Source organism: Mesocricetus auratus, unplaced genomic scaffold (assembly GCF_017639785.1).
Source record: "Mesocricetus auratus isolate SY011 unplaced genomic scaffold, BCM_Maur_2.0 Super-Scaffold_4256, whole genome shotgun sequence".
NCBI lineage: Eukaryota > Metazoa > Chordata > Mammalia > Rodentia > Cricetidae > Mesocricetus > Mesocricetus auratus.
Genome location: NW_024429182.1, coordinates 95,451,629 through 95,523,717, shown reverse-complemented (window position 1 = coordinate 95,523,717; position 72,089 = coordinate 95,451,629). Strand labels below are relative to the sequence as shown.

Here is a 72,089-nt window from a genome sequence, read left to right as displayed (position 1 = left end):
TACCTCCCAAGTGCTGGCATTGCAGGTATCGATCAGTGCGATCAGCTACAAGCTTTTATACTTTGCATGAGTCATTGGAACTAGAAATGAGTTTAATTGATCATGATAAATGCATCAGAACATTAATTAAAGCATTGGACTAAAGATAGGTTATCCAGGCCCCTATCAGGCAAAACAAATTACTCATTCATTCTCTGCAGGCTTCCTGGGAATCCATAACTCAAAATTTCCTGTCCTCTTTTGCCCTCTACTCCATGATCTTGTCTAATTCTGCACATCACAATGCAATTCTTGCCTCCTGCTAATCTAGGACAGCTCACACAGTGGTAGGACTTTCCACGGAATGAAGTTTTACTTACTGAACCCCTGCAGTAGCAATGAGTCCCTCTCAGGATAACTCAGCAGGTGCAGGGAGCTTGAGATTCCAGGGGACAGCTGAGCTCATGTTGAGTCTCATCCAGCTCCTTTGGAGATAAGCACAGAGTGGAGGGACCAGTTCCCTGTGGCAGAGCTAATTTACTGTGCCTCCAGGGTGCGGACGCTCCCAGAGGACTTCACTTGCCTGATACAAGTTTTTTGTATCTCTTCCAGAATGTGACCATGGCTACATGTTTTATGGGCTGATGTAGAGTTTTTTCCCTGTGATGGCTCATTGGAGGGTTTGTTTTAAACAGCTTTATTGAGATATAGTGCACATACTATTAAATTGACCCATTTATAGTGCATAATCCAATTGTTTTAGAACAATCACAGAATAATGCACTAACCATGATCACAATTCAATTTAGGGAAATTTCACCACCTCAAAAATTCCATAGCCATTAGCAGGTCATTTGAGGCAGATTAAAGAATGAAATTATCGTATTCTTAGAAACACCTCCTGTTTCTGTGGGTGTCACCAGGCTGGTCTTGACCCCTTTGCTTACCACTCCTCCCTCTCTGCAACTGGATCAGCTGACCTGAACAAGGGGGAGCTCTTAGACTCCAGACTGATGGCTGAGAGGCCAACACGGGTCTGATCACGACACCCTAAATTTGGGTGTCAGCGAGGGGGGGCCTCGGCAATCTGTGGGGCCATAGATAGTAGATCAGCATTTATCCTTGCCATTCAAATGGACAGGGAGTCCATCCCACATTGTGGGATGCTTTCTCATCCTGGACACATAGGCCCTGCCCTGGATGAAATGACAGACTCTGGAGAATCCCCCATGGAGGGCCTCACCCTTCCTGGGGAGTGGAGTGGATTGCATGGGGGGGCTGGTGGGGGCTGGGGATGAGGGGAGGGAGAGGGAGCTGGGATTGACATGTGAAGCAATCTTGTTTCTGATTTAAATAAAACAAATAAACAAAAAGAACATATCCTGTTATATTTATAAATTATACTTCACTCTGTAACATTTCAATCCCTTAGAATCTGGCCTTATTCACAGCAGCAGTGGATCATTAGTGTATCGGGAATGCATTGGTCCAGTAGCAACCTCTTAAGATTAAAAATTCACTTGTGCATCTTTACATATATTTAGCAAATATATCCTAATGAGACCTTATATTCTAACTATCCTATAAGTGCTAAAGGTTAATTAAAAAGAATACCACATAGGTCTCACTTTCTGGCCTTTATTTTAGAAGAGAAACAGGCTGATATTCACATGTTAATCAATAACAAAGTTATCTTTGTAGTATAAGGCAGGTTCTTTGTAAACCTTATAAAATATCTCAGTCCATAATTTCACTACAGGGGAAATACTGTTTTCTTTATCTTTCTCTACTTTTACCTAATTCCTAGTTTGATATCCAAATGACAAGGTGGGGAATAAGTAGATTAATTTTGGGGCATCTGTACTGTGTTCAAGTTATGAGAGTTTTATGTTGAGGAATCAGGTAGGTGATGTCATCTAAAGTAGTCTCATTACTGCCCTCCTCAGTCTTTGGCAATCATTAACCTCAGATTGGTTCTATACATCACTTCTTCAGTTGCTCCAGCAGCACCACCATCTCAGGACCACTTTCGGGGTTATGGATCTTTGGGTTATTCTTGATGTGTCTTGTATATCTTGTATCCATTACATTGACAGATCTGTCTATATTTGAATATGTCTGTAGAACTTGTCTCTTACTCATCATCTCCACAAGTGTCACCTTTACCAAGTCTCATTTTGTTCTCACTAACCTAACATCAGCATCTTCTTCACCCTTTTCTATTCTTGTCTTCCACCAAGTGTCTTATCCTGGGATACTTTATTTTGTATAAGATTATTAAAACAATATTAACTATACTATTACACTGGGTCTTATATGTCAAAGATACTGTAACTAGTGTTTTCGAATGGAGTAATATCCACTGAAAATGCCTATATCTTAATGCCTAAAATCTAAATGTGATGTTTTAAATGTCAAAGGGAGTTTGAACTTTGCAAATGTGATAACGTTAAAAGCGTTGAGGTGAGGTTCTTTGGGTTGATCCTATTAGCATAACCCTTAAAAATGTACAAATGAAGAGATGGCTGAGTACAAAGGGCTTATCACTGTCTTTGCTGCTTTTGAAAATCATACAAGGAGTCCATAAGCCAAGAACTGTAGACAGACTTGAGGAGTAGACAAAGTGTCACGTACTTGTTTTAAAATTCCCTTACAAATCTCTCTCTTATGGGGGAAGTCCTTCTGTGTATATGTCTCTCTTACTGGTTAATGAATAAAACACTGTTGGCCAATAGAGAAGCAAGATAGGCAGGACTAGGAGAGAAAGAGGATTCTGGGCAATGTAATCAAGAGTAGAGAGTTACCATATGATCCCAGGGAAGAGAGGATGTGCCAGGATGCCATCCTAGGAAAGATAAGTCTTTATAGAAATATATATTAGTAGTCATGGGTTAATATTTATGCCAGAACTAGCCAATGAGCAGCCCTGGACGTTGGCCTGCAGCATTGTAACTAATAGAGTCTCTGTGTGTTATTTTGGGGTTGACAGTCACTGGGACCAGGCTGGCAGGAAGAACACTTGCTACATCCTCTCTCTCTCTCTCTCTCTCTCTCTCTCTCTCTCTCTCTCTCTCTCTGTCCCTACCCCATCTCTCTATCTCTGTTCATCTGTCTCTGTTTCTCCCTCTCTCTCTGTTTCTGTCTCTGTCTCTGTCTCTCTCTGTGATAGGGCCTCACTGTGTAGCTCTGACTTAATGGGAACTTGTTGTGTCAACCATACGAGTTTCACAGTGATATTAACCCCCCTTTGCCTCATTATTGCTGATATGAAAGGTGTGTGCCATCATGTCTGGTTAAAGCAGCAGATTTCTTTATGCCATTTTCATCTATATTTAGTCTTAGTTTGTTATGGTCTGCCTCCCCTTCTCTCTCCTCACCTCTGTGCTTCCATACCTCTTAGATATTTTCACTGCTGTCTCCTTGCTTCTGATTTCATGTCATATGTGTTTTATTACCTTCACTGTCACTTTCCCTTGAGGCATACTTTTTAAAAAATTTCTCCTCATGGGTCTCTTTGTGGTTTTCAAAGTTCTATATATATTTGCTCCAACTTAAATAAAAATGTACAAAATCAGATGGGTGGTGGAAGCTCACACCTTTAATCCCAGCACTTGGGAAGCTGAGGGAGGGGGAATCTCTGTGAGTTGGAGGAGAGTCATGTCTCCAGGGGGAGTTCCAGGACAGGCTTCAAAACTCCACAGAAAAACCCAGTCTCAGAAAAAAATGCATAAAATTAGAAGCTAATATCTGCATGTGAAACAGATCTTTTTTGTCTTTCTGAGCCAATGAGATCTCATTTAAACTTCTAATTTTATTTATCCTGAATAAAATCACTCCATCACTCTATCTCTTTATCTATCATCTATCTATCTATCTATCTATCTATCTATCTATCTATCTATCATATATTATATATCATATTTTCGTTATCCATCAGTTGATGGGCACCTAAGTCAATTTCATTTCTTTATTATTATGAATGAAGCAGGAATAAGCATGGGTGTGAAATGTCTTCATAGTAGGAAATGGAATTCTTTGGGAATATGCTCAGGAGTGGTATAGTTGAGTCATATGATAATGTCAGTTTTAGTCTTGTAGAAATCCTCCATACTCAATTCTATAGTGTTTCATCCTATAACTTTTGTTAAAGAATGATGCTTACTGAATGAGTCATTCACTTAATTGCAGTGAGACCCACTCAAATCAACCTATGCCCTACACACAAATGATAGTAAATTTGGTAGATAAATCCAATATCAGAACGATTTATGCAGTTTCTAAGAGTTAAACCATTTAAATAATCTACTTAGTTCTCTCATGTAAGAATCATATACAGATATGGTCTGTGTGCATGTGCATGCGTGTGTGTGTGTGCGCGTGCGTGTGTGTGTGTGTTGCTGGGGTGTTGCCTTTATTGGATTGGAATTTTCCTTATAGTACTTTTTGTACTAGTTTTACTGGGTATAGTAGTCTGGGCTGGCATTTCTGGTCTCTTAGTGTCTGCAAGACATCTGTCCAGGATTTTCTGGCTTTTCAAGTATCCAGTGAGAAGTCAGGTGTAATTCTGATAAATCTGCCTTTTTTATTATTTGGCTTTTTTCCTTTGCAGCTTTTAATATTCTCTCTTTATTCTGTATGCTTAGTGTTTTGGTTATTATGTGGTGAAGGAACTTTTTTTTTCGGTCTAGTTGGTCCTCTGTAAGCTTCTTATACCTTTAGAGGTATGTCCCTCTTTAGGTTGGGAAAATTTTCTTCTATAATTTTGATGAATATATTTTTCTGGATCATTGAGGAGGGATTCTTCTCCTTCTATTCCTATCATTCTTAGGTTTGGTCTTTTGATAGTGCCCCAGATTTCCTGGATATTTTGTGTTAGGAGTAGTTTTAGAATTAGCATTTCTTTGACCGATGAATTAATTTCATTTATCATATCTTGAGTGCCTGATATTCTCTTTTCCATCTCTTGCATTCTTTTGGTTTTGCTTACATTTGGAGTTCCTGTTTGTGTTCTCAGGTTTTCTATATCCAGATTTCTCTCTTTGTGTTTTCTTTATTGCTTCTGTTTTCATTTTCAGGTCTTGAACAGTTTTATTTGTTCCTGTCAACTGTTTGCTTTTTTCCCCTTGGTTTTCTTGACATTCTTTAAGAGATTTATTGATATCCTTCAAATTTTTGGTTGTCTTTCCTTCTATTTCTTTAAGTGATTTTTTCATTTCCTCTTTAAGTACCTCTATCATTTTTATAATGTTATTTTAAGGTCATTTTCTGTAGATGGAAGTTTCTGTCCTGCCCAATCCTGTAGCTGTTTAATCCCAAATAAACCCACAGTGGCTTATATTAACTGTAAATGGTTTAGTCAATGACTCGGGCTTCTTATGGCTAGCTTTCTCTTAATTATTAACCCATTTCTATTAATCTATGTATCTCCACATGATCTTGGCTTACTGGAGAATGTCCTGATGCTCTACCTTCCCAGGAGCTACATGGAGTTTCCTTGATTCTGCCAACTACCTTTCTCTATCAATGTTTGGATTTCCCACCTGGCCAAATCCTGCCTGTCCTTTGGCTGAAACAGCTTTATTTATCAACTAATAAGAGAAACATATATTCACAGCATACAGAATAACATTCCCCATCATCTTCTCTTTTCTGTCTAAATAAAAAGGAAGATTTCAACATAAAACTAAATATTACAAAACAACTATCAATTAAGAAGTACAGTTAACATTATTTAACCCATTAACATATGGCAAAACGTAAAGAAAACATTCTACCTTCTATTTAAAATTTTATATGTAACTTACTTTTTATCATAACTAAAGAAAACAATAATCATAACTATTTATCTTTAATTCTATCAAAGACCTCAGAAGGATAATATATAAACTCTAGAATTGACAGAGACATCTCACTGCCCGGACAGTCACCCGAAGTTCCTCTGAAACATTGGGTCATCCATTTTCAGCATGTCTGGCAGACTTTTTGATGATACAGGAGTCTTGAACGACCATCTCATCTGTTGGCAAATTTAGCAGTCCCTTTTCTTTGTAACATCTTTGCCCAGTTTGGACAGCGTGCTGTCAAGCAGTGCAGGCAAAAACAGTTTCTTGTCCAAATGGCCATGTCTACCATGTTGAAAACAAACTCCATAATGAGTTTCTTTGATTCCCACTTTCTTCTCTGACATATTTGGTGTTGCCAGGAGCAGTTGTGTCTCCTTGTACTGATAAACCCTCATAAACTATTTTAAATGCCATATTCTGTAGGTCTTTGAAAGGTTTTGAAGAATACCTATCCATTTGAAATATATCTCTGTATATCTAGGAAATCTAACAAACATTACTATAGGTTTTGATTATTATAGATGACTATCTATTAATTTGTATTTTGAATTTATATATTACATTTTTAAATGAGCTCTATAAAGACAATATCTAAACAAGGGTAGATACATATATAACAAAATTGACTATAAATTTGTATCAATAAACCAAAATCTATATCAATATATAGTATTTATTTCTATATCATCTTCTCTTTTTTTCTTTAGAAAGAAATTGACTGTGATCACTAACCATTTACAACCAACCCCGTTTAAGTGAAAACAAACATTTACAAACAATATTTGGGAATTTGAGCATAGTTCTCTCCAAACTGCTTCTGGCTGTTTGATAGTGCTGTCAATCCCATGGGGATGCTAAGAAAATCCAGAACCCTAGCCAAATCCTGGCTGTAGTGGTTTGTGAGGCTACATGGTCTCAGATGTTTTGCATGTTGGATCACTTGGGCCACTGATTCAGGGTGTTTTGCTTGATCAGATTATATTAGTCTGGAAGGAATCCACAGCTTTTCATCTTTTGTGGAAACAAAGCAGAACCCCTTTTCCAAAGTAACGTATCTTTTCACTTAAATTTTGAAGTCATGGCATTTTCAAAATATATAGGTTGGATTAATTCAGCAGCATTTGTAGTCAAATGTCTTTCAGCATCTGTTTCTTCTTCCTCAGCAGTCAAACAATTCAAAGACAACACAATAACATACAGTATTCAGACTCTTTGTGTGTTTTCCATCTTTATGTGGGTTTTTTATTACTCTATTTTTATGGGATTTTTTGAGGCAGGGCTTCTCTGTATATCTTGGCTGTCCTAGAACTTACTTTGTAGACCAGGCTGGCCTTGAAATCACAGAGATCCACCTGCCTCTGCCTCCTAAATGCTAGGATTAAAGGTGTGTGCCACCATGCCCAGCTACTCTATTTAATTTTTAAGAACTTTCTCTATCCTTTTTCTTTTGTCTCCCAAGCCTACGTATAGTTTTAAATGCCCTATAAACTGTTTAGAAGTTTTTCTTCATCTGAGTCATTCTTTACTGTACATGTCTATCTTTTTCTGACATGAGTCTGTAATTTGCTAAGCAGCATGGCAAAGATGAAAGTGCAGCTGGCTCTGCTCCACTCCTTGGCTTCCTGAGAGTACAACTTTATGGTGGAGGTACTGGTGGGTGTCATGCTTACTGACACAACTCTGCCAAGTTTCTAGGTCCATGTCACTACCAAGAAGTACACTGCCAGCTACTCATAAACTCCATATATGTGTTTGTTAGCAGGGCCTCTTATGAGAGCCTTCTTATTTTTTCAACTAACACTGAGTCAGGCAGCCTGTCTTAAAGGAGTTGAGCCTCTGCTTGCCTCAGGCAAATAGATCCAACTGAGAAAATGCTGCTACCAAGAAGCCATGCTTGATTCTGTTCTTTTGTATTTAAAATCCATTTTTAAACTTTTGTCAGGTTTTACATGGAAATTCTTGCCAAATATTTGGGCACCGTGAAGAATTTTCTGACCCATGTGGGCCTGCAGCTGTTTAGTCCCAAATAAACACTAGAGGTTTATACTAATTATAAACTGTTTAGCCAATGGCTCAGACTTTTTTTATTGGCTAGCTCTCTCTTAATTTTTAACCCGTTTCTGTTAATCTATGTATCTATATGTGGTCTTGCCTTACCGAAGAATACCTGGGCATTCTACCTTCCCAGTAGCTACATGATGTCTCATTGACTCCGCCTACTATGTTTCTCTATATTTTCATGTGGGTCAGCTGCATTGGTAAGTTCAGGTCTTGCTGTTGTAGGATATCTGGGTTCTGGTAGTGACATATTGCTGTTTCTTATATTCATTGTGTTCTTACACTTCCGTTTATGCGTCTGTATTTGAGATGATTATAGGTCTAGGTGTTGATTCCTATGTTTGTTCTTTTTGGACAGGTGTTTTGTTCCTTGGTTTCTGTTTCTCTCTCTGGTCTTCTGCACCAAGTAGCCAATAGTTCTTGTGACTGATTAGTCTCCAGGTACAGTAGGGTGTCTCCACTGCAGTTTTTAGGGTCTTGGGCCCATTGATCTGGCCTGGCCTCTGGTAAAATTGAAGTCTTCTTGGGTCTCTAGATCTGGTCTAGACTCTAGTAAAGCATGAGTCTTCTTCTGTGGTACCTAGGACAAGCTGGGCCTCTGGCTGGGGCTGTTCTTATAACTTGTATGGATTCTACATGGCTCTATGGTATCTGTTCTTCCAACTGGTGTGGACTGTATCTGGGCCTATGGAGTCTGCTGGAGTTCTGTGGGAGGGCTTCTTGTCAACTAGTGAGGGAAGTTGTGGTGGTATGGTCTATGGTCTGTGCCTCAGGTAGGGCCCAGCAGTAGAAGAGTAGGTATGAACTGGGATGGAATTGGCCTGGGGAAGGGTCTTGGAAGACATAATAAATGGAGAGGTACAGATCCACTGCCATGTGGGTCACTTAACCTTTCTGGTGTGGGATCTGGGCCTGCTTGGTAGAAGTATTCTGGAGTTGGTGGAAGGCCCAGCAGTGGGACAGGGACTATCTAGAAAGGCATGGACTTGGACCAAGAGTTACTTTTAAACAAGAGGTATCTGTCTTCATATAGGACATTCTCCATAATAACAAATATGATAATACACAGTTTAGGCCAAGCTGTATCAAATCATTATTATAAACTGACAAGTGATGCACAAAGAACTCATAGAATTTTGTTGTCTTCTTTTAGTTATTTCCATTTAAATTGTTAGCTTCTGTGACTCTGTGCACATTGTCTACAAGTCTCAAGGGATACAGAATATACAGGGAAAGACTTGAAGTCAGAATCAAGTAAGTGTGCTTGCCTTCAGAGACCACAGTTATTCCTCAACTCATCTTCCATGTGGGTTCTGTGTCTCATGATGTCTGTGAAACAGGCGAATGACAGCCTAACAGACTCATGGTCAGTCCATTACACCATTTCTCCTAGGCTTTGGATCTATGCAGAGGTCTGTCCTACAGGCACTTGAGGCCCACACTGCTCTTGAATGAGCTAGAAAATTGTAACCTATCTATAGAGTATTTGAAGAAGTAAGAGTAAAGTTATATTAAAAACAAATATAACTAGCAGTTTGTCATCTGGAGCACAAAGGGTTAGCAGGACACAGCTCTTCAGAGTTTTCTCCTAGGAATTCATTTTTTTTCCTGCGGGGCAAAGGGATCTCATCAGACAGCTTCTGGAGTTCTTATAAAGCCTTCCCTTCTGAATCTGAGTGTTCCTATTGCAAGATCTTTATCATTTGAGTTCTTCTAGCAAAACAGAACCCATTTTGGAGCCAGTGTGAAAAAGCAGGGCTGAGATTGACCGTCTGACTCTACTGTTCTAGAAGAACATCTTGGCTTGTAAGTTTTGAGGTTAATCTCCTCTCCCTTCCTTTCCACTCCTTTCCCCTCATCGCCCCTCATCTTATCTCTCCTGTCCTCTCTTCTCCTTTCCTCTCGTCTCCTCTCTCCTCTGCTCTCCGATGAGCCTTTAAAGACCAGGAGTCATCATCAATACTTCCCTTCTAGACTCATTGTGAAATTCTGTACTTGATGTCATAGTTTAAAATCAATGAAGACTTGGAATCCAACAGGCAATGTATATCTTTCAGTTGTTTTTTTTAAAAATAACATCTTATGCAGTTTAGAGTAACTTGTTAATGCTAAGCAAGTGTATACACTTAGCAGCATATGATGTATAACAACTTAGTATATTATGTCAATTGAAAATATAACATTCAAAATAGTTACTACAAGTATAGACTATTATTATAAATATGTAATTCACTCCATAATTAGAACCTTAATGAAAAATGAAATTATGAATTTTCATGAAAATGTTCTACCAAGTGAAGTAGCCTCAACTCAGAAAGACAAACAACATATGTTCTCCCTTAGATGTGTGTTTAGCTGCTAACATTTAAGCATGTGATCCGGGTGGAAGCAAATATGGGTAGAGGAGTGGAAATTTAAGGAAACCATGTGACTGGACCAAAAAGAGACATTAAGGGACAGTGAGGAGAAGACAACAGAGCAAAGCAGAAAGGGGCACACTCTGTACAAAAGGGACCAGTGAGGAAAGGGAACAGGATAGTGAGGGGAGAGGGAATCGACCACATGAAAACCCCATACAGAAGCCTATTCTTGGAAGGTTTAAAAATGCAATTAAAAAGAAAATAATGAAGGTTAAAGAAACCAATTTTAAATAGAGAGTTGCAAGACCAGAGAGTTTGGAGCTATAAAGGGCAGAATTGGATTCCTGGGTCTATCTACCATCAGGTTGTTGGGTGAATGTGGCTCCTCTCAGCTTTGATTTCCCCTTGCTAATCTTCCTTCATCTATAAGATGGAGCTGTAGCACTCACTGACACTGTTGTGCCTGTGATGTATATAAGGCTTTGTGGTGAGGGCTGTCCACTTGATGCTCCTGGTGGTCTGGTTATGGGGATATTTAACTGACAGTCCTTGTCTTGGGAGATTATTGGTGTAGGGGGGAGATATCATATTAAGTCTACAGATAGTTATTTCAAAACTATCAAAAGAGGACTCAGGGGTTAAGAGCACTTACTGCTCTTGTGGAGTACCAGCCCACAACCATGTGTATCCCCCGTTTCAGGATATTCTACAGCCTCTATGCTCCATGGGCAACTGTATATTTGTGGGGCACAGAAATTTACACAGGCACTCATACATACACTTAAATAAAATGCATAATCTTTAAAAATGATATCTATTTGATATTTGCACATTTTTCTAGAAGTGAATTAGTAATCATAATTTTTTTCCAAATGGTTTCTTATTCTTCCTTCCATGTTTGCTAGTATACTCCTTTGTGTTTGTAATTGATTATAGCACTCCAAGGAGTTCACACTAAAAAAAAGAATTTAGATATTATTTATACTAGTACCTAAGCTGGGTACGATACTTATGCCTGTGTATTTGGCATTAGGAAGACAGTGTTAGAGAATTTTGAGATGATAGTGTCCAGGCCTGCTTAATAAAACCTTGCCACAAACAAAAACCAAGAACAAACTCCTTTAGAAATGTTATCACCATGCTGCTAGGGAGAAATTTGTTGACTGCTTATACATCCTATTGGAGCATTTCACTCTTTATTTATATTTATGTGTTTTTAGTGTCTACACTCTAGTCATCCTACTTGCTTTTATTTCAGCTGTGGCACTACACAGGAAATCTACACATGTAGAATATTTTGGGTATTATTAATTGTAGAGAGAATCCTTTAAATCAACAGGTATCTAAAAAGTATTCAGCGTGAGTAACTGCAAGTTATATCCTCTGAGCAAAATCTTCCCATTTTTTATATCTCCACCCCCTGGAAACCACCACTTCACACTCTTTTTCTATTAATTTAACTAAAACATGTCACTTATAGGTAGAATCATGCAGTATTTATCCTTCTGTGACTGGTTCAATTCACCAAGCATAATATTCTCCAGGTATCTCTACATTGTAGCATTTTTTCAGAATTTTATTCCCTTTTAAAGCCCATGGTGTATGCCATATTTTCTTTATTCATTTATCTGTCAATGGGTATTTCGATGTTTTCATATTTTGCCATTTATGAATAATGTTGAAAAGAACATAGGAATGTAGATATCTGTTCAACATCTACTTTCTTTGGTTGTTCACTGAGAAGTGGGATTACTTAATTTCTTAAGAGGTAATTTTTTTAGTTTTATAATAAAGTTATATAATACTTCTCTTAAGAGAGCAACATTTTGCCATTTTCTCCAATTATATCCAAAGGTTACAATTTCTTTACGCTCCTGCCACTTTTGTCTTATAAACAGAATCTCTAGCCCATTCTGGATAGTTGAGGATAACTTTGAGCTTCTGATTCTACTGTCCTCACTTCCTAAATTCTGGGACTACAGGTATGTGCCACCTGTGCTTTTGAGAAATAGCCATCCTCATGGTGTGCTGCTATGAATACCAATTGTAAGTGAGGTCTCAATCATTTACTGTAAAGACAGGAGGTTAGGAAATTGGGAGGAAATATGGAGGAGCTATAAGTGTGAGAATGTGAGGTGGGAATGATGCAAATAAAGTACTCATGTATGAACTTTCAAAAATAGTAATAAAGTAATGTCAAAAAATAAAAAAGTGGTAAAACCACAGAATTAAAAAAGAAACTGAGATTTTAATTCCTCATCTTTAAAACAAAGTGAACATGATTTTTAGGTCCTTTTAAAAATATCTCCACTTTTTCAAAGAAAATAATAGTTCTTATCACTAGGTGTGAGTTCAAGTGCTATCTCAGTCTTAATTTCAATTATTTAGAAAACTTACTTTTCTCCCACTTACAGATACTCCAATGAGTTTGTGTAAATTTTTGTAATGAAAGTACTCTATCTTTCTTTCTCTCTCTCATACACACACACACTCACACTCACTCACACTCACTCACTCACTCACTCACACTCACTCACTCACTCACACATATCAGACATATAGATAGACAGATATACAGAGAGTAAATGCTGAATTCAGAAGTATTGCCAATAAAAACAAATATCTGTGGATATCAGTATCTTGGTCCTCAGCTGAGAGATAAATTTGACATTTCTGTTGCTATCAATTATTTTTCCCAACATAATATTTTTTGATTATTTAGGAATTTCACAAGTACCTTGATGACAATCACTTCCCAGTCTTCCCAGACCCACCCCCACCCTTGTGACTGCCCCCTCAAAAAAACCACCAAAGAATAAGAAGTAGAAGTAGAAACAAGTTCAATTTGTGTTGATCATATAATCACTGGAACATTGTTAAACTCCCAATGGCCAGCCCCTCACAGAAAACTGAGTCCTTCCCCACCAGAACCCTGCTATTAGCTGTTAGTTGTGGAGGGCTACACTTCAGCATCCTTCTCACAGTTTTAAGAGTTCTCCTTTATGACTGTTCCTTCGTAAGGGTGTGTGTGACATTTTTACTTGTAACTTTTCATGGAAGAATTGAGACAAGAGCCCACCTCTGCATCTCAGGGGGAGTAATTTTTGCCCTGCTCCTAGTGTTTGACATTTGCCAGTGATTGATGTGGCTGCAGTCACAGACTGGTGGGGTAAAGGTCATATAGTGAATCTAAAACAAGTGAGTCTGAGAGCAGAGCACCAGAGGTTAGGGTTTAAGGGCAAAGCAAAAGAAACCCTTTCTAATCAAAGTGCAGAGGTGAAAACCACTCGGGGACACAGACAATTACCCTTTCCTCAGGTCTAAACTATAAGTCTTGGAAGATGCCTGACAAGATCTCTAATAGAATCCATCAAATACCTGAATGGTTTCTGAAAAATAGAAGTAGAGGTCTAATACTCCTTTTTGCCCCCCCTTTCTTTTAGTTTTAAATTTCATTTTAAATTCCAACCACAGTTCTCCATCCAACACCTCCTCCAATTCCCTCCCCTCCCCCACAGAGCACCAACAGTCCACTCCTCCTCACTGATAAGGAGTCCTATTACTTAATACTCACCCATGTGTTATGATTCCTCAGAGAGAGATGGAGAAATTTGTGTTTGGACCTGAACTATCCTGTAGGGTCCTGGCGTGATGTTCATAGGAGGTGGTGTGAGTGTGGCAAGAGGGATCTGTTTCTTAGTGACATGTCCTTAACATTGGTCATGGGGTTTTATCTACCCCTTATTCAGCATTTGCTTCTCAATTATTTTTCATGTAATGCTCCTACCATGTTGAGCCGTGATGGGACTAAAACAAAGGGGCTTAGCCCTGAAGGGAACCTCTAAAACAGCCTAGATAAACTTGGTCTCTTCATAATGGAAAGGCAATTATCACAATACTCAAAAGGCATTCAGTTTTGATCATTTCCTATTTTTCTCTACACCCATATCATACAAATGTCACACCTTTTGGTGCTTCTTCTATTTAAGTGCAAATTTGTATGTTTTCTTGTTCAGGGACATTTGCAGGCTTTATTGTTGAGTCCCATCTGATTTTAACTCATATCCATCACATGTGTGGACACTGTAACATGTGCATCTATGATTGGAAGGGGCAGACATTTACATTCACACTAAAATCAAGCGTGCTGAAGAGAAAACTGTGGCCTTAGAAGGCTTCCTAAGCAACAGAAAGTATTTCCTTCAATTCTTCAGATTTACATATCAACATTAATATTCCTGTGAAAAGTAGAAAACCATGACATTTGCTAAGGTGATTCTGCTGCAGTGATTTTCCACAAGCTTCCTATTTGTTGTTAGTTCTTAGTGAGGTCATTTTTAAATCATCTTTCTGGAGGCAGAATTTTCCTTAAACATAATTAGGTTTCCAATTACTACCTGTGTAAGCAAACCTTTTCCTTGTATCATTCTGGGTGACTTATTTGTGTAGACAAACTGGTACTCTTGTATTTAATATTTTTTACATTGACAGTTATAATTTATTTATTCAGTCATAACTATAAAAACTTCAATATTGTCTTACTCTGTTTTCACTGGGCATTAGTGGACTGGCAAAGTGTAATGGCTTCTAGGATTCTGGATCAGAAACTGAGAAGTTGTGAAAAGCAAGACAAATTAACTTATTGTCCAGAGATAACCTGTCAGTCATGCCCAACACCATAGACCTGGAAGATACTTTTATTACCTATGAGAACTTTATTATATGTTTGTACTTTGTGTATGTATGCAAGTGTGTACATGCATGTGTATAGCTGAACATGTACCATAGATGTGGAAAAAAGTCAAATGATAACTTGCTGAGGTAGGTTGTCTCCTACCCTGTGGGTTCTTGTGATTAAACTCAGGTCATCAGGATTGACTCCACTTGCCTTTATCCACTGAGAAATCTTGTCAGCCTAATATAGCCTCTTTTTTAATGTAAACACACAGACACCCACACATAATACAATATAGATCTTGTGAAAACCTGGGTCTCCTCACAGATATTAGTGCTGTTTCTTCCCCGATTGCACCTGTTCAATTTGACATTTAGTAAAACAGTAAATGGCTTTGCCTTTCCATTGAAGATGAGGGAAAGAAACTGGGTTTTTAGTATTCCTAAATGTGTGGTGTGTAGCAGAGACTGGAAGAATTTCTGTTCTCATCATTACAGGATGTGTGCCTTTCCCCCAAGGGCTTCTGCTTCCTCAAGTCACTATGTCATCCTTCAACCAGAGCACTGCCCACTCAATAGTCTTCTTCCTCACTGGCATTCCTGGTCTTGAGACCTCTCAAGCCTGGATTTCCATCCCTTTCTGCTGTCTATATGCCATCGCCATCTCTGGGAACAGCATGATCCTGTTTGTCATCATCACTGAGTCAAGTCTCCATGAACCCATGTACTATTTCCTGTCCATGCTGTCCTTCACAGACCTGGGTCTGTGCTTCTCTACGGTGGTAACGGTGTTGGGCATCTTCTGGTTCAATGTTCGAGAGATTAGCTTTGATGCCTGCATTGGCCAGATGTTCTTTATCCATGGCTTTACATTCATGGAGTCTTCAGTCCTCCTGGTGATGGCCTTTGACCGCTTTATTGCCATCTGTAATCCACTGAGGTATGCTATGATCTTAACCAATTCACGGATCATTGCAGTGGGTTTTGCAATTGTAATTAGGGGGACCACAGCTCTTGTTCCTTTACTCCTGCTCCTCAAGCGTCTATCTTTTTGTCGTAGTCATGTGCTCCATCATTCCTATTGCTTCCATCCTGACGTGATGAAGCTCTCATGCTCAGACACTAAGATCAACAGTGCCTTTGGCCTGGCCACTGTTATCTCTACTGCAGGATTGGACTCTGTTCTGATACTTCTGTCTTATGTTCTGATCATCCACTCAGTGCTGTGTATTGCATCTAAGGAGGAGCGGAAAAAGGCATTTGGCACCTGTGTCTCCCATCTTAGTGCTGTTGCCATCTTCTACATCCCTATGATCAGCTTGTCATTGGTGCATCGGTTTGCAAAGCATGCTCCTCCGTTTGTGCACACTCTAGTTGCCAATATTTATCTGCTCATCCCTCCTGTAATGAATCCCATAATCTATAGCGTGAAGACCAAACAAATTCGCAAGGCTGTGCTTAAAGTATTCTTCATTAAGCCACCTTAGGAACGTTTTAATGTTTTAATTTTATAGCCGCTTCATATGCCTTGCTTTGCTGTTGCCTGTGGATGCCTGCCCTATTTTGAGGGACTAGGGAGGAGGGTTGGGTTGAGGGGGCAAAGTGGAAATGGGTGGTTGAATGTGAGGAGAATAGAGAGGGAAGGCTATTGTAAGGACATAAAATAAACAAAAAAGCATCTTCCTTAAATTTCTGTGTTTTATTATTCACTTGTAGCTTGAAGTAGTCTGTGAATTAAGTTATTTTCTTTTTTCTGATGATGCTATAATTTCCTGTCCACAAAGTTCTAGACTGTGAGTTCCCTACTGACAGAGACAACATGTTTTATGGTTATTATCCTATTATTACTGCTGTACCTGTACAATATGGTTAAATAAAATTTATGGTTATTGGTAAATTGATTTTAGTCCTTTAAATTATATAACTATTAATGGTTCATATAATATATATATACTAAGAAGTATGCATTTAAATAATTGTATAATTTTCCTCATGCTTTTAAAATGACTATTATTGCCAATCAAATATTCATGGTTGAATAAGATGAAATAGTGGAATCACTAAGGAATCTGTGAGAACAAAATGCTTAAAATGAGTACTTTCTTAGTTCTTTAAATAAGCCTTAAGATGTCTTTATTTAATGAATTAATATTTCAATCTCACAAGATATTGTGATATATTGTGTAAATGTATCTGTAGGGAAACTTCTACTGATTTTATCATCACATTATTGGGTCATACAAAGTACCTGAAGTTGTATCATAATTGTACAATTTTTCAAGTTAACCTGAAGCTTAAAATTAATATATAGGAGATGAAAATGCTAACCTAATTTCATCCATCATGCACTGAGTACATATACTGAATTATCATCCTGTACCCTATAATATCCTAATTAAAATTATTAATGAAAACTAAGTAGTGTGATAAGCCTCTAATTTTGACAAACATTTCCTCACCTGGTTGTAGATTCCTAGAAAGACTGTTATGTTATCTGTATGATGATTGTACAAAACTTTGGAACATGTTAAATCCTTACAATGCTTCTTAAAAGAATTAATAAAGATTATTTGGTTGTCTGTGGTTCAGTAATGATGGCATCTTTCTGAAGTTTACAGAATCATGAACTCACAGCACCTATGTTTCCCTACATCAGACCTATACAAGATCAGTACACTCAACACTCCAGCATAGATTGGAGCAGAGGCTTTTACAAATGTGCCTTTTAGGAAGATTCTCAAAAATGGGAAGAAAGAATTATAACACCAGTTTCTTAATTGAAACTAAAGGTGCTTGCAGTGAAGCCGAGGGTAAGGAAACCATGAAGTAGAATGAGCCATGGGGAGTCTCATTCTCTGGGGGCCCCATCATCTCCATCTGGGATTTCTAATGAAGAGATTTCAGAAAGCCTGAGACAGATCTCTTCATACATGTTCTGTATCCTTGAGCAGAAGAACTCAGCTCCTCAATCTTCTCCTCCACAAAGGAATGAAAGAACAACCTGTGTGCTTGTAAGTAAAGCTGTTACATTCAGGAAAACAATATACTTTATCTCTGCTGTTTCTCGTAAGAATTAAAAGTCTCTATTAACTTTAGGGAGGTCTTCTTGATTCCAAAGAAAACCCAAGAAAATCAGAAATTTGTGACTTTGGGCCATCTATTCTAAGTGAATTTAGTTGTGATTCATTACAATTGTCTTGCTGCATAGAGGTTAAAGCACCCTTACAATTCTGAGTTTTCTTGGTAGTTCTTGAACATTCAGAACTGCCATCTAAAGTCAGCTGCCACTCCTACCCTATATGCACTTATCCCGTCATTGTCATCTTAATTTTCCATTATCATACACCTCCTGTATTCGGTTTGCTTGCTATCACATTGATTCTTTACAAATGCTGTCAATTTTACCCCCACATACCATTGTTGACCTACCAAACTTCACAAAAATGGAATGTTATGTACTTATTTGGAGAGCTCAGTCTAGTTAATGGCAGAAGTTTCATGGGACCTAGGATTTCCCAGAATTCTAACTATTTCGGTGAATCATTAGCCAGAGAGGAGACAACTCGAGGTAGTTCAGCATAGAATCTTTAATACTGTGTTATAGTTTACATAGGATATCATCATCTTAGTGTAAGTAACCAGTATCTGCTTAGTGGTTGAGCAGAGAGGAGATGATTATGTAGTAACAAACCAGGGTCATTCACAAACAATCCCAAATGTGTATACACACACACACACACACACACACACACACACACACACACACGAGAGAGAGACAGAGACAGAGAGAGACAGAGAGAGAGACAGAGAGACAGATAGGAGGTAGTGTTTTGGAGATTATGATGAGCTCCCTGAATCATATTTAACATTTCTGCTACAGGACATGAAATTATGTCTCTATATCTCAGTTGGAAGCATGCACAAAGTCCTGGTTTTGAACCCTAAAACAGAATAAATGTGGTGTGATGGCAAAATGGGATGAAATGGAATACCATTGCAATTCCAGTCCTCTAGAACTGGAGGCAGAAGGATCAGAAATTCAAGATTATTCTTGCTTACACAGAGAGTTTGAGGCCTGCCTGGCTGAAATACATGACTTTGTCCCATTTTGTGGGAAGTATTTGTGAGGACTACCTCAGCATGTAAGAGATCTTGCTATGCAAGCATGTTAAGTGAAGTTTTGTCTTCTAGTGCCCATGCAAAAACACTTTGGAGGACAGATAGGGTGTTTGTTGAGGCTTACTAGCTGCCAGACTTGACCCAGGCTCAGTAAGAAACCTTGTTTGAAGAAAATAAGATGAAGGGTGATAGAGAATACATCTGAAGTCCTCCTCTGTTAAATATATGTGTATGGACAGCCACATTTCCACAAGCATGTGAATACATTATCATACAACATACAAGCACATGCACAGAGGCACACATACATACATAGGCAGACACACAGACACACAGATATACAGACATAGAGACACACATAGAAGAGAGACACACAGAATACACATACACAGACAGACACAGATAGATACAGACAGACTTCAGACTTCAGACAGACAGACAGACTGACTGACAGACACACACACACACACACACACACACACACACACACACACACACACAATTTTTCAAGCTATGTAACCTGAATAAGAATTTCTGAAGTATAGGAGAACAGAAGCCCTGAAGTTCTTATAGTGAGGTCCTAGGCTAAGTTCAGAATCACTGGTCAGTTGCTTTCATTTCCTGTAATATAATGGAAGTTATTAATGAATAATGAAGAAAGCCTGGATAAATGGCTGAGGGGTCCACAATAGTCTTTAACTCCAACTGCAGGCAGACCCAATGGCTGTGGCCTTGGTGAAACCCACAATTACATGCACAACCCCATCCCCTACACACTTACACATGTCACAATTTAAAAATAAAATGCAGCCTTTGAAAAGAACATGATGATTAATAAGCAAGTGACCACCTATCACCACCTTGTTTACAGAGGCGTAATTTTTGATAAAATGATCAAGCAATAGAATAACCATGAATCTGTCTGCATGAATCTAAAACACACACACACACACACAACTCCAGAGGAAGAAGTGTTTTCTTATGATTCTTCCTAGTGAAGGTGATGTCATAGAGTGTTTCTATAGATAGAAATTTATGTTGGATTTATAATAACTATGGAATGGATCAGGTAGATATTCTAAAGAACCTATTCTCAATCAGAAAACAGATGCATCATCTATGTACATTACTCCAGTGGGAGAGACCTTGCTCTATTGCGTGGTTGGTCAAGTAAGGAAAATCTCAGGTTGAGTATGTCAGGGTTTTCAAAGATAGCTGTTTGTCATTTTGGAAAAACTGCTGCTTATTTGTAGTGGTGAGATACTGAGTTTTGACTTCATGCTAGAGCCAGTGAAGAATGCTAGAGAAGCAGGAGTATACAGGTGTGTTTTGCAGAGCCCGTAGTGACGTAAATGGGGAGAATGTCTGGAAACTGGGAACAGAAGGCAAAGAACTACTTTCAGTAATATTTCTGTACCTCTTGCAGAACTGATACAGTGTTATATGAAGTGATGTTCATTGAACTAGAAGAGGATTCTCAATATATGGTCACTATATGAATATACATACATGTATATGCACATAACAACAATTAATGAAAAGAAGAGGCCCTGAATTTGAAAGCGAACCAGTAGGTGTATCGGGGAGAGTTTGGGGGAGGTACAGGGAAAGACGGAATGCTGTAATTATGTTATAACCTCAAAAGTAAATGAAAAATAAAAAATCGTGTGGAGAGTTGGTGGCTCAATAATTGTGGTATATAGAATTATCAGAAGGCCTGAAAGTTTATGATTCACCCCAGATTATTTGCTCTGTATGAGAACAAGCCCCTTGATTCCCTTGGTATGAACAATGCACATTAATGTAATGGCTCATCACTCTAGTGATCAGGAACATTAGACACAGTTGAGCTTTAAGCATGCAGACAAGATCTTTGGTTGCTTTCTATCAAGATAATCTAAACAAAGATTGTCTCTTGCCCTGTGTCCTAATCACAGGAACCTGGAGGCAAGGTGAAGCTGCAGAGGGGTCCTTGTCTTGGATTTGAAGAGGTACAATATCACGTTATGAGAGGATCACATGCGTGAGCCTGCAGGTGGGGTCCAGAATGCAGGAGTCTCCTCCTTACCTCACTAGCCAGCAAGAAATGGGAGACCTCAATTTTGTACCACAAAGATTTGATTTCTGTTGGTAACCCGAATAATCTCAGAAGAGGACTCTAACTCCAGTTGAAGATTGTGCTGAGATCTCAGGCTTTGCCTTGTGAGGTCCTGAGTTGAGAACCTCATTTTCTCCCACTCTCCCACAGAATTTTAAGGAATGTGCCTTGTTTTACACCACTGAAGTCTTAGTACTTTCTGAGGTAGCCAGACAGATCTCATGCAGCAGAATATTACATGCCAGTCAGTGCCAGACGCCAGATTCCCACTGCATGTGTGAACCATTGCAGAAAATGAAGGCAGGCTAAGTGCTATGAGTGGTACAAGAGAGGACCTAGAAGGAGCAGGTAAGAGACGAGGATTTTAGAATTGCATTTAGGTTGCAGGGAATTTGTCATTATCTATTCTGTCTGTCTGTCTGTCTGTCTGTCTGTCTGTCTATGTCTCTGTCTCTGTCTCTCTCTTTCTCTCTCTCTGATGGTGGTACAGATGCTCGAGCTATGTCACACCTACTAGGTACTAGTGCTCCACCACTGAGCCGCATCTCAGGCTCTCCTTACTCTTTCACTGTGGTAAGGTAATAGCAACCTTGGTCTCTCATATACTACCTTTCAGGCATATTTTATCTCTTATACCTCAGCGGTATTTAAAAACACCTAGAAGGCCTGTGTCTCTGAATTTTAATCTATCAGCTTCTGTACAAATATTTTTTATTTACTCCGAGAAGCATTTTGATACATCTTCTAAACCTTTTCCCATGTACAACTACTGAATTTATAACACATTCCCATATGCCTATGCATCCTTGTATTTTATTTGTTTCCACATTTGCTTATGACCAAATCTAATTTTTCCTGTTTTTGAGGGTAGGTTCGACATGTGATTTGCTTCTTTATTTTTATTTTGAATTACAGATTACATTCTTTCATATTTTTTGTTAAACTGAACTCTCAGCTGAAACTGGATCGTGAGATAGACAGCAGTGCCCACTTGCAAAGAAGCCACAGACTTTGGTGAATTTAAAGATAATCATACAGAAACATGTGGTGTTTTCATATGTGTTTATCATTGTGCTTGACTTGTATTCACTGGTTACTTTTTTATCTCAGACAGCCTCTTTCTATTATTTTCTTTATATAAATATACATGCTGGGTGGTGTGGGATCATAATCCCAGCACTCAGGAGGCAGAGGCTGGTGGATCTCTGAGTTCAAGACTAGCCTGGTCTATGGAGTGAGTCTCGGGACAATCAGAGTTATGTAAGAAACCCTTTGTATAACATACACACACACACACACACACACACACACACACACACACGCACACACACACACACTCAACAAAACAAAACAAGAAACAAAAACATGTACTTATTTTGCACACATTCTAAGTGTAAGAGGAAACATGACATTTGATTTTCTGAATTAGTCTTATTTTTAACATGATGATTTCCAACTACAACCATTTCACTAAAAATAGTATTATTATATTCTTTGTAGCTGAATAAAACTCTTTTGTGGTGCTGGAGAGATGGCTCAGCAGTTACCAGCATACACTGTGTTGCAGAGAATTTGGGTTTAATTCTTAGCACTGATGTTTGGCTCATTGGCTCGTTATTCCCGCTCCTGGGGAATCTGTTGCCACAGGCTTTTGTGGCCACCTGTACTCATGTACTTAACCCCTCCTCTCACACACACCTAAATAACTTACTAGTTATCAAAAACTCAATTATGCATATATGCTGTAGGGGCAGGGGCATTCCTACATGTCTGGAAACTTGCAGAATTAGAAAACTATAATCATGGGTTGTAAGGAGCTTAAATGGGGAGAAACGCATGGGTGAACATTATTCCTGTCTACTTCTTATTTGTCTGCCATAAAGGGAAGTAGGTAAGTAGAGACACATAGGAAATGACACAGGAAAAAGAATTGCATAATTTTAAACTTTAATTTGTTGTTTAGTTGCAAACAACTCCTATCAATATATCTTTGCTGAGATTTTCACTGAAATTGGCTAGCCTTATTGTCACAGAACTCCAAGGATCAGATGTAACAGTGTCTTGCTAGAGATGATGAAACTGAGGTGTGGTGTAGTGCAGTCATTTTTTACATGGCCAATGCCAGAGCATTTGAATCCACTCACAGTTTACATGAATTAGAAGAATTTGGCTTGCAAAGCACCATAAACATTCAAAATGCAATTTTTCCTACAAATTATATTGTGAATGCTCCATATTCCACTCTGGTTGTGTGTCTTAATTCCTCATACATACACTATGTTTGAAACTGTTCGAGTACAGATGAACTTTTAACATTGTAAATGGACCATCAGAATAACTGCATATACTGTTATTGTTCATAAAATTCCATAGCCATTTGCACATATTTCAAATTTCAATATTTATTAATTGATTGCCATTTTCTTTTAAGAAGAAATAAGCAAACATTCATTATTAAATTTATGAATATAAATGATATGAAATTCCCTTATTGTATTTATATTATTATTTATATTATTTCCATAAAACAGAGGGTTTCAGCATGGTATTGTCATACAGGAATAAGTGTATTTAAATCATATTCTCTCTTTATCTGCTCTTATCCCTTTTGCTGATGCACTAGATACACCCTCCTAAAATACAAAGCCTTACACTCCTTATGTTTTCATATGCTTCTAAAAATGATTCCACAAGGGAGAGAAAACATTTGGTTTATTATATTGCTTTGTATAAAGTGCCATCCTAATGTAATTCTTCATTCCATGACTTTGATCCCTTATGGGGACACTCATAGTTGATCCTCAGTGTTATTTCCCCTCTTTAAAAGCTATTTCAACCTCTATTGTCATACAGAATTATTTACTAGTGAAGTGACCCACTTTGGACTGAGTGCATCGCAAATACGTATGTATTATCATTTCAGGAAACTCAGCTGAAAATATCGAAGTTTGAATTCAATATGGCAACTCCCCAGAACACCACAACTTCTTCCGTCATTTTCCTACTCACTGGCATGCCAGGGCTGGAAGCCTTCCACACCTGGATCTCCATCCCCTTCTGCTTTCTCTATGCAACTGCCCTCTCAGGGAACAGCCTGATTCTCTTCGCCATTGTCACTCAACCCAGCCTCCACGAGCCCATGTATTATTTCCTCTCCATGCTGTCCTCCACTGATCTCGGGCTGTCCATATCCACTCTGGCCACCATGTTGGGGATATTCTGGTTCAATGCCAGGGAGATTAACTTCAATGCCTGCTTGTCGCAAATGTTCTTCATTCAACTCTTCACTGTCATGGAATCCTCAGTGCTGTTGGCCATGGCTTTTGATCGTTATGTGGCCATCTCCAATCCTCTGAGGTATGCTTCTGTCTTAACTGACCTTAAAATAGTAGTGATTGGAGTAGCAATTGTCACCCGGGGAACCCTAATACAGACTCCCCTGGCAGTGCTCCTGAAAAGATTGTCCTATTGCAGCAGTCACGTGCTCCACCACTCCTACTGCTTCCACCCTGATGTCATGAAGCTCTCATGCACAGACACCAGGATCAACAGTGCAGTTGGGCTCACTGCACTGATCTCCACTGCTGGAGTGGACTCTGTCTTCATCCTCCTTTCCTATGTCCTGATCATTCGAACTGTCCTCAGCATTGCTTCCCCAGAAGAGAGGAAGAAAGCCTTCAGCACGTGCATCTCCCATATCGGGGCTGTGGCTGTGTTCTATATTCCACTTCTCAGTCTGTCCTTTGTCCACAGATTTGGGAAAGGAGCTCCGCTATATGTCCATACTCTGATTGCCAATGCCTACCTGCTGATCCCTCCTGTTATGAACCCCATCATTTACAGTGTGAAGACTAAGCAGATACGCAAGGCTGTTCTGAAAGTTCTACGTTCCAGCATGGCAAAGAGTTAGATGTTTGTTTCACTGTTTTTGTACTCTGTCATTTCATGAATGAAGGAAATACCATTAAAAGAGGTTATAATGTGTAGTTTGATGCTTGTGTTGCATGTGCCTGAAAAGGTATCTTCAGATTCAAATAAGAAGTCAATGTGTTAAAAAATAGTAATAGGAGTCACATATTTTTAGAGGTATTACTGTTTCCTAAAATATTTTCCATGATGTTAAGAACATTTTCATTTTGCATGTCAAATATTTTCAGTAACTTAGATAAGCAATCATTTAGCTTTGTTTTGCAATATAGAATTTAAATGGAAGAAGAGACTTATCTATTAAGTAGCTTACATTTCTCCCTTATGCAAAGGAATGTGTCTTCCCTCTTCAACATTTATTGCTGCCCTATTTATAATAAGTTATAGAACAATCTATATGCCTAACCACAGGGTGAATAGAGATAATGTGCTGGGTATACACACTGAACTCATATCTGATCATAAAGAACAAAGTTATAGTTTGCAGAAACATGGATGCAACTGGGGTTCTTGATATTAAACAAATTAGCCCAGTTTCAGAAGGAAAAAGTTATGATTCTGTCAGATGTGGTTTCTAGATTTTATAGAGTTATGTAAAATTGTGCATGTATACATCACATGATGACAGAAGCAAAACTGTCTAGCAGAATAATGGGAACTAGTAAGAAATGGAATAATGAGAGAGTGCAGGATAGAAGAACATGGTGGTTACCTTGCTCACGATGGTTTCTTCTAGTTCTATCCATTTGACTATGAATTTCAAAATTCCATTGTTTTTTTTTCAGCTGAGTAGTACCTGAGTAGTACTCCATTGTGTAAATGTACCACATTTTCTCTAACCACTCTTCAGTCGAGGGGCATCTAGGTTGCTTCCAGGTTCTGGTTATTACAAATAATGCTGCTAAGAATATAATTGAACAGATGTCATTGTATGAATGCGTATTTTTTGGGTATATGCCTAAGAGTGGAATTGATGGGCCTTGTGGTAGACTGATTCCAATTTTCCTGAGGAATCTCCATATTGATTTCCATAGTGGCTGTATGAGTTGGCACTCCCACCAGCAGTGGAGGAGTGTTCCCCTTTCTCCACACCCTCTTTTGCATAAACTGTCCTTGGTGTTTTTGATTTTAGCCGTTCTGACAGGAGCAAGACAGTATCTCAGAGTTGTTTTGATTTGCATTTTCCTGATTGCTAGTGATGTTGAGCACGTTCTCAAGTGTCTCTTGGCCATTTTGACTAATCTATTGAGAATTCTCTATTTACTTCTGAATCCTACTTTTTAATTGGATTATTTGGTATTTTGGAAACTTGCTTCTTGAGTTCTTTGCAAATTTTGGAGATGTGGGGCTGGTGAATATCTTTTCCCATTCTGTGGGCTGCCATTTTGACTTGTTGACTTACAGAAGCTTCTCAGTTCCAGGAGGTTCCATTTATTAATTGTTGATCTCAGTATCTTTTCTACTGGTGTTATGGTCAGGCAGTGATCTCCTGTACCAATTTGTTCAAGGATACTCACACTTTCTCTTCTAAGATGTTCAGTGTGGTTGGGTCTATGCTGACATCTTTGATCATTTGGATTTAAGTTTTGTGCATGGTGATAGGCATGGATCTATTTGCAGTCTTCTACATGCCAGCATCCAGTTATGCCAGCACCATTTGTTGAAGATGCTTTCTGTTTTCCATTGTATAATTTTTAGCTTCTTTGTCAAAAATCAGGTGTTCATAGGTGTGTGGGTTACTCTTAGGGTTTTCAATTTGATTCCATTGGTTTATCTGTCTATTTTTTGTGCCAATACTAAGCTGTTTTAAGGACTATAGCTCTATAAAGAGCTTGAAGTCAGGGATGGTAATGCTCTGGATGTTCCTTTATTGTACATAGTTGTTTTGCTATCCAGGGACTTTGGTTTTTCCATCTAAAGTTGATTATTGTTCTTTCAAGGTCTGTGAAGAATTCTGTTGGGATTTTGATGGGGATTGCATTGAATCTGTAGCTTTCTTTTGGCAAGATTGGCATGTTTACTATGCTGATCCTACCTATCCAAGAGCAAGGGAGATCTTTTCATTTTCTGGTATCTTCTTTAATTTCATTCCTTAAAGACTCAAAGTATATAGGTCTTTCACTTTTTTAGTTACCATTACCCCAAGATATTTTATGTTGTTTGTGGCTATCATAAAGAATGTTTCTCTGATTTCTTTCTCAGCCCATTTGTCTTCTGTATCTAGTAGGGCTACTGATTTTTTTTAGTTAATCTTGTATCTTGCCACGTTGCTGAAGGTGTTTATCTGCTGTAGAAGTTCCTGTGTAGAATATTTTCGGTCATTCATAGAAACTATTGTATCATTTGCATATAGTGGAAGTTTGACTTTTTCCTTTCCAATTTGTATCCCCTTGATCTCCTTTGGTTGTCTTATTGCTCTAGCTAGAACTTCAAGTACAATATTCAACAGACATGGAGAGAGTGGACAGCCTTGTTTTGCTCCTGATATTAGAGGAACCTTATTGAGCTCCATGTAGTTCGTTTACTGAATATTAGTTTTATTATGTTCAGGTATGTTCCTGCTGTCCCCGATCTCTCCAGGACCTTTATCATGAAGTGGTGTTGGCTTTTGTTAAAGACTTTTTGAGCATCTTGTGTGATGATCATGTGGTTTTTCTTTTGCAGTTTATTTATATGGTGGATTACAATGATAGATTTTTCATATGATGAACAATCCCAGCATCCCTGGGATGAAGCCTACTTGATCATGGTGGATGAATTTTCTGATGTGTTCTTGGATTATATTTGCCAGAATTTTATTGAGTATTTTTGCATCTATCTTCATGACGGATATTGGTCTGTAGTTCTCTTTCTTAGTTGTGTCTTTGTGTGGCTTGGGTACCAGGGTAATTGTAGCCTCATAAAAAGAGTTTGGCATTGAACTTTCTTCTTCTATTGTGTGGAACAATTTGAGGAGCATTGGTATTCACTCTTTTTTAATTTCTGGTAGAATTCTGCACTGAAGCCATCTGGCCCTGGGCTTTTTTTGGTTGGGAGGTTTTTGATGACTACTTCTATTTTATTAGGGGTTACAATTCTGTTTAAATTGCTTATATGTTCTTGATTTAATTTTGGTAAGTGATACCTATCTAGAAAATTGTCCATTTCCTTTAAATTTTCCAATTTTGTGGAGTACATGTTTGCAAAGTATGACCTGAAGATTCTCTGGATTTCCTCAGAGTGTGTTGTTATGTCCCCCTTTTCATTTATGATTTTGTTAATTTTCATGTTCTCTCTCTGTCTTTTGGTTAGTTTGGATAAAGGTTTGTCTATCTATTGATTTTCTTGAAGAACCAACTCTTTGTTACATTGATTCTTTGTGTTGTTTTCTTTGTTTTGACCTTATTGATTTCAGCCCTCTGTTTGATTATTTCCTCACTCCTCTGGATTGAGCTTGCTTCCTTGTGTTCTAGAGCTTGCAGTTGAGCTGTTAATTCTCTAGTGTAACTATTCTCCAGTTTCTTCATGTGGGCACTTAGTGCTATCAAGTTTCCTCTTAGCACTATTTTCAAAGTGTCCCATAAGATTGGGTATACTGTGTCTTCATTTTTATTCAATTCTAGGAAGTCTTTAATTTCTTTCTTTCTAGACCTAGGAATATTGTAATTGTGCATTGTTCAGTTTCCATAAGTTTGTTGGGATTTTTCAAGTTGTGTTGTTGCTAAATTCTAACTTTAAAGTATGGTAGTCTGATAAGATACATGGAGTTATTCCAATTTTTTTGTGCCTATTGAGGTTTTCTATGTTGCTGAGTGTGTGGTTGATTTTAGAGAAGGTCCCATGTGGTGCTGATCAGAAGATATATTCTTTTGTGTTTGGATGGAATATTCTATAGATGTCTGTTAAACCCAATTGGGTCATAACTTCTGTTAGTGCCTTTGGTTGTTTGTTATGTTTCTGTCTGGTGGTCCTGTCTAGCGGTGAGAGCCAGGTGTTGAAGTCTCCCAGTATAACTGTGTGAGGTCTTATTTGTGATTTGAGTTTTAGTAATCTTTCTTTTACAAAGGTGGGTGCCTTTGTATTTGAGGCATAGGTGTTCATAATTGAGACTTCTTCCTGATGGATTTTTCCTGTGATGAATATGAAATTACCTTCTTCATCTCTTTTGATTGATTTTAGTTTGAAGTCTAATTTGTTAGATACTAGGATAGCTACACTAGCTTGCTTCTTGGGTCCATTTGATTGGAAAATCTTCTGCCAACACTTTACTCTGAGGTAATGTCTGTCTTTGAAGTTTGGTGTGTTTCTTGTATGCAGCAGAAGTATGGATTCCGTCTTTGTATCCATTCTGTTAGCCTGTGTCTGTTTATAATCAAGTTAAGACCATTAATATCAAGGGGAATTAAGGATCACTGAGCCTTAATTCTTGTTTGTTTTTGATTTGTTGTTGGTGATAGTATTGAGTGTGGATTTACCCCACTTTTTCTTTTGACCTTTGGTAAAGTGGAATTATCTATTGCCTATGTTTTTATGAGTGTAGTTTACTTCCTTATGTTGGAGTTTTCCTTCCAGTACTTTCTGTGGGGATTAGTAGATATGCATTGTTTAAATCTGGTTTTGTCTTGGAATATCTTGTTTTCTCCATCTATAGTGATTGAAAGTTTTGCTGGGTATAGTAGTCTGGGCTGGCATCCATGGTCTCCTAGTGTTTGTAGAATGTCTATTTAGGACCTTCTGGCTTTCAGAATTTCCATGGAGATTCAGGTGTAATTCTGTTAGGTTTGTCTTTATATGTTACTTGGCCTTTTTCCTTTGCTGGTCTTAATAGTCTTTCTTTATTTTGTATGTTTGTTGTTTTAACTATTATGTAATGAGGGGACTTTTTTTTCATTCACTCTATTTGGTGTTCTGTAGGCTTCTTGTACTTTCTTTCTTTCTTTGTTTTTAAATTTAAATTTAAATTAGAAACAAGGTTGCTTCATATGTCAATTCCAGGTCCCTCTCCATTTCCCTCCCCTCCTCCCATGCCCTCCCAACAACCCCCCAATATCCCCTCATTTCCCCAGGGAGGGTGAGGCCCTCAATGCGGGTGTCCATAGTCTGTCATTTCATCCAGGGCAGGGCCTAAACCCTCCCTCAAGAGTTCAGGGTGAGAGTGCATCTCACATAGTTGGATGGGAGTCCAAAGTCCATTTGTAAACCCAGGATAAATACTGATCTACTGCTCAAGGCTCAATAGGTTACCTAGGCCTCCTCACTGACACCCTCATTGAGGGGGTCTCGATCAGTTCCATGCTGGATTCCCAGGCATCAGCAGGGGTTTCCTGCCCCCTACCTAACTTTATCTGGAGGATGTCTCTAGGCCTAAATGCCTGACTTATCTCAAGGATGACCTTTGACATAGCTCCCTGAAAATACTCCCCATCTGCTGCCCACATAATTACATTAATGCACTAGCAATTTTGATAGGGCCATACTTCTACTAATCCAGTTATATGATAGGATCCTGTCATTTAATGTAAATTAGGCTTTGTCCCCAGGCTTCACAATCCTGGAGAGCTAACTCCGTATCTATGGCCATTCAAACCATGTTCCCTGCTTCTGCTCTCTCCAACCTTGTGGACCTGCAGCCAATGATCACCGAGGAAGAAGGAAACCCACACTACTTGCATTTAATTCTTAAGAGTGTTCTCTTAGAGTGTGACCAGATAAAATAAGCCTCTGAGAAAGCAATTTTGTTTAATGGGAGGTATTTGATGGACTCTCAAAAGTGTCAGTATGTAAAATCTCTAGGCCTCACATATGAAATCATCATACACTAATACCATATAAATAATAAGTGCTCTGTCGGGTCTATGTCTTTTATCTTTCTTTAAACTTGAGTTTGACAGTGTTAAAAAAGTGTTCCCAAGATGTGAATGACAATGAAGAAACATCTGTTTTGATACCTTAGGCCCAAGTGCTGCCAACTATAGATTAGACAGCTGGAAGCAAACTTGTTTTTGAATGAAGACACATTAATCTGATTACTGAACTCACTTTTATACATTTATAATTGATAACATGTTTCATGGGACTTTCTATTTCCCAGCATAGGCACATTTTTTTTTCTTCAGTGTCAGGAAAGACTGTTTTCAACCCAGCAACCCTAAAAGAATAAAAATGGCATTGTTTTTAAGAGTAATTTCCATGTGTACAGTGGTCAGCATCATCTACATAATAAAGGACAACCTGCATCATCTCCTACTTTCACACAAATCACTTAAGCAGTGCTGTTGCCCACATGGCATTTTTAACAACACCTGCTAAAATGTTTGCCTACAGTCTTTAAACATTTATAAACACCAAATATAAAAATTTTATTGTCTAACAAGAAGTTTTATGAGCTTAGTTGAAAAAACATCTGTGTTTTCCTTTACCTGTGTATTCTAGAATCAGGTACTTAAGAATCCAACAGAAATGTACTCAAGACTCTTCAGCTTTAGATGTGATCAAGAACTAGATAGGATAAAGCAGTTAAGGAAGCAACTCTGTTCTGCCAGTCCTGTAATTTTTGAAGACAGTCACGGGTTGCTCCCCTCTGCTCATATCAATGTTCTGGGTAATAAGATTATGCTTTGAAAATATTCTACATCTGTTCCTATAATATGAGTAATATGAGGATTCTTCCAATAACATTCTCACTGCAAAGTTCAATTATGAAATCTATTAGTTGTGTGGGGCACTGTGTTCACACACTTTCAATCGATGCTTCCTGTCAACTAATAGGCCTTCTGAAGTGCTTTATTTAATTGTTCCTCACCATAGAGATTTCTCCTCAATGAAGATTCTACTTCTTATATACTCTTGCATCTCCTAAGATAATTTTCATACTGGAGTGTGGCAGGAGGCAGCGATGTGTGGAATCTCTGATGAGAGTCGTAGGATTCTGGTTTTCCTGCTTCTGGATAGTGTCAATAGCTCTGTTATAATTTCCATAGATCTAGCTGCTATTGTTTCTTTGGACTCATTTGCCATGGCTTCTGGGCCAAAATAATCTATACTCCAAGATGATGACCATATTATACCCGAAAAAGTCATCCTACAGTAATAAAGCAGATTCTTTCTTTTTAAAGCTTTGACTTTGTTTTGAGCTAATTTGCCAATGAATGTCTAGCTGATTACCATGGCCATTATCTCATATAGGTACCCTATTTTTTGGTGGGTTTCACAATTAAGTGTCATAGCTGATTTTAACTTTACAGCATAGAATTATTAGCTATCTGTACACTGAACGTTAGATCTTCACAACTTACTTACCCTGTAGCTTCATACACATTTCCTGAGGTGTTTTTTAAAAAAAAAAAACTGGTGATTGATATTTGTTGCAGGAGATGAGTCCGAGTGGCTAGCCTCTTGTGGGAGGAGTCAACAGCACAGACTTCAGGAGCCAGATGAGAAGCAAAAAGCAGACTCATTTATTAAGGGTATGGGCAGGAGTCTTATATCCCATCCTAGGACCCAGGGGTGATGCAAATCTGGAAAGCTGTGTTGTCTCTCTCTCTCTCTCTCATTGTCCCAGGTCATCATGATATCCATGGTCTCCAGGCCTCAAGGCAGACTTCAGGTTGGCAAAAGAGGAAGTTGCCAAAGCGCTTGCTCAGAGCAAGTTGAAAATACACATGTACTGCTTGCCTCCAGCTGGCTGTTAGCATACTCATACAGATGTTAAAAATTTGTCACGGAAACTATCAGTGCTGAATATATGAAAAGTATGGGGATTTAATTTCCATACTTGCTTTGAGAAGAAGACCACAAAGTCATGCTATATTCTAGGACTTTAGGCAGAGTTATTTTACCTACCAACAGGTGTGTGTGTGTGTGTGTGTGTGTGTGTGTGCATGTGTGTAAGAGAGAGAGAGAGAGAGAGAGAGAGACAGGCAGAGACAGAGAGACAGAGAGATAGAGAGAGACAGACAGAGAGACACAAAGATGTAAATTTTTGACTGGAGATAAGAAATAACATGAACCATTATTTTTATATATTCATTCTAACATTTCACAGAGGAAAGATGCCATCACCAATGTTTAATACTAATTAAAATTTTATCTTGACAATGTTTGTTCCCTTTGAATGTCATTAGTGTTTATTTTTTAAAGAGTAACACATCTCTATTTTTTCCTTTTTTATTATTTATTTTTAAATTTAAATTAGAAACAAGGTTGCTTCACATGTCAATTCCAGGTACCTCTCCGTTTCCCTCACCTACTCCCATGCCCTCCCACCAACCCCCCCCAGTACCCCCTCATTTCCCAGGGAGGGTGAGGCCCTCCATGGGGGTGTCCGTAGTCTGTCATTTCATCCAGGGCAGGGCCTAGACCCTCCCCCAAGAGTTCAGGTTGAGAGTGCATCTCACATTGTTGGATGGGAATCCAAAGTCCATTTGTATACCCGGGATAAATACTGATCTACTACTGACCAAGGCTCAATAGATTACCTAGGCCTCCTCACCTGATGTTTTTGATTTTAGTCATTCTGACAGGAGTAAGATGATATCTCAGGGTTGTTTTGATTTGCATTTCCTGGATGGCTAAGGATGTTGAGCACTTTCTCAAGTGCCTCTCAGCCATTTTAGACTCCTCTATTGAAATTTCTCTGTTTAGTTCTGCAGCCCACTTTTTAGTTGGATCCTTTGGTGTTTTGGAGACTTGCTTCTTGAGTTCTTTGTAAATTTTGGAGACCAGTCCTCTATCAGATGTGGGGTTAGTGAATATCTTTTCCCAATCTGTGGGTTGCCTTTTTTGTCTTTCTGACTGTGTCCTTTGCCTTACAGAAGCTTCTCAATTTCAGGAGGTCCCATTTATTAATTGTTGATCTCACTGCCTGTGCTACTGGTGTTATGTTCAGGAAGCTGTCTCCTGTACCAGTTCATTCAAGGGTACCACCCACTTTCTCTTCTAAGAGGTTCAGTGTGGGTGGATTTATGTTGAGGTCTTTGATCCATTTGGACTTAAGTTTTGTGCATGGCGATAAACATGGATCGATTCGCATTCTTCTACATGCCAGCCTCCAGTTATGCCAACATCATTTGTTGAAGATGCTTCCTTTTTTTCCATTGTATATATTTAGCTTCTTTGTCAAAGATCAGATGTTCATACATATGTGGGTTAATATCAGGGTGTTCAATCGATTCCATTAGTCTACCTGTCTATTTTTGTGCCAATCCCAAACTGTTTTCGGGACTATAGCTTTATAACTGTGCTTGAAGTCAGGGATGGTGATGCCTCCGGACATTGCCTTGTTGAACAGGGTTGTTTTGGCTATCCTGGGTCTTTTGTTTTTCCATACAAAATTGATTATTGTTCTTTCAAGGTCTGTGAAGAATTGTGCTGGGATTTTAATTGGGATTGCATTGAATCTGGAGATTGCTTTTGGCAGGATTGCCATTTTTACTACATTGATCCTACCTATCCAAGAGCATGGGAGATCTTTCCATTTTCTGAGGGCTTCTTTAATTTCTTTCTTTAAAGATTCAAAGTTCTTGCGATACAGGTCTTTCACTTGTTTGGTTAGTGTTACCCCAAGGTATTTTATGTGGTTTGTGGCAATTGTAAAGGGTGATGTTTCTCTGATTTCTTTCTCAGCCCTCTTATCATCTGTATATAGTAGGGCTACTGATTTTCTTGAGTTTATCTTGTAGCCTGCCAGTTTGCTGAAGGCGTTAATCAGCTGTAAGAGTTCCCTGGTAGAGTTCTTTGGGTCATTTATGTAAACTATCATATCATCTGCAAATAGTGAAAGTTTGACCTCTTCCTTCCCAATTTGTATCCCCTTGATCTCCTTTTATTGTCGTATTTCTCTGGGTAGAACTTCAAGTACAATGTTGAAAATGTATGGTGAAAGTGGACAGCCTTGTCTTGTTCCTGATTTTAGAGGAATTGCATTGAGTTTCTGTCCATTTAGTTTGATGTTGACTGTTGGTTTGCTGTATATAGCTTTTATTATGTTTAGGTATGCTCCTGTTATCTCAGATCTCTCCAAGACCTTTATCATGAAAGGATGTTGGATTTCATCAAAGGTTTTTTCAGCATCTAGTGAGATGATCATGTGATTTTTGTTTTTCAGCTTGTTTATATTGTGGATTACATTGATGGATTTTCATATGTTGAACCATCCCTGCATCCCTGGGATAAAACCTACTTGGTCGTAGTGAATGATTGTTTTGATGTGTTCTTGGATCTGATTTGCCAGTATTTTATTGAGTATTTTTGCATCAATGTTCATGAGGGATATTGGTCTGAAGTTGTCTTTCTTAGTAGTGTCTTTGTGTGGCTTGGGGATCAAGGTTATTGAAGCCTCATAGAAAGAGTTTGGGAAATATCCTACTGCTTCTATTGCGTGGAATACTTTGAGAAGAATTGGTATAATCTGTTCTTTGAATTTCTGGTAGAATTCTACACTGAGGCTATCTGGACCTGGGTTTTTTTTTAGGTTGGGAGACTTTTGATGACTGCTTCTATTTCCATAGGGGCTATAGGTCTATTTAAATAGCTTATCTGTTCTTTATTTAATTTTGGCAAGTGATAGCTATCCAGGAAGTCGTCCATTTCCTTTAAATTTTTGAATTTTGTGGAGTACAGGATTTTAAAGTATGACCTGATGATTCTCTGAATTTCCTCAGTGTCCATTGTTATGTCCCCCTTTTCATTTCTGATTTTGTTAATTTGCATGTTCATGCTCTCCAGCATAAACTGTCATTGGAGTTTTGATTTTAGCTATTCTGAAAGGAGTAAGATGGTATCTTAGAGTTGTTTGATTAGCTTTTCCTGGATGGCTAGGGATGTTGAGCGTTTTCTTTAGTGTCTCTCACACATTTTATAATCCTCTACTGAGAATTCTCTATTTAGTTCTATACCCCACTTTGTGATTGGATCCCTTGGTGTTTTGGAGACTTGCTTCTTGATTTCTTTGTAAATTTTGGAGATCAGTCCTCTATCAGATGTGAGGTTAGTGAATATCTTTTCCCAATCTGTTGGTTGCCTTTTTTGTCTTTCTGACTGTGTCCTTTGCCTTACAGAAGCTTCTCAGTTTCAGGAGGTCTCATTTATTAATTGTAGATCTTAGTGTCTTTGCTACTGGATCATTAGTGTTTGTAGTAATATGTGCATAAGCATTATTAAGCTTAATATTGAGTGGTTTACATTATTTTGTTTGGGTTCTTTATGTTTACTTAAACATCAATAGGCTATGATGTTATGCCCTGGTTGCAGCTGTGAAGAGCTACAATTTACTGTTTTTTTCTTATTTACCAAGTATTTATGCTATTGTTATATCCTCTTGAAATGAGATGTATTTATAAGGAATACTTTAATGAAAAATGTATCTTTACAAATTCTATTCCTTACTGTGGAAATCAAGTTTATGCTTATCTTCTCATTATCTTTCTAATCAATTTGGCATAGAAATGAAATACATTTTGCTCTCTGAATAGTAGTAAAGTCATGAGTGTTCTATTTTTAAGGTCACAAGAACATAGAGATGAATAGTTTATGGTAAAATGTGAAGTCATCTTACTATCTTAAAAATGTGAGGTTAGACGGTGGTGGCACATACTTTTAATCTCAGCACACAGAAAGCATAGGCTGGTAGATCTCTTAGTTCAAGGCCAGCCTGGTCTACAGAGTGAGTTCCAGGACAACCAGGACTGCACAGAGAAGCAACAATATCAACAAAAACTGAGTGTGTGAAGTAGGAGTAGGATAAATCAGACTGCCACATCCTTTTTTGGGGGGAGGTGTAAAACTTATTTTTATTTATTTAGTTTGGTGTGTATGTGTGTGTGTTTGAGTGTGTGTGTATATGTGTTTATAGTGTGTCTATGCATGAGTTTGTGTGTATTTGGGGTGGCTAGAGAATTACTTGCTGAAGTCTGTTCTCTCTTTTCTCTATGAAAGTTCCAAGGATCAAACTTAGATAATCTTTTTCTGTCATATTCTAAGGTGTTAATCTGATGGGCAATGTTTTGGAGTAATTATAGTAGGGCATTTAGGAACAAAGTGTTGATGCCAATGGAACTTGGTAAGAAATTCTTACAGATAGATAGCCATGTATTTCTAGGTCTATGTGAAGCATCATTCTTAGACTAAACCTACAAGAATAGATATTGCAAATATAAATAAAGTGTTCCTGGGAATTTTATAATTTTTTTCAATTCATAAATGATAAAATTTGGCCTTAAATGTTACTCTTTCCAAAATATTTTGTACCCACATGTGAATAAATTCAGTGTAAAAGAAAGGATAAGAACCAACAACATACAATTGCTACTTGAGAAAGTAGAACTACAGATTAGGTTTGGGAGAGTAGCAGGGACGACTTTATAATTTTCTGTATTATATTTTATTAATGAGAGCATAATCATTATTTTTTCTGTAATTAAACTTTAGTTAAAAGATCCTTAAAAGATTTTTCTGATTATTTTATAGAAAACAGAAGAAAAATGACAAAGTTGGAGACCTATAGATCAAAAAGGAAGTCATGATATTTTGAAGGACTATTGGACCCCAGACTAAGTACAAAGTCAAAGATGAGAATTTTTTAAAAATATATTTTTTCAATTATTTTTGAGAATAGAACATGATAGAACATTTCTCCCTTACCTTCCTCCCTTCATAGTGTTCAATACATCCCTCTCTGGTGTCTTTCAAATTCATGAAGTCTTTATTTTCACTGTTACTAAGTGCTCATATGTATGTGTATACATATGTATTCCTAGTTATAAGCTGCTCAGTAGGAAAGATGATCTTCTCCAGGGAAGATCACATCAACTGGCTATCAATGCCAAATAATAAGCCCTGATACATACATACAATAAGATTATATGTAGTGAGCACTTTATGTCTAAGATGAGAAATTTTAAAGTTACAGCAGACAAGAAACAGTGTATGTTGTAGCAAGTGATGAAGGGTTGGATTTCTAGCACCTTGGGAGTTAAGGAATATTAGGGAAACTTATTCATTAAAAAACATAGTTTAAGACATTCATGGAATTCACTTTATTTAAACTGGAATAAGTTATGGACACCTCAGTTTCTCAAGTATTTATTTTTCTTTAGCTTTGTCAGAACTAAGGTAAATTGCCAGATGATATAGGCAAAAATTTTGCGACTGGCTGTAAGAGCAATTTCTTAGGTCATACATGTTATACATAGAACAGAACTGGTTATATTGGAATTGTTCTAAGAGTATATATGAAAGATTACTAGGAACAATACCAACAACTATCAGTGAGTGTCTATTATATGGATGGTATTCAGGTAGGTTTATAGAAGTTTTACAAATCAAGGCAATTTTTGTCTATGTAATTTATATTCTCATGAGACCTTGAGTGATTAGTGTACTTTCCTAGCAATGCTCATATTCATATAAAGATGAAAAGATAAATGCAAAAACACTAGGAAACGCAGATGTTGGGAAGGCAATGTTGAATGTCACTGGAGAGATTATGAAAAACTTAAAGATATTTAGAGATGAGTACTAAACTGCAAATCTTCAAGGTGGAAAATAGTAAAATATTGAAGTTGAGTGAACAGTAAAGTTTACCATCAGGAAAAGCACAAAAATCTAAAGGAATAGTTAGAGTAATTTTATGATTCTCTTGAGACTGTGTGGCATGCATTAAAATTAAGAGAAAGTTGAAGCAGATCATAGAAGTTACAGCTTACTCAGTTTGTATATAGGAAATAAATACAAGAGATGTGTTTATTTCTCTTTAAAATATTTTCAGTTGAGTACTTTAAGAATTAATTTAAAACCTCTGAAATTGATCCTTGCTGGGAAAGAGAAAGTTAATTTTTTTGCATATAGCATACCACTGGGTAGATTACCTATACTGCAAGGCATGTCTATGCCTAGGAGTAGTTGCCAACACAAAATAAACTTACTGTTGTTTTTCTGTGGGAGTTTTGTTTCATTTTGTTTTGTTATTTTTTATCTTATTCATTGTTCATTTTGATTTTAGTATTTCAATTTTGTTTTTTTGAGAGAGAGAAATAACATGAAGTTGTGCTGGTAGGGAGGTGGTGGGGATCTGAGAAGGGCTAGGGAAAAGGAAAACATGATAAAGGTATATTGTATGAAAAATTCAAATTCAAATTAAAGTTAAAAAAATAAAATTCAAAATAAGGAGGCTGAGAGATAATGAGAATCTGAATAAGTATTCTGGTGTTAAAGAATAAAATTGCATTAGGAAATATTATTTTCAATCTGTTTGATTAGGTTATACCTAGATTCATATAACTCTAACATTGGATATGTGATTATTGTTTCTCATTCTGAAATAAGTCTTTATGATTTCAAAACATGAGGCTGTTTGCAATACACTAGTCTGAGAATAGCTTTCTGAATCTGCTTTGTTTTCACACTGTATATAATAGGGTTCATTACAGGGGGAATGAGCAAATACACATTCGCAATGAGAGTGGGCACAAAGGGTGTCCAAATCTGTGGACAAAGGATAGGCTGATCAATAGGATGTAGAAGATGGCCACAGCAGCGATATGAGAAATGCAGGTGCTGAAAGCCTTCTTCCTTTCTCCAGCAGATGCAATGCTGAGGACTGAGCGAATGATCCGGGCATAGGAGAGCAGGATAAATATGGAGTCCATTCCAGCAGTAGAAATAATTGCAGTTAGTCCAAACGCACTGTTGATTTTTGTGTCTGAACATGAGAGCTTCATCACATCAGGGTGGAAACAATAGGAATGGTGGAGCACATTTCTATTGCAGAATGATAGACGTTTAAGGAGCAGGACTAGTGGAGTCAAAATGACAGTTGCCCTAGTAATGACTGCAAGAACAATTTGTGCAATCCTTGCATGAGTTAGAATGGCAGCATATCTCAAGGGATTTGAGATGGCCACATAACAATCCAAAGCCATAGCTAGGAGCACTGAGGATTCCATGACAGTGAAGTGAATGAAGAACATTTGTGACAAGCAGGCATTGAAGTTGATCTCCCTGGCATTGAGCCAGAGTATTCCTCTGTCACCATTGTAGAGATGCATAAGCCAATGTCAGTGGTGGACAACATAGAGAGGAAATAGTACATGGGCTCTTGGAGAGTCGGCTCAGTAAGAACTACAAACAAGATCAAAGAATTTCCAGACAGTGCCATTAAATAGAGGAAGCAGAAGGGAATGGAGATGCAGGAATGAGCCCATTCTAGTCCAGGGACACCAGTCAGGAGAAAAGTAGGAGAGGTGGAGTTATGGAAGAGTGACATTATGGTCTGTCTAATCAGAATCTTGACTTCCTAAATTTAGAATTTCAAAATTATTTTAGTTGAAGTCTTATATGCATTCAGTAAAGTGCACAGGACCTTGGAGTATGGTTTGATTAAGTTTGGCATCTATACACACCCAGGTAACTACTTTTGACCTCAGTTAGGAGAACATTACCAGAAGGCTTCCTAATGCCCTACACTGTCCATTGTCTGCTCCAGTGGTGATTGTTTTTTGACTTCTGTTGCCATAATTATCAATTCCTATTTTTGAACTTAATAGCAAATAATGCTGTTTGTTAAGAGTTTTTCATTAAAAATTATATGTACATATATCAGAAAGCTCAGCTATAGGTTTGAAATTAATTTAAATTTATTCAGTTAAATTTATTTCACATTTATTATTTAGTGTTTTGAATAATTACCAATTATTTGCTTTTAATTAAAACTTTTATTTTTAGGTGCTAGAGACTTGGCTTGGGCTATAAGTGTTTGCTGCTTTTGCAGAAGACTAAAGCTCAGTTTCCTGTACTTATGTTTGGTTGCTCACAACTTCCTACATATCAAGATCCAGGGTTTCTGACACCCTTGTTTGGCCAGTGGCACCTTTGTACTTATAGCACACACACACACACACACACACACATACATATATATATGCATAAATTTAAAAAACAATTAAAAGTGTGTCCTCTAACAGACTTACTAACGTGTTCTATGAGTAAAATGGAGTTTTAGCTAATCTTTGCTTAGCAGTACTGTTTGTTCACAGTGTATAAACATGTGCTTTTTAATTGATTCATATTTGATTATATATGTTTTCTAAAACATGCTACTGTACCACAGTCAGGGCTTAGTCTATGAAAATAATAAAATTTTACTTTTTAGAGTATCAAATGATAATGCTAAGTTTTGCTTGATCAATTTAGTAAGCAGTACACAACCGTTTTCTGGATGTGCCTGGGATTTCACCCAGTTAATGACCATGCATCATGCCTTTTCACACACGTTATTAGAGAGGAGGTGCTTTAGTTCTTACAACACTGAAGCTTGGAATTCTTGTTTTGTAGTGCTAAAACCTTGCCTTGTTTGTGATTATGGAACCTTCCTCTCCTGTAGCAGTGGTCACTGAGTCAAATTATAAACTTCTTTGGTAACACATATTGCCTGGTCCTTAATCTGAAGTTGATCTGTTACAGCATTACAGAGATACACACCAATGTGTCAATGATGATAGTGTTTTGCATATATTTGTTTTGAGACTTCTGATGAATTAGAGAGATATGTTTGTCTTCTAGATGAATAAGTCTTAGAAGTTTGGACAAACTCTCCAAGTTTATAAAAACAGGGAAGTGACATTGGGAATCAGAGGACAGACTTTAGAATCCCTGTTATCACAAACTAAACCACCTTGTCTGGTGACAAGGACGATGACAATAATTGTGATATGACTTTGTTTCAATTAATAATATTATTTACTATTAATATATGAAGCAAATGTGGAATATATATCTTTGCTGACAAATATCAAATTACTTAAAATATCCATTGTCCAGAGTTAAACATGTGTTTTAGGATTGTGTACCTATTTTTGTGATCTGTAATTAACTTGCTAGGAGTACTTTTAACAAGTAGCAGATTATTTGGCATAATGTGAATACACAAAGTAGTGAATTTTGAATATTACACATTTACTACAAATGACAACACATTCTTCAAAATGTATTTTAAACTTCTTTCCGATTTCTTTTGATTCTGTAGAAGACTTCCATGGTCATTTTAACCAATTATACCTATTTTATACACTTTTCATTTCTAATTACACAGCTAACTTATACATGTAGTTGAAGATGAGTTTGCCTTTTGTATAAAGTATTGTTACAAATTCAAACTTCTCAGGTTTACAAGAACAATATATTTTTCTTTTTTATTTTAAAGCATTAGTCTTCTCAGACTAACATTAAGAATAGTAGTCCAACTAGCTTTTTTTATTTCTTCACTTCACTCTCTGAATGTAACCTCAAACACAATATGACTACATCAGAGTTCAGTCTTCTACATGGAAACCTAGCATGTGCATTTTCTTTCTCATTTTAGTTAGTAGCTCTACACGAGTTATACCATAGTCTTACAGACTTACATCTGCAGATTTATGACAGCATCATAAGGCATGCTTCCAATTTCATAAATCTGCATATTCTCACCGCCTTTGCTTTTTTGCATACTTTTTGAACTCAAAATACAATTGCATCATTTTCTCCCTTCAGCTCCTCCCAGTTAGCCCCCTTCCCTCCACTCTCAAATTCATAACCTCTTTTTCTTTCATTGTTAATCACTAATTCCTGTTTTGTTGCAGTTGTGTCTAGATCACGTCACTGTTTTCAAAGACTTTCATTTCATGAAGCACAGGGTGAAAGAAAGTCTTTCTCAACTATTCCATTTCTATTAAAGTTTCAACACTGATAAAAATGAACAAATATAAAATCTACTGCTAAAATTGATAACCATCCAAAATCAAATATCTTTGAGAGTAACTCCTTTACATTAAAGCATATGGAGACAGATTGATTTAAAAATAAGGACAAATTTTCCTTATGCCCACTGATAAGTGTAGTTCTCAGACCTCATAAAGGACATTTCTCTGTGCAGTAGAGACCACTGTACAAAATCACAACTAATCAAAGTGCACAGTTGTGGAGCCCAGTCCCAGTGGATACCTCTACAAAACATCAAGGCTCAGGGGACATTGCAGGAGAATGGGAGGAAAGATTCTATCAGCCAAAGAATCAGGGATTTTCTGTAAGACTGTCTCTCAGGAATGTTGCAAGCTCTGGCATAAACATGATTGCCCAAAAAGGATGAATTGAACAAAGACAACAAAAAAGGTCAGTTAAAGTACAGGGGGACATTCAGGAAGCCCCAGTTCTAAAAAGGCAATGCTATGTCATTTCTTATTTTAGTCCTATGAGATAGGGTCTGTCTGAAGCTGCAATTAGGCTGCTGACCAGCAAGACTCAGTGAGCCACCTGTTTCTGACCCTCCTCCTCAGGGTCATGGTTGCTGTGTGAACATCCATGTCTGACATGGGTATTTGGGATTCAAACTCAGGTCCTCATGCTTGACTAGCAAATCTTCTTGCCCACTTAGCTAGAGTCCTTTTCCTTTAAAGACAGAAAGCAGGTTAGCACTTGTGTCTCTTTAGGGTTGGGAGTTGGACAGCAACCAGGAAACTATTTTGGGTGATGGAAAATATTCTAAAATTGGGTAGTGGTGGTGATGGTTTCTCATAGGTAATAAACAAAAGTTCAGAAAATACAGCTTTATATAAGCTTTGAAATAAAAACATGAAATGCTGCAGTGTTTCTTGAGAATGGAACAAAAGCAGGCAAGAAAAAATTGCCTAAAATGATTGACAGGTGTTTGTCAATATAGAAAGATTTACTGTGGTTTCTGCACTATTATATTAGCTATCGACATGCATGGGAGAATTTAGTTCTCATTTGGAAACAGAGTCCTGGGATATAATTACAGAAAGAGGTCCAGGTAAACTCTAAGTGGACTTAAAAACCAGTAGTAATGGAATGAGGTAGTAGGAAAAGGAGTTAGGTAAACCGGCTTGATTAAAAAAAAAGCAAATGCAAAATTTATGTTGAAATTATTTTCTGATAAGTAAGTAAATGTCAATAGCAATTTTAGAGCAAAATGCAGTTAAACATTAACATTGTTTCAGAGTGAAAAAAGCATTTCTAATAACAAAACCAAAGCTAAAAGACTAGGTGGTAAAGCTTGAAGTTTTTAATTTGGTAAGATGTGAAGAATTATTTTATAGCAAAATATCTCCTACTTTAAAAAGCTGATTGTAGAGTTATAGAAATGCTTGAAACATACACAACATTCAGTTAGATAATATGCTTATGAAGAAGCAATGGAATATGAGAAATTATTTCTGCCCCTGAAAGTAACCCCTCACCCATACTCCTGTAAGTAACCCCAATAAAACTCATTGGTTCATGAAAAAAAATACAAAACCCAAATTAGCATAACTACTAGTTCATACAGGATGATTTGACTTCAGAAACATGCAAAAGAATGGCAATGCAGCTTCAGAGTGAAGGATTTATTGAAGGTTCCTCTGAAGGATGTAATGGACTCAGTGTGTGGACCCACGTCTGTTCAGTGTGGTCATTACTCTGCAACACTGTCTTTCTGTTGTTCAGAATTAAATTAAAATTATGAATTCAAAGGATGCTTCCTAGGATCCTGAATGGAATAAATGTGCTGTAGAAATGTAAGTTACTAATGATGACGGTATGCCCACGTCTGTACTTGGGAGTTTCAGTGTTACATGTGCCACAAATACATTACCAGTTAAACACAGAATATATATCTTTCATAACTTTGGGTTTGATTATACATTTTCACACTTGTATATTCATTTACAATGACTACTTAAACATGTATAAGTGAAGCATCTACATGGAATTTAAAGTTTCTGAATAGGCAGTCCCACGAAGTAAATGGAGCAGGGGTCATAAGTATAGCGAGGAGGTCAGAAGAGTTGAATGTTATGGGCCAAGTAAGGGAGGGCCTTACCTTTAACAATATGGAGAATTAGAAGATTTTTGAGTGGGTATGCTGAATGAAAAACACCACAAACTTTGCAGTGGTCTTTATACTCACCTCCATGGAAATCTTGTCTTTTGAGATAAGTTACAGCTCAGCTTAAAATGACCAGACAAACATACTACAGACAAAGTATGGATTTCTACCAGAATGTGACTGGTTGTCTGGATAATTAGAGGGGGGAGGGTTGGAGGTTTCTCTTATTTACATAGTATAATATATAAAAGCCATTCACTTATCTCTATGAATTAAGAATCTTTATAAGGAATTCTGGTGATAGAATACTGACTCAACTGGAGTAAACACAAACATATGGGATTTCTAGGCCACGTAGCTTCTTCTTAGTGTTATGTCCCCCTGGGATGCTTAACTGACATCTGGGCTCATGGAGGTTTAGACACATGGAAAAGAACCAAACAAATAAAGCAAACATAGATACAGAATGTTTATGTACCTTAGTTTTAAAAGTTTAAGATGAGGACTGGATACTTCTCCTTAAACATTCTGTGTGTTTCTTGTCATTATGTGTATTATTGGAGTAACAGAAACTTTGAAAGGATTACAGTTAACAGTAGCTTCATAGTATGTATGCATTTCAGATATACAATATGTATGCGTTAAATATCTGTTAAAATGAAGAGATGAATCTCCAAAAAATTGACAGCCTGGGGACTCAAGTGAAAGAAACTTCTTGAAGAAATTATTTTTATTCAAGGTTTTTATATTAATTAAATTCTCTTCAGTGGTTAAGGCTTTCTAAGTATTTTTAGGTTATCCTATTTAATCTTGCCAAGTCAAGGCATACCTTTTAATTTACCTTTGGTACTAATGAGCATGGTGTCTGACAAACTATATACCACCCACAGTGTCTCTTGAATTAACTTATCCTCACTGCGTTCTTTGATCACATTTTTCCCTCCTCTGATCCCTCTCAGATCTTCTTTCCCACTCATCATCCTTTCTTTCCATTTAAAAAAACAAACATACAAAATGCAAACAACAGCAAAAACCAAGAAACACACACACACACCACATACATGTATGGAAAAACAAAATATAAAGGCAAAAAAGACCAATAGGACAAAAATAACCCAGCAAACAAAACAAAGCAACATGAGACAAAGGGTCTACAAAAATACATTGAGTTAGTTTTGTGTTGACCAATTATTCTGGGCAATTGACACTCTCTTGCAAAGGAAAATAGTTTCCTCCAATGTATTTTCACTGGGTATATTATCCTCACTCTTAAATATTTCAGACTAGGAAAGACAATCAGGGATATAAGAAACTAGAATCCATTTTGTTTAAATCTATTTGGCCATTAGGTTAATAAACTAGCAAAACTGATGTAATATGAGCCAGGAGTATTTTAACCTATTCTTAACATTTTATTTCAATTTAGAACTTAACAGATGCATTCATTTTTTTCATGTTGAGCCTTTTAATGAAGCTCTAAAAACCGGAAGTCAGTATTACTTTCCTTGCAATTAACAAAATATCCAACAGGGCATGTACCCTTGTGGTAATTATGCTCATTGAGAAGTGATATAAAAATCGATGATACCTGCTTAATGGGATAGTGAGGTACTGCTGGTTAGAGGATGATCTCCATGGGTTTAGCTGCTAGAACTGGGTGATATGGTTGGCTAAAATATTCCTGTTGTTGGGAGAGGCATCGTAGAATACCAAAATCTCTGTGGAACACAAGCAGAAATCCAGAAAATCTGCCTTGATAATATTGGTAGCTGGCAAAAACGACACCACAGCTAGAGACATTTGTTTTCTAATTAGCAGAATAGAATAATGGTGCAGATAACTTCCAAAAAGCTAATGTCACTGTATGGCCTTGTGGCTTAGTATCTTCTTCGCAGGTGCATTTGTGATACAGAGAGTAAAGGAAAAAAACTTGGCATTTTTCCCCCAACGTGTGATTTCAGTATCATATCAATTGTATACTTGCATGGATGAAAAATCAAAAATTCGAATGACAAATTGATGAAGTTAGGGGCTCCTGATAAAATGTGTCTATAACAAGAAAATATGCAGAGATGGAAAAATGAAGCTATAGTGGTAAAATATACGAAGAGTAAAACCTAAGCAGTTATATTTTTGTAAGGTGAAATCAGTTTGAATGGTGTTGTAAAGAGTAGTCAAAGGTGACATTAATAAATTCAGCTTAGTTGGTCAAACAGGATGGCATATAAGAAAGGAAAATAGGAAATGTTATTTTGATCAAAAAGAAGTTTAAACACAGAGACAGGAGTCTGAGAAATGTTCCATCTCTTCTGAAAGTATAGTGCTTTGTTTTGTGTTCTTCACTGACAACAGGGCAGCCTGGAGCACGCAAAACAAGCTATATTGACTTTAATTCACTTTCTAAATTAGAAGAACCGATGAATTTGAAGGATTCCGTGTGGGTTTTCTAGGAAGGTGTGGCTAGAAAAGTGCATTTTAACATTTGTATGGAACAGGTTTTGAAAAATATTCAGTGAATGAACAATGAACAATAAGAACATAATTTGTGAAATTAGTTTTGAACAATGAATTTCTACCAAATTGTAGGACAATGAGTGCAAAAACAGATTTAAGTTACTATTAATATTTTTCATGATTAGTTTTGCATACTTTATTTTTCCTAAATTGTCACAGATTAAGAAATGCTACCTTTCTTAGAAATCTAATAGTACACATGATCTGCCATTAGCCAAGTTTTAATATTAAATGAGATTCCTAAAACAATAATTGTCAGAATAAGCAATTCTTTAATATAACCAGCATGAGGATTTTATGAATAATCTATAAATTATGTATAAAGGATTTTATTGTTTCTTAGCCTAGTAACATAAATTTTTAATCTTGATTACTTTTTAATTGTTAAAGTGTCTGGTCCTGCCCCCGATGGCGAGTAAGAATGTTATGTCATGACAATATCTAATATTGTTACTCATATGATCAGTGATTTTTGTAGGTATAAGTGGTATTGGGTATTTCTTTGGTAAAATATTTCCAAAAATTTCAGAGAGACTATGTGAATGTTATTAATGTGTCATATATCCTCTGCCTTCTCATACCATTTTTCTGAGCATTTTGGTATTTTAAAGGAGGCCATGAAGACTGAAAAATGGCCTATCATTGAATTTCTCTCAAGAAGTCCATAGATTTTTCTGGTTTCTTTTTCTGAAGTTTTGGTGGTTTGACCCTTTTTTGTTTCACCTTATTTATGTTCCTTTTAATTTGATACACTTGACAGGTGTTAATTGTTCCTTTCACATTCACAGTTATGAATACTAATGGTCCTGGATCATCAGCATGTGACATAATGACCTCGTTTCCATGAATTGCTCCTCGAAAATAATAATGATATGGAAACTAAATAAAGCCCATTCCTGAAATATGCAGGACTGTCCTGATAGGTGGTTTTGACTTGAAGACATCTAATGACCTTGAGTAGCTGTTTAGAACTACACAGTTTAAGATTCTATTTCTACCAAACTGTCTATGTTCTATACTATTGTGACCATTGACTCATTTCTCACTACCATGAGGAATTAAGGCTGTTGCTGATAGTCAGGTTTAGAAAGTCTTATATCTGTGTTTGGGACATTCATTGGGTACACTCTGTTACTAATGAACATTGAATAAAAGAGAAATTTTAGAGAAATGGGGAGCTTTTGTTCAGTATGTGTAAATTTCCAGTTACACCAGACCGAATTCTGGAAATCTGAGAAGTAACACAGTTCCTGTGGTTAATAGCACAGGAACATTTCAATACATGTAAATAATTTACTAAGATAATAGAGCTCATAGTACAAATTGCTTCCATGAAACCAAGGCAAGTAATCCTTTGCTCTATGTATAATATCCATATGTGAGTGAGTACATACCATGTTCGTCTTTCTGTGATTGGGTTACCTCATTCAGGATGTTTTCTTCCAGTTCCATCCATTTGCCTGTGAATTTCAAGATTTCATTATTTTTTTCTGCTGAGTAATAATACCCCCTTGTGTAAATGTACCACATTTTCTCTATCCATTCTTCATTTGAGGGGCATCTAGGCTGCTACCAGGTTCTGCTTTTACAAACAATGCTGTTATGAATAGTTGAACATTTGTCCTTGTTGTATTAATGTACGTCTTTTGGGTATATGCCCAAGAATGGAATTGCTTGATCTTGAGGTAGACTGATTCCCATTTTCCTGAGAAACTGCCATGCTGACTCCCAAATTGGTCATACATGTTTTCACTCCAACCAGCAATGGAGGAGTGTTCCTCTTTCTCTACATCCTCTCCAGCATAGACTGTCATTGGCGTTTTTTATTTTAGCCATTTTGACAGGTGTAAGATGGAATCTCAAAGCTGTTTTGAATTGTATTTCCCTGATCATTAAGGATATTGAGCACTTTCTTAAGTGTCTGTTAGCCATTTTGGATTCCTCTATTGAGAATTCTCTATTTAGTTCTGTATCCCACTTTGTAATTGGATTATTTTGTGTTTTGGAGACTAGCTTCTTGAGTTCATTGTATATATTGGAGATAAGCCCTCTGTCAGATGTGGGGTTTGTGAATATCTTTTCCCATTCTGTGGGCTGCTTTTTTCTTTTGTTGACTGTGTCCTTTGCCTTACAGAAGCTTCTCATTTTCAGGAGGTTTCATTTATTAATTGTTGATCTCGGTGTCTTTGCTACTGGTGGTATGTTCAGGAAGCAGTTTCCTGTACCAATTCATTCAAGGGTTCCTCCCACTTTCTCTTCTAAAAGGTTTAGTGTGACTGGGTTTATGCTGAGGTCTTTGATCCATTTGGACTTAAGTTTTGTACATGGATCTATCTGCAGTCTTCTGCATGCCAGCATCTAGTTATACCAGCACTATTTGTTGAAGATGCTTTCCCTTTTCCATTGTATAATTTTCACTTCTTTGTCAAAAATCAGGTGTTCATAGGTGTGTGGATTACTCTTAGGGTTTTCAATTCGATTCCATTGGTCTATCTGTCTATTTTTGTGTCAATACCAAACTATTTTCAGGACTATAGCTCTATAATAGAGCTTGAAGTCAGGGATGGTGTTGCCTCTAGGTGTTCCTTTATTGTACAGGGTTGTTCTGGCTATCCTGGGTCTTTTGTTTTTCCCTATAAAGTTGAGTATTACTCTTTCAATATCTGTGAAGATTTGTGTGGGGGTTTTGATGGGAATTGCATTGAATCTGTAGATTTCTTTTGGCAAGATTGCCATTTTTATTATGTTGATCCTACCTGTCCAAGAACATGGGAGATCTTTCCATTTTTTGGTATCTTCTTTAATTTATTTCTTTAAAGACTCAAAGTTCTTGTGATACAGGTCTTTCATTTCTCTACTATGAGATCATAGAAAGTATTTGAGAAGCGAGAGACGCTTCTTTCTTTCTTTCTTTTTCTGAGACAGGCTTGTTTGTGCAAAAGCCCTGGCTGTCTTAGAACTCACTTTGTAGACCAGGATGGCCCCGAACTCAGAGATCCACCTGCATCTGTCTCCCAATTGCTGGGATTAAAGGCGTGCACCACCACCACCTAGTGAGAGGGATGTTTCTTATGTGTATTATCATCCCTAAAAAATCCCCTTATGTTAAGAAATAAAATGTTGACAAAAGAGGAAAATAGGGGATGAAGGGAAGATTGTTCCCATCTAGGTACTTGCCTAGTCAGATAATCTACTCTGTGCTTGGAAAGATCTTGATAAAAGCTTAATGCATTTGTTTGGTCTTTACACTATATAAAATTGGGTTCAACAATGGGGGGAAGAGGGAATGGAGATTGGATATTAGGTATGGACATATGGAGAGGCATTATGACCAAAATGATAACCAGAGACAAGATGATCCAGGGCATATAAAAGATTACAACAGCACCAATATGAGGGACACATGTGCCAAAGGCCTTTTGCCTTTCCTTTGGGGAAGCAATGCTGAGGATTGCCTTGATGATCAGCATATAGGAGAGGAAAATTCAGGGAATGTCTAACCCTGTGGTCAGAATGAGAGCATCAAATCCACAAATGCTGTTGATTTTGACACTTGAGCCAGAACACTTGAGCACTTCTGGGTGGTGTTGGGCTTAAAAAGGCCTGGACACAGGCCTAGGGAAATTTCTTGAGCCTGGCTAGAGTTTGGTGACCTGACTCAGCAAAACTGCCTCTGCCTAGCTACTGCTAACATGGTGAAATATTATTGGCTCTTACACCTCACCCCATCATGAGGTCCCCACCTACTTTCTCAACCCTGTATAAGTGAATGCCTGTTACAATAAAGGGGGACTTTGCTTCGACAGGTCTCCACTACTCAGTGTGGTTTCTACCAGTGACAGGGGTCTCTGGGTCGTCAACACTCACCATCTGGCTCAGCTCTGGGAAGTAACGGGCTGAACCTGCCCTTCCCACAGCCTTGACTGCTGGAGGCCCCTTCAGGGTGGCACCCGAACAGGGACCCTGGCAGGGTGGTAGCAATAGAATGAGAACGCACATTAGGGCCACAGAAGGACAGCTTTTTAAGGAGTAGGAGCAAGGGCATCAGATTGAACAGCATAGGTACAAAATTCATCACTCCCACTTTGGAGATCCTAGAGTTGGTTAAGACCTTAGCATGTTTTAGGGGCTTGCAGATGGTAGCAAAGCGGTCAACAGTCATGGCTAAAAGCATAGATGATTCCATAATGTTGAATTCATTCAGAAGAACATCTGTATGATGCATCTATCAGGGCTGATGATCTTGGTGTTGAACCAGAAGACTCCCAGTGTTGTGGGAAGAGAAGAAATAGTGAAGCCCATGTCAGTAGCAGAGGGCATGGAGAGGAAATAGTTCATGGGCTCATGGAGACTGTCATCTCTCACCACCACAAAGAGGATAGTACTGTTCCCCAAGAGGGTAATTACATAGAGACAGCAAAAAGGGATGGAAAACCAGGCAAGAATAGCTCCCAGCCTTTGAATTCCAGTCAAGAAGAAAACTGTGGAAGTGGAGTTAATGGAAAGCATGGTGATCTGTGGGAAGTTCCTGAAATAGCATAGCTCATGTCAGAACTACTGTTTTCCAGCCATTCTGATCATTACTTGTATATCATAGAGTTCTTACAGCTATTTCAGAGTTAGATCCTATCTGCCATGCTCATTTTCATTTAAAGATTTATCTTAGTTATTCCATTAAATGTAAATCTTTCTATTTAAGGTCATTGTTTGCCCTGTTATTATCATACTTATCATGTTCAAGGAACTGTAGTGCTGACCTAGAGTATGTGACATCACGCAGAAAAAGAATCATCAATGGTGCTAGAAAATTCAGCAATCAGTGAAATAACATTTCCTACATTTTAAAAGATCAATGGTAATGCACAAACATTGCAGCAAGCTAAACACCAAAATACAGCATAATATTTGAGGAGTAGAAGGGAGTTGGGAGGAATTGGAGGGAGGAGAATGATATCAATGAATCACTCATACATAAAATTCTCTCAAAAAGCAAAAAATAATATCTAAAGTTTTGACAGCTGTATTAGAGTCTAAGGCAAGAGAGAAACTAAACTTGGCTTGTATAAATATGATTTTACATATTTTATCAGTTAGCATTTTCTGGACCAATAAGATATTTGGAATATATTGAAAAATTGAAACGATATTGTAATAATCTCACAAAACTATTTTAAGCTTAATTTGCCAGCAAAACATAAACTATTAGAATTATATTCTACTTAAGATTAATTTGGAAGTACATTTAATCCTCAGTCAAGAGAAAAACATCAATCAAATATAGTAATTCTCTTAGTTAAAAATAGACTAGCAAAGAAGCAAAATTTGAATATTATTGATGTTTTGGCTTCCTTGAAGTTAGGAACACACATGTTTACTTTTGTCTGAGGCTGTATTATAGCTTGGAATGACTCTGATTTTTACCTAAATTGTAATATTCATCAATGTTGAAATAATAGATAGTAATTTGAGTGCTTATTATAATAGTAGTCATTACAATACTGAAAGGTTTTGTATTTTCATAAATTTTGCATATGAGGCATGTGAGCCTTAATTCCTTTACTGTAGTCCAGGAGTTTTTTCTTCCGTTTACTTTTCTTTCTTTTTTGTGATTACTCTCCTCACCATGTCTCATCATGCTTGCACAAATGAGGACAAAATGAATTTTCCTGGCTGGATTATGGAGGGATAACTTAATGTTCAGTTTTTGGTTTAAACTTTCTAGAAAGTTACTGTGTGGTTTGATACTTATAAATTCATTACATCTTCATCGCCACTGTTTCCCCAAGTTCAGATAAGCAGAAAAGATAGATTAAGTCTTTTCCCAACTTTCTAAAATTCTCTAGTGTCTTGGTTCTTCTCCCTGATTCTCTGCTTTGCCTGCCTATCCTCTTACTGGATTGGGAGAGGTTGCTGTGTCTTTACCGACACTATCAGCTTAGAGGCATTATCAAAACAGTGTTATCAAAACAACCAAGTAGTTGCTTTTGCTTTCTGAGATACCTGAGGTGGAGAAAAATCAACTATTAGCCCTTCAGGCAAGATCAAGGTACCATATAAATAGCTTTTCCTAGATGATTGAAATCCTAGGAATCTCTGTAACTCATCACAGAAAAAAAGTATATTTCCTCATAAGCCTGCTAGTGAGAAGAAGTTCATTGCAAGGATATCACAGCACACATTTTATGCAAACCATTCCTGCTTTGGAAATGCCAAGAAAGGGAAAGAAAAGGGAAAACAGTGAAGATTTAACACAACCTGACACATGGAGCATTTATGCCCTTACGATCTAATACTCTTATGTTAGAAAGCTCATTAGAGCAAACAGAAAGAAGCAAATATTTACTACAAAATCTTGCCTGTTGTTTAAATGTAATCTATTTTTTCTGTTTTTGAATCTAATTACATCAGTTCCCCTTTATCTTTAAGGTAACAAACACAAGAAGAACTAAAAAGGACCAAAAGAAGAAAAGCCGAATCCTAATAATTTTCGGATACTCTCTGAGATAATTATAATCACCTTTTCTGACCATCTATCATGGGCTCTATTTTCTGGCTTTAGTGATTTACTGATTTTTGTTGTTTTAAGGAACGTATTTATTTTAATTTGATGACCATATCAAATATTTCCTAAGCACTCTCATCTTATAGCACTTGACACAGGAGTGAGGAACTATCCCACATTAACCTCATTTGATATTAGTTTGTATATGGATCTGAGGCATGAATAGGACATAAAAACAAAATGAAATAATAGAATTAAGGTGTGTGTGTGTGTGTGTGTGTTAAAGAAAGAATCTAAAATGTGATGCATGTGACTATATCACAGAAATTAAGGATGAGCAAAGATAGGATGGGATACTGCCTAGCCAAACAACTTTCTTGGGGATACCTTAATCTTTATATTCAGATAGTAGAAAACAGCAGAAAGATTAAACATCAGGAGAAACTCATAAGTACATTGCCATTTGAAAAGTCATTGTCATTCTTTGGATAACTGATTTGGAAACAGCAGGTTGGACACAAACTGGAGAAAAAAATCATCTTTGCCATCATTTTGAATACATGACTGCTGAGGCTCTGATTGTTTAAAGAAAGAAGATAAGGTCTGGTAGATAGGCAGAACATATACATTGAAAGTTAAATAAAGCCTTGAGAATTTGAATCAATTTCTCTTTGTTTTGCATATGCATAAATACTGCTGTTTCTTGGCCTGACTGGGATCTGTGTATCCAAGCTAGCTGATGATACAATAACAAGAGATGTTCAAATGTCCATGGACACGTCCCGGTTCTTCCTTTGATATTTGGAACTTGTATCCTGGTGCTTTTGAAAATTTAGGCTTGAATAATAATAGCCTTATAATCTCAGCCTTCTTCAATCCATGGAGATCTTTTTCTACCCTTTAGTGGTCATCTTTCTACCTTCATGATTTTCCCCCATACACAAACTTAAATTTAGATTCTGCCATCAGAGAAAACATGCAGTTTATATTTCTGAATCTGATATATTTAAAACAATGACTTCTAGTTCCATTGATATTCCTGCAAATGTCAGCATCTCATTTTTCTTTATAGATGAACAAAATTCTACTGTGCACATATACCATGTCTTCTTCATCAATTAATTTGTCAGTGGGCATTTAAGCCGGTCTCTGTTTTTAGCTATTGTGCGTAGAATGGCAATGAATGTGTCTGTCTTATGTTAGATAAGAGTCTTCATAGAATATGGAAGAGATGCCATAGATGGGTCGCATGGTACTGACAGTTTTACTTCTTTGAGGACAACCTCACAGATGCCCACAGTATCTATATCATGTTGCATTTGCCCTGGTATTGCGTAAGTGTTCCTCTTTCCCCACATTTTAAAAATTCTTCTCTCATAAACTACATCCCAGCTGCAGTTTCTTCCTCCATTCTTCCCAGTCCCTCCCAGTCCATCGCTGTACTTCCCCTCTCCTCTATTTCCCCCACCCTAAAACAAGAGCAGCTCTAGGAATATCAACAGAACATGATTTAACACATTGTAATAAGATTAGGCACAAACTCTCCTATCAAGGCTGAACAAGACAGCCCAGTGGAAGAAAAATGGTCTCACAAGTAAGTAAAAAGTCCTATAAGAATACCAAATTATGAAACCATACCATATATGCAGAACACCTAGCTTGAACCCACATAGGGTCCGTATTTGTCAATTCAAGTCTCTATGAAGCCCTATGAGCCATGCTTAGTTGACTCTGTGAACTATGCTTTCATGGAGTCCTAGATCACTCTTTCTCCTCCTCTTCTGAAGAATTCCCCTGGCTCTACTTGTAATGGGCTGTGGGTCTTTGTATCTGCTCCTATCAGTTGCTGGATGTTGCCTCTCTGTTGACCTTTGGGCTAGGCACTGACCTATGAGTGTAACAAAACATTGTTAATGATCATTTCATTGACCTTTTTATTTTTTTGCCAGTCATATTTGTTCTATCCTGTCTCTGGTTCCTGGCCATCCAGGCAGTGTCAGGCATGGATTCCCTCTCACAGTGTGGGCCTCAAGTTGGGATTCTAACTAGAATTTGTTTGCTTGTTTCCCTAGTAACCATCTGACTGCCATAAGATGGAATCTGAAGGAAGTTTTCATTTGTGTTTTTCTGATATATAAGGCTGTAAAACATTAGCAGACATTTATTTAACATTTGTACTTATTTTGAGAGCCGTATACTTTATTGGCTTATTCATGATTGGGGGGAATGTTTGATATCAACACTTCATGTATTATATTTATCAATCCCACTGTGATGTGTAGTCTGTAATTTTTTTCCTGTCTCATAACTCTTGCATGCATTTAGTTTGATGTGCAGAAGCTATTTAACTTCATGCTATTGTGTTTATTAATGTTTAGGAATATTTCTTATACCAGTGGGGTCCTTTTCAGAACAGTTTATACCTCTGTCTTGATGTCTTTTTTTTCTGTATTTCTCTCTCTGAGTTTCAACATTGCAAGTTTTAAATTAAGTGCTTTTATTCATTTTGAGTTGGTCATTCTTCAGAAAAATGGATTTATTTTTATTATTTAATATGTGGATACCCTAATATAACAATTAGTTTCTATCATGAGACATTTCTCAGATGTTCCTCTTACATATTTAACGTGTCTTATTTGTCTTGTGAATTTTGCAAAAGTGAAGCTTTCTATTTTTTTGTGGCTATAATTTTAGAACAGTATAAGACATAAAAGAATAATTTAAGAAAACACTCAGACTCCATTGATTCAGAAGAATGTGTTTTCTTTTATCTCAAGGCTTATTTCAGATAAGGCCTATGCTTTTAATTTTTCTCTACGAATGTTGTACACATAACACTTCCACATCATTCCACATAATTGTTTCCAAAATATTTTCTTGATGTGTCCTTAGAAATTCTTAAACTTCAGATTGCAAAGGAAGCTGGATAGAATACTACTTTTGAATTATCAGCCACAATACCATTAAATGCATTATTTTAATTTTTTGCATATGCTCATGCTTCACACACATACTCAAAACTTTATTAGATAGAAGGGTGTGTGATTATTATTTTAATTTTGATTTATCCATGTAAGAGCTAAAACTGTGAAGTACACCTGTAGTCACATATGTGCTGATGAACCAAGTATCTTGAGGGGGACAGTCATTTGAAAGAGTCCATATTTGGAGAAAAGTATACAGAACAGGTTTCAAGAACGCAAACTCACTCGACCACACTGGTATCCTGGTGACTGTGAGATGCATGTGGCAGTCATCATATATATCACCAAATTGCTTACATTTCCAATTTCCTGTATGAACAAAGAGTTTAAGGTTTTGGCTGTCTCCTAAATCTAAAAAGTCACTTGAATCTATTTTTAGAAAGCAAGTATTTTTTGTCAGGTTCTTTATAAACTACTTATCAGTTGAAAATCACCAATCAACCTTAATTTTAGTTTGTTAGTTTGTTAAAGAAGCCATGTGAATCATTTATGACATTAATAGTACATGACATTTTATCAAAAGTAATATGAGTATGCTGATTTTGGTTTTATTTTCCTGTGATGAAGATAAGATATATATTGAAAACAGAATTTTCTGTCTTGCTGCCATTTAGCCCCAAATAAATACACAGGGCCTTGTATTAATTATCAACTGCTTGGCTGATAGCAAAAGTTTCTTATAGGCTACCTCTTTCTTAATTATTAACCAATTTCTACTAATTTATGTATCTCTGTGTCTTAGTTTACCAGTGAAGTCTGGGTCTCTTCCTTCCATGGTAGCTACATGGCAAGTCTTTGACTCTGCCTACAACCTTTCTCTATCTCTGTTAGGATTTCTCACATGGCTAAATCTTAATCTCCATTGGCCAAAACAGCTTTATTAATCAACCAATAAGAGAAACATGTATACACAGTATACAGAACGACATCCCCTATCATGAAATCCTTAATAAGCAAGTATGAAAAACAAGGCAACAACCTCTGCTCTAATATTCTTTGTACTTTTACTTGATGATCTCTTCTGGGGCTGGAGTTGCATTCCATTTATTAAATATAGAAATAAATGTCCCAGATTCCCCAAACTTTTCTTTTGACCGATGGGGAATATTCTTCTATGTATATGTTTCTCTTATTGGTTAATGAATAAAACACTGATTGACTGATTGGCCAGACAGCAAGTGACATAGCTGGGTAGAGTCAGGATATAAGCAAGGACAAACAGGAAATTTCTCTCTTTTTTGCAGAGATGCTGAGCAGTAATCACGTAGCAGGAAAAGAAGTTTCAGGTTCATCATTCCCCAGTAAGCCAGGACCACATGGAAATACATAGATTGGTAGTTATGGGTTAATAATTAAGACAGAGCTAGCCAATAAGAAGCCTAAGCCACCATCCAACAGCTTCATAATTAATATAAGTCTCTGAGTGTTCATTTTGGACTAACATAACAGTGGGACCAGGCTGGCAGGAAAGAATTATCATAACACTTGACTGTCACTTGATAATGACTTTTCTGAACTATTTATTCTTATCATTTATATTTTATATTGCTGTGAATGCAATAAAGTCAAATAGTTTGAAAAAGGTATGAAACATTTAGAAATGAGGCATGCATTCGTGGTGATGCATATTTTACTTCTGACCATGTAGCATCTCCTCTGAGCATCTGACAGAGTGTGTAATTCAGAAAATGGTGTCAAGGATATAGGAATCATAGATTAAAATATCAAATCTGCTCTATGTTAGATGTGTGGCCTAAAAACCTCTAGACTTTCATTTAACCATGGTAGATTATGGAATATATTTTGTTAGGCTATTATGAATGATAAGCAGAATATGTCTTGTGGATCATTAGTAGAAAACATTGCACAAAGCACAAAGCACTATTGAGTAATAGATTTATTTCTTCATCATTATTAATTACATTTCCAGGATAGATTGCAAAGCTCCTGGAAAGTCATGGTATACTTCTATTTTAAACATAACACATCTATATTCATTACACATTGCTAAATAAATTAAAATCTTGAAAACTCCCATATCTAATGGGGAATCTCCAACCACAATTGTTTTTTGCAACAAGAAAATCACACCAGGTTTTTTCAGTAATAAATAGTAATATCTGTTTATTTTGCAAGGAGCAAACTAAGGATAGCCTTTCTGATTTGTTTTGTTTTTACGCTATAAATGATGGGGTTGAGGACAGGAGGTAAAAGAAGATAAACATTGGCCATCATTGAATGAAATACTTTGGGGGCTGATTGACCATAGCGATGAATGAGGGACAGGCTAAACATAGGGATGTAGAAAATAGAAACTGCCCCAATGTGGGACACACAGGTGCCAAAGACCTTGTACCGTTCTACAGAGGAGGTAATAGTGAGGACAGAGCGAATGATCAATATATAAGACAAGACAATGCATGGAGTATCTACTCCTGTGGTCAGAATGAGATCAACTAATCCACATATACTGTTGGCCCGAGTGTCTGAACATGCTAACTTAATTACATCTGGATGATAACAGTAGGAATGGGAGAGGGTATTCACTTTACAGAAAGAAACAGGCTTAAGGAGCAAAAGTAGGGGAATTATTAATACTATAGTTCGCATAATCACTAGGAAACCCATCTGGATTATTCTAGAATTAGTAAGAATTGTTGTGTATCTAAGAGGGTTACAGATTGCTACATAACGGTCAAAAGCCATAGCCACTAGTACCCCAGATTCTATAAATGTGAACCCATGAAGAAAAAACATCTGAACAATGCACAAGTCTAGACTAATTTCTTTTGTGGGAAACCACAGGATCCTCAAGGTGGTTGACATGGTAGAAACAGTCAAACCCAGGTCAGTGGCTGAGAGCATGGAGAGGAAATAGTACATAGGTTCATGCAGACTATGCTGGGTTCCAATGATAAAGAGGATCATGCTGTTCCCAGAGAGGGCAGTGGCATAAAGACAACAGAAGGGGATGGAGATCCAAGCATGAGCAGACTCCAGGCCAGGAATGCCAGTCAACAAGAAGGCTGGTAATTTCTGTGTGAAATTGCTCAGGAATTCCATGCTGTCCTGCATTTATACCATTTGCCTTACCAATGCTCACATCCTAAGAAATAACAAATTGTATCGTCATAAAAAGTGTTTAAAACAATTTTCTGATTAAAAAACTACTCTAGGAAATAAATTATGTTTCTAGAAAACTTTTTAATCAGGCAATTATAATTAGAGATGTTTAGGAAAGACATTTTTTATCCTTAAACCAAGAACATATATTCATATAATTTTGCACATTTATGTATTATCTTTATATTCACAGACTTATAAGTCCCCCAAAACTGTGTGCATAGACAATCATTTCTAGGAATGTAGAAAATAGGAATGCTTCAATGTAAGAGATTCAGTTCCTAGAACACAGAAAAACAGGTGCATTGGATTTTGAGTATGCTATGTTTAAAGGGGGCAAGAGAAACGTACTTAAGAATGTTTGTGCATTGGGTGTGACACTCCAGATATAGATCTCTAGAAATATATAATTTTAATCCCACAGAATATATGAACAGGAAGGAGAGTGGGTTACTAAAAGAAAAGTAGTGTACACAGAGTATTGTGGAGGTTTAGGGGAAGGATCGTATCTCCTAAGCCATGAAGAGTCTGAATACTTTATGAGAACTATAAAAACAAAAAGACATGATTTCTGCATGTATATGTTAAAAACAGAGCTGAACTTCACGAACGGACAAGTCTAGTAAGTATTAAAACATTCAAATTTAGTTCACAGTATGTTAGGGATCTTGAGAAAAGCAGGTGTACTTGCTAACTGAAACTGACACTGAAGCAGGGCTTAGGCAATGGATGTAGAAATGTGGTGGTATTGTTTATATCATTTTCAGAAATGTAACAGTTAAGGCAATGATATTCAGAGAATGTGACTAATGGAGGCTGTAAGAGGTATGGAGCTGTTATGAGAAAGGGAGAATTTAGATAAACATAAAAATTCATAAACTGCTCACAGATACAGTAGACGGTGAAGAATTTTATACAAGGAGTGAGCGGATTCAATTGATACATAAAAGTCTGAAAGCATAGTGTAACTGAGCACAATAAGGAGAGTAACTAGGTTCTAGAAAGATGAGGTTGGGATTTTCATTGTCTCTACGGTGTGTCAAGTAGGTAGACTAATGGAAAGTCATGCCAGGGAGTTTTCATTCAATAACTACCGTTCTATCAGGGAATTATGAAGGGTAGATTTTGCTCTTTTCCAAGAAATATGAAGTGATGGATGTTAACTTGGATAAAATTAGACAAGCAGTTGATTCTACATGCATAATTATTTTAGAGCTTTATTCAATTAAAATTATGTTATATAAGTATTTTATAAAGTGACTAAAAATCAAAAAGTAAAGCAATATTACTTTGTTAAGGTTTTCAGTCAAATTTAGCATGAAATTTGCTTTAGGCTAATAAATATCTTGTAATTTTTTATTTATCATTCTTCTAATGCCAGTTTTCTTTTGTTAAATCTCTAATTTCATGAATTTCAACTCTGATTGGAATAATTACAATACATATCTATAAACTGCTTGATAATACTATATAGATCCCAGAGGTTAGTATAGAGTACTATTACCTGAACTTTCTGTAAGCCTGTCTGAATATTTGGGTGTAGATAATAAGTAAAGTATTCCGACAACATAGTGAGCATTTCTATCTTACTTACCAGGGCCTTGTAGAAATAGGAACTTTCTATGTCTTTGTTAGCAGATGTAGAACAAGCTATTAGAATGGAACATCTGGATTTTATAGTAAGTTTGAACTGAACTGTGGGATTATATGTAAGATGTGTATCTCTCTGGGGAAACTGACAAAGAAGAAACAACATGTATTAAAAATGCAAGTTATCACCATTGACTCCCAGAAGGTTTTAAGCTACTATCTCAAATGAACAGTGGTCCCAGGAGTATTGAATAATAAACAAAGGAAACCAAAACATTCATAAATAGTTTGCTCTCCATGTTGATGTGCTGTTTCTAGTACATGTTGTCACTCACTTTGAGTTCATATGTGCGTTACTGTATCTGAAAAAAGAGTTTCTTTATAGTTATCCATCATCACCTCTGGCACAAGCAATGTTTACACACACACTCTTTTCTGTGATGACTCCTCAGTCTTGTGGGGATGGCTGCTACCTAGATGTCCCATTTAGTACTTAGTGCTCAGTAATCTCTTATTATCCGAATTCCGACCAATTATGTGTCATCTGCTGTGAGTAGAAATTTTTCTGATGAGAGTTAATGAATGCATTCACCTATAGGTATACCAAAAAGCATCAGGAGTCATTTTAATACTATGCCCACTTACCAGAATAACAGTAGGTTCTCCCCTATGGCCTATGAAACATCTAGTCACAGGTTCTTGGCCTCAGTAATGATGCCAAGCATGGGTTCTATCTAGTTGAGAGGATCTTGAATCTTATCATAAAGTGGTCACTTACTCCCATATCATTTGAACTGCTATTGTACCCGGAGGCAATTCTTGCCAAGAGAGTTATTGTTGTAGCTCATGGAGTTCACAGACGAGTAAAGTTGTGCCTGGCATCTTCTACATCAATGAAAGGTATCCAGAAGTAAAGAAGCTTTCAGATGAGTACTTCATTAGATACGTGATGTTCTCAGTAATGGAGAGAGGTATATTTTAATTGTACTTAACTAAGGTGCCCAATGTGATACTTTGGCACATTATATACAAGGAGCCATTATCGGATCAGGGTAATTAGCTTAGGCATTACCTCAGACAATTATCATGTCTCAGTGCAAAAACTTCTCTTCTATGTATTTTGGTGTTTTGTGTTTTTGATTATAGAATAAGAATAAAATAGAAGAATCAGTTGACTCTGAGACTGAGTATGACAGTGAATTCATTCATATGTCTCTGCTTTTTAAAACTGTGTACATACTTATATACAAATGCAATCAGTTAACAAAGGCATGCAATTTACAAAGAAAATACAGATAACAAATGAAAATAGTAGGGAATTATATTTTTGAGTCACAGTTTTTGTCTTAAAGAGGAAGAGGTATAATGGGTCCTAATACAACACTACCATATTGCCCAGCCTCTAACCCTTCGCTAATTGTTAGCCACATAATTAAGATAAACTATTTTTATAAATGTTTTCTCAGTCACTCTCCTGGACCCATTAATTGCTACAATGCCTTGTTGGCTAATCTCAACTGATCTTGGTGTAGGGACAGTACTCGATCAACTTGTGTATTTTATCTGTTATTCTAATGAAAGGGTGAAGAGGAAATGGACACTCTTACTCTGTGTTGTCAGAAATGGTTTTGATAAAAACATAGTCTTCAGTAGAGTGAGCTTGCTGTCACTAGAAAATGGTGCATCATAAAATATCAGAAAATAGGATGGAGTTTAACCCTCCAGTAAACTGTGCTCCTTAGTGTTCCTTCACAATTACAAATTACTGAACACACACACACACACACACACACACACACACACACACACACACAGAGTGAGCATTTATTTGGTTCATGATCAGTTGGTTCCACTGTTGAGGTGTGATCATCTGGTGGATAATAGCGTATTACTAAATGGTGAGCAGGAAAGGAAAGAGTAAAAGAAAAACCTGGACCATGAAAAGACATTAGCTGCAAGGACAGAATCCCAGCCAGGTTCTGCTTCCAAACAAATGCCACTAACTGGAGAACAGTCCGTGGATCCATATGTCTGTGGGAGACTTTTCGTGTTCAAACCATATCTGGAATGGGTGGTTTTTAACTGTCTAAGTTGAGGCTATAGGTTTTTAGTTAAACATGCACAGAAAACATCAGTGTGGAGATTATCTGTGTTATTGTATGGACATTTGCTTGCTGACTGATATGGGCCAACTGACTGGCAGATTATTTTATATAATAATATAAAATTAGTAATTATGTTATCTTAACTAGAAACCACAGAATAGAATAAAAGAAATGGAGTAGTTTTCAAAAATGAAACAGAACTAGACCTAAATTATCAATCTTCCTGATGATTAACACATTTCCATGGGCTTAGTGTGTGTAGGGATAGTATGTTGGACAAGACTACTTACATTCCTACTTTAAAAAATTTCATTGATCCATGTCTAAAATCCATATATGAGTGAGTACATACCATGTTTGTCTTTTGGTGACTGGGTTACCTCGCTCAGGATGGTTTCTTCTGGTGCCATCCATTTGCCTGAAAATTTCAAGATTCCATTGTTTTTTTTTTCCACTGAGTAGTACTCCATTGTGTAAATGTACCACATTTTCTCTATCCACTATTCAGTTATGGGGCATCTAGGTTGCTTCCAGGTTCTGGCTATTACATATAACGCTGCTATGAACATAGTGGAACTGACATTCTTGTTGTGTGAATGGGCATTTTTTTGGTATATGCCTAAGAGTGGAATTGCTGCGTCTTGTGGTAGACTGATTCCCATTTTCCTGAGGAATCTCCATACTGATTTCCAAAGTGGCTGTACAAGTTTTCACTCCCACCAGCAATGAAGGTGTGTTCCCCTTTCTCCACATCTTCTCCAGCATAAACTGTCATTGGTGTTTTTGATTTTAGCAATTCTGACAGGAGTAAGGTGATATCTCAGAGTTGTTTTGATTTGCAATTCCCTAATGGCTAAGGATGTTGAGCACTTTCTTAAGTGTCTCTCAGGCATTTTAGACCCCTCTATTCAGAATTCTCTATTTAGGTCAGTCCCCCACTTTTTAATTGGATCCTTTGGTGTTTTGGAGACTTGCTTTTTTAGCTCTTAATTTCACTTAATTCTTCAATCACTCTTTAATATAGTGTTAAATGTCATATTTTGTAGGGATGGAGATTAAATTGAGATCCCCTTACTTGACCTTCTTCATGAAAGCTAGAGAGTCCATGAACAACTGAAGGGGGAATCATAGAAATATTTAGCACCTGCCCCAGCAATGAATAACAATAACAATTGAAGACAGGGTAGAAGGCTTTAAATAGGGGAAAGATGGTAGGGACATGGGGAGAGGGAGGAGTGGGTGAAGAAATTATTCTAAGAAAATGTCATAAGGATATTTACTTATTTAAAAACTAATACCAAATGAGAAATAGGCCCAGAATTTGGACAATTCCCATCCTGGAATGACACAGAGGTAGATGTGTGTCGTGGGTGATGAGTGTGGTTATTCACAGTTGTGTCAACAAATAATGATTGTGATACTAGCATTTGAGGCAGGAGACTACCCATTGCAGTGACTAAACAATAATAACCATTTTTGACATTGGTGAAAATTCTATCAAGTGAATATGAAACTATAAGAATAGGAATCCACTAATCATATGTCTAAAAAAACACACGTATTTCCTATAAGACCCAGAATAGCTACCATCTCTGTATTTTAAGTAACATTTCTGGGTCTCAGTTATAACTTTTCATCCTATTTCCAAAGGAAAAAAATCACTGCCTGAATGAGTGGGATCACATGTATTCCATTTGCATTGTTTTTCTCATTGGCTTCTCCTGTCTAGAAGATAAAATCTGAGCCCAATGCACAGTCCACATTCCCCTGTGTCTATGGATGCTCAATACATTATTACTGCTCAGCGTAACATCCTTGCTTTTGAATTGCCACTCTGGTGTTTCCCATCACTTGTGAATGAATCACTGTCCTCTAGACCTCAGGCTAATTAGAGAAATAATACATCCCTAAAATTCTAATTTTTTGGTGTGTGCGTGATTGTTTTATTCTAGTCAGATTTTTTTTTATCACTGTAACATGTTGATACAAATGAAGAGGAAGAAAGCACTACTTTGGCAAGTGGTTACAGAGTCAGGTCTTGCTCACTTAGCTCTGCTGCTTTGAGCCTATTCATCACAGCAGGCGGGTCCTGTTAACCTCCTGCCAGCTTGAAGACCATGAGAGACAATGAGCTGGGATTCTCAATACCCCCTAAAATGTCACCCCTCAAAGTCATAACATTCTACTGTGAGTCCCATTAGCTTCCATTGCCTTCAAATACTGCCAAAGCTTTAAACTGTGTGTCCTTCATTAGTATGCAAAATTTCTCTTGTCTTTAATCAGTAGCAAAATTGTACATGCATCAAAGCACTCTTTTAAAATAAATGTTTTTGTAATTCATTTTTGGTGAAATGTTTTTTATACATATTTATGTGTCTATGTACCATGGTCATGTAAACCTTATCTCTTTCTTTATTTTAAGATAAGTCTTTTAAAAATTAATTTATTACGTGGTCCTTGAGCATGACACCTCACTGTAAGGAATGGATTTCAACAAACTAGCTCATGTACCAGGTTTGTGTCTGTTCCTACTATGAGCAGCCTGTCTGATAGTCCAAAGCTTCACAACTGTCTCCCACATATGGAGAGCCTAGTTCAGTCCCCTGCAGTCTCCTCAGTTGTAGGTCTATAGTCCATGAGTTTCCACAAGCTTGGTTCAGTTGCCTCTAGATGTCTCCATCACGATCTTAGCCCCCCCCCTTTGTTCATATGTTCTCTCCTCTCTCTCTTCGCCTGGATTCCCAGAGCTCAGCCTGGTTCTTGGTTGTGGATCTCTGCGTCTGGTTCCATCAATTACTGGATACCGGCTCTATGAAGATAGTTGGATATTCATCAGTGTGATTACAGGAGTAGGCCAGTTCAGACAGCCTAAGTACTATTGCTAGGAATCTTAGTTTGAATCTTCCTTGTGGGTTCTTGCATGTTACCCTAGAACCAGGTTTCTCCCTAAGCCCATAGTGGATTTCTTTTCTGCTGTTCTTTCACTGTATTTCTCCATAATCCAGGTACACGAGCTAATTGTTAAAGCCCACTCTTCGTGGTGGGATGCCATGCTCAGTCTTAATGCATGGGAGAGGGGCTAGGCCCTGGCGACAACCTATTTTACCAGAATGTGTTGACTCCTCATGGTAGCCCTTACCTGTGAGGAGGAGTAGACTGGGGGTGGACTAATGGGGAGGTGAGGGAAGGTGGGAGGAGGCAAGGGGGTGGAGTGAGATGGGGAGGGACAACTGTGGTTGGAAAGTCATTTTAAAAAATGGAAAAAATAATTTATTTTTATTTGATGATCAATGGTGTTTTACCTGCATGTACATATGTGTGAGGGTGTCAGAAACCCTGGAACTGAGAGCTGCCATGTGGGTGTTAGGAATCCTGGGTTCTCTGGAAGAGCAGCTAGTGCTCTCAATCACTGACGTATCTCTCCAGTCCCAATGTAAACCTTACCTTAATTATTTTTTACGTAGCAAAATTAACCTGCAGCAATTAAAGATAAATATTTTTGCAAAAAATAAAACTATAGGGTCCTAAGCATTTTTTAACAACAGTGAATATTATTAGCATTTAGCTATCTTTATTAATAAACCCTTAAACATGTATATTCATTTTATAATTAACATCAAGAATTATGGAAATTAAATTTGTTTTTTCTAAAATTTAATAGCAAATTAGCAATTCTTCACATCTCTATTACAAAGAAAATAGCACCTAGTATTCAATCACATGTCTTCATTTGGTTTCATTTATTTTCCTCTCCCTCTTACTCTCTTTCCCTCATTTTCTTCTCTTTTTCATTCCCTATTTATTTCCTTCCTTTCTTCTTTTGCTTTATTTTATTGAGATAAAGTTTTTCTATATAGTTCAGACTGTCCTCAAACCCGCAATGTTGCTGCCTCAGATTCCCTGATGCTTTGATTATTGTCATGTGCCACCACACTCAGTCCCTACAGGATGAGTTGTGTGTTTTTCCTTTATTTTATATATCTGGATTCAGGCAGGACTTCAAACATGTCTATTCCTAAAAATATTTTTCAATAAAGATATTCCAAGATGGAATAAATATGTTTATTTTTAACTGTTTGATTAAATGTCTAGGTTCTTTTCAAATTGTGTGACCATCTATTTAAACCATGGCAGTCTAGTAAAATATTTATTAGTTGAACAGATGACAGGGAATACACATAAACTAAGCCTGTAATACACATCACATCCTTCAGATTGCTGGTTATGGGCACCATGAAATTCATTCTTCATTGTTTTGGAAGGTTTTCAGTCTGTAGGCTAGCTGTTGTCATAGGGATGACTTTGCTATGGTAGGTAAGAGACTGTTAACTGTTCCTCATCTGTGGCTACATCAGTGTGGGTAACTGAAGCATGGGTGCTGTGGTCCCTTCTTCAAACATCTTTTCCACAGCATCCTTGGATAACCCTGTCCCTGATCTGTTTGGTTCTAACTCCATAGATGATGGGGTTAAGCATGGGAGGAACAAGCAGATAGACATTAGCAAACATGATGTGAACAACACGGGGCACATGGTGACCAAAGCGGTGGGTGAGGAAGGTGAAAAGGGCTGGAATATATAAGGTTAAAATTACCCCAATATGAGAAGCACATGTACCAAAAGCTTTGAGGCGGGCTTCACCTGAAGGTAACCTCAGCACAGCTTTCAGAATCATCACATAAGATACACTGATGACAATTATATCAAAGCTAGCCACAGAGAATGCCACAAAGAGTCCGTATCCACGATTGACTCTGATATCAGCACACACCAATTTGAGCACAGCCATGTGCTCACAGTAGGACTGGGGAATGATCTTGTTGGGGCAGAAGGGCATCCTGGAGATCATGAAGCAGAAGGGGCTCACCCACAGCAGACCTCTGACCATGACAGCTACCCCAAGTTTGATGACTACAGACGTGGTCAGGATGCTGGAATGTCGGAGTGGGAAGCAGATAGCCACGTAGCGGTCCAAGGCCATAGCCATGAGCACCCCAGACTCCACAGAAGAAAAGGCATGTATGAAGAACACCTGGATGAGGCAGGCATGGTATTCAATCTTATGGTCATGAAACCAGAGTATGGCCAGCATTTTAGGTTGTGTGGAGGAGGACAGGATTAGGTCAGTGGTAGCCAGCATGGCCAGAAAGAGGTACATGGGTTCATGCAGGGTGTGGTCAATTCGGATTATGTGTAGGATGATGATATTTCCAGTCACTGCCATGATATACATGACACAGAATGGAAAGGCAACCCAAAATTGATAATTCTCCAGCCCTGGGATTCCAAGCAAGATGAAAAACATAGCATGAGAAGAGCTGTTCCTTGAAGCAAGCATAAGAGAATGGGTCATCTCTGTTCTCTGAGGAGTATAACAGCCAAGAATGATTATTTGCACTTGTGTAATATTACAATTTATTTCAATAACAAATTATAGTAAAATCATCTTTTACAATAAATAATATTTTGAAACATAAAATGATGCTACTTGATATTTTATTAGTACTTGTATTAGTCTAAATATTAGAACATGTCAGGTTCAGGGCAATTATTTCCTAAAGAAAAATACTCTCTTGGAAGTAAAATGTTTTAAGGGCAAACTGCTATGAGGAATTACCTGTAATAAGTTTTTTCAATTTCTATTTAACATATTACTTGGTTTATCTTTCACACAGTTACATTTATTTCCATGTTGAGTCATTTCAGCATCATTTGCTCATGGTAGAAAGGCAACATGGAATAAAGGACCACAGTAATTTATTCTCGTATTACCCTTCGTTATTTAGGACAATTATCATCTTGGTTCTAGCCTGAAAAAACCTAGAGCCAAGGAAGATAACTACATTCACAAAGACACAGGCAATATAGAATCATACTTTACAAAACACGAAAAGAAAAAGGGAGGAGAAACTACACAAAATAACTTCACTAACAATAAATCAAGCGCAAACAAGGATCACCAATCAATGGTCATTAATATCCCTCAATGTCAATGGCCTCAACTTACCTATAAAAAGACACAGACTAGCAGAATGGATACGAAGACAGAACCCTTCCTTCTGCTGCATACAAGAAACACATCTCAACACCAAAGACAGACGTTATCTCAGAGTAAAGGGCTGGGAAAAGATCTTCCAATCAAACGGCCCCAAGAAACAAGCGGGCGTAGCAATCCTAATATCTAACAAATTAGGCTTCAAATTAAAATCAATCAAAAGAGATGAAGAAGGGCACTTCATATTCATCAAAGGAAAAATACATCAAGACGAAGTCTCGATTTTAAATATCTCCGCCCCAAATACAAAGGCACCTACATTCGTGAAAGAAACATTACTAAAGCTCAAAATGCACATAAAATCTCACACACTAATAGTAGGAGACTTCAACACTCCGCTCTCACCGCTAGATAGGACCTCCAGACAGAAACTTAACAAAGAAACAAAAGAATTAATAGAAGTTATGACCCAACTGGGTTTAACAGACATCTATAGAACATTCCACCCAAATACAAAGGGATATACCTTCTTCTCGGCACCACATGGAACCTTCTCTAAAATTGACCACATAATAGGAAACATAGCAAATCTCCACAGATACAAAAAAATTGGAATAACCCCCTGCATCTTATCAGACCACCATGCATTAACATTAGAATTCAACAATAACACAAATCGCAGAAACCCTACAAACTCATGGAGATTGAACAATGCACAATTGCACCATCCCTGGGTAAAGGAACAAATAAAAAAAGAAATTAAAGACTTCCTCGATTTCAATGAGAATGAAGACACAACATACACAAACTTATGGGACACTTTGAAAGCAGTGCTGAGAGGAAAGTTTATAGCACTAAGTGCCCACATGAAAAAACTGGAGAACAGTCATACTAGAGAATTAATAGCACAGCTGAATGTTCTAGAACAAAAGAAGCAAACTCCCCAGGAGGAGCAGACGCCAGGAAATAATCAAATTGAGGGCTGAAATCAATCAAGTAGAAACCAGGAAAACATTGAGAAGAATCAATGAAACAAAGAGTTGGTTCTTTGAGAAAATCAACAAAATAGACAAACCTCTGTCCAAACTAACCAAAAGACAGAGAGAGAACATGCTAATTAACAAAATCAGGGATGAGAAAGGGGACATAACAACGGACTCTGAGGAAATCAAGAGAATCATCAGGGCATACTTTGAAAATCTGTACTCCACAAAATTTGAAAATTTAAAGGAAATGGACAATTTCCTGGATAGATATCACTTGCCAAAACTAAATCAAGAACAGATAAATAATCTAAACAGACCTATAACCCCTAATGAAATAGAAGCAGTCATCAAAAGTCTCCCAAACAAAAAAGCCCAGGCCCAGATGGCTTCAGTGCAGAATTCTACCAGAAATTCAAAGAAGAGCTCATTCCAATACTCGTCAAAGTATTCCACACTATAGAAGCAGGAGGCTCACTGCCAAACTCTTTCTACGAGGCTACAATTACCTTGATACCCAAGCCACACAAAGACACAACTAAGAAAGAGAACTATAGACCAATTTCCCTCATGAACATTGATGCAAAAATACTCAATAAAATACTTGCAAACCGGATTCAAGAACACATCAGAAAAATCATCCACCATGATCAAGTAGGCTTCATTCCAGGAATGCAGGGATGGTTCAACATTAGAAAATCTATCAATGTAATCCACCATACTAACAATCTGCGAAAGAAAAAACACATGATCATCTCACTAGATGCTGAAAAAGCCTTTGACAAAATCCAGCACCCCTTCATGATAAAGGTCCTAGAGAGATCAGGGATAACAGGAACGTACCTGAATATAATAAAAGCAATATACAGTAAACCAACAGCTAACATCAAACTAAATGGAGAGAAACTCAAAGCAATTCCTCTAAAATCAGGAACAAGACAAGGCTGTCCACTCTCTCCATATCTTTTCAATATTGTACTTGAAGTTCTAGCTACAGCAATAAGACAACAAAAGGAGATAAAGGGGATACAAATAGGAAAAGAAGAAGTCAAACTTTCATTATTTGCAGATGATATGATAGTTTACATAAGTGACCCAAAAAACTCCGCAAGGTTACTCCTAGAGCTGATAAACACCTTCAGCAATGTGGCAGGATACAAGGTAAACTCAAAAAATCAGTGGCCCTATTATATACAGATGATGAAGTGACTGAGAAAGAAATCAGAGAAACATCACCTTTTACAATAGCCAAAAACAGCATCAAATATCTGGGGATAATGTTAACCAAGGAAGTGAAAGACCTGTATATCAAGAACTTTGTGTCTTTGAAGAAAGAAATCAAAGAAGATACCAGAAAATGGAAAGATCTCCCATGCTCTTGGATTGGTAGGATCAACAT

The 72,089-nt window shown here is 37.3% G+C and overlaps 4 protein-coding genes and 1 pseudogene across 4 annotated transcripts; 2 read left to right on the top strand and 3 right to left on the bottom strand.

Moving 5' to 3' along the window:
• The first annotated feature begins 15,421 nt into the window (after positions 1 to 15,421).
• LOC121132775 (olfactory receptor 51F2-like) lies at positions 15,422 to 16,464 on the top strand. Its single transcript, XM_040733782.1, has one exon. The coding sequence runs from the start codon at positions 15,457 to 15,459 to the stop codon at positions 16,399 to 16,401; it is 945 nt and encodes a 314-aa protein (XP_040589716.1). The 5' UTR covers positions 15,422 to 15,456; the 3' UTR covers positions 16,402 to 16,464.
• Positions 16,465 to 24,090: 7,626 nt separating this feature from the next.
• Positions 24,091 to 25,041, top strand: LOC101827057 (olfactory receptor 51F2-like). The gene has a single exon (XM_040733780.1). The coding sequence runs from the start codon at positions 24,091 to 24,093 to the stop codon at positions 25,039 to 25,041; it is 951 nt and encodes a 316-aa protein (XP_040589714.1).
• A 14,321-nt stretch (positions 25,042 to 39,362) lies between these two features.
• LOC101827590 lies at positions 39,363 to 40,299 on the bottom strand (annotated as a pseudogene).
• Positions 40,300 to 59,019: 18,720 nt separating this feature from the next.
• LOC101830336 (olfactory receptor 51F1) lies at positions 59,020 to 59,979 on the bottom strand. The gene is given in 1 exon segment (XM_013116284.3): positions 59,020 to 59,979. A coding segment is annotated over 1 exon segment (960 nt).
• Positions 59,980 to 68,105: 8,126 nt separating this feature from the next.
• On the bottom strand, positions 68,106 to 69,065 carry LOC121134104 (olfactory receptor 52R1-like). Its single transcript, XM_040731731.1, has one exon. The coding sequence runs from the start codon at positions 69,063 to 69,065 to the stop codon at positions 68,106 to 68,108; it is 960 nt and encodes a 319-aa protein (XP_040587665.1).
• Positions 69,066 to 72,089: the final 3,024 nt, after the last annotated feature.

Excerpts from the sequence above, each read along its gene's own strand:
- LOC121132775 (XM_040733782.1), top strand. The coding sequence starts at position 15,457 with ATGTCATCCTTCAACCAGAGCACTGCCCACTCAATAGTCTTCTTCCTC.
- LOC101827057 (XM_040733780.1), top strand. The coding sequence starts at position 24,091 with ATGGCAACTCCCCAGAACACCACAACTTCTTCCGTCATTTTCCTACTC.
- LOC121134104 (XM_040731731.1), bottom strand. The coding sequence starts at position 69,065 with ATGACCCATTCTCTTATGCTTGCTTCAAGGAACAGCTCTTCTCATGCT.